Source organism: Neltuma alba, unplaced genomic scaffold, assembly GCF_004799145.2.
Source record: "Neltuma alba isolate B1F8T4 unplaced genomic scaffold, ASM479914v2 tig00012732_pilon, whole genome shotgun sequence".
Classification (NCBI taxonomy): Eukaryota; Viridiplantae; Streptophyta; class Magnoliopsida; order Fabales; family Fabaceae; genus Neltuma; species Neltuma alba.
Genome location: NW_021637152.1, coordinates 422,352 through 476,056, shown reverse-complemented (window position 1 = coordinate 476,056; position 53,705 = coordinate 422,352). Strand labels below are relative to the sequence as shown.

Below are 53,705 nucleotides of genomic sequence, written 5' to 3'. Positions count from 1 at the left end.
TTTTAAATGGATCTTGATTTAGACAGGCTAATTTATTTTTTAAAAAAATCGGGTCTAATTTAATAATTGAAAATCATATTGATTTCGCTATTTTGGATTGTTCCTTCAAATGTGGAGAGGAACCTTATTAAATAGCACAAGATACAAGAAAAGGGGAAAGTGTGAAATTCCAATTTAGATTTTGGGAACATTGCAAATGGAAAATACAAATAGAAGACGTTAAGATTAACTTTAATGGAAGATTGAGTTTGAGATGATATCTTATACACACACATATATATATTCATATATAAAGGTAGAGGAAGATGATTATTCTATTTTCCTAACGTTGCATGCGTAAGTAATATTTTAGCTATTCCAATGTAAATTTGAAGTGATTTGTTTTTTCCTAGTCACCTTGTGGACCAAAATGAACCCTACAGTCTACACAACAAATATTTTTTATTTTGGTTGCCCAGAGTATCCTCTCACCTGAACAGTAAGAAACTAATTTTTCGAGGTACAGTCAGACACCGTAGTGGAGATTCCTCCCAACAATATTTTTTCTATATACACCGTCTTAAAAATCAAACTAAAAACATGATGTTTAAGGTGTTTAAATCCCTTCTACTTGAACTAATACTTGTTGGTTCTACGCAACAAATATGATAATGGCGACAAATCTTCTAAGATTTTTGGGCCAAAAGTTGGGAAGATAAGTTTCAGAACCTATAGCCTGATTGGCCCAGAAGGTTTGTAGTTATCTTGAAAACATTCATAGTGGATCCAAGGCCGGTATTGAGTTGAGTGCGCAGGGCGCATGCGTGCGCCAAGGTTCAAAATATCCAATCAGTCAGGCCAGTGATTTAAAATTTATTATCTCCTATAAAATTAATTAACTAATTTAAATAGATTAAAAAAATAAATTAAATTATTTATTTATAATAAATAGGTGCTGTCTTTTCTAAAATATTCTTACTAATTAAATTTATTGGGTAGAATTATTATTATTATAAGGATTATCTTAGAAAAAATGAATAAATATGAGAAATAAAATAGATTGGGGTCTTATATTTAGAATTAAAATAAAAGTTAAACGAAGTTTTATATTAAAAAATGGAGGTAGTAGTGAGTTAGATTGGCGTCAGATCGAAATCAAACCACAATAATTAAAATAAAATAATTTAATTAAAATATATAAAAAGATTTAATTTTTTTTATTTTTCCTCTTCACATGACTTTTTTTTTTGGTCAAACTCTGCACATAACTCATTAAAAATTTTCTTTTTCTATATTTCTTAAATTTCACTTTTGCTTCTCATCCCCTCTCTTCATCTCTACGCCTTCACGTGACTTGGTTATTTTATTCTTCCCCCCCTTAACAAGTCTCCATCAATTCATATGATAGCACACTAATCTTTCACTCTGTCTTCTCTCCCTCCTACCTCTCTTCTTCTTGAATCCCCATTCCTGCAATCAATGAGGAGGGGATGCCCACCCCCTAAACGGCATCCCTTGGGGATGAGATACCACTTCCTCCTTCTCTCTCTCTCTTAAAAAATTTTATTAATCTTTTAGGGTTAATTTATATTTAGCACTCTAAAATATTTTTCAGTAACACTTAGTATCCTAATTTAATTAATTTTTAATATATCTAGAGTATTTTTTCCAATTAGTGAGTGTTACTAAAAAATACTTTAATGCATTGGATGCACTAAAAATTAATTTATAATAATAGGTATTACAAAAAAAATATTTCAAGATGCTGGATATAGTAAAAATTAATTAATTTGGGATATCGAGTGTTATTAAAAAATACTTTAGGATGCTAAATGTACTAAAATTTCATTAATTTAAGATATTGGGTCTTACTTTAAAAATACTTTAAGATAGTGAATACATTATAAAAATAATTAATTTATGATACTAGGCGCAACTAAAAAAATAATTCAGGGTATTAAATACACTAAAAATTAATCAATTAGGATACTAGACTGAATACACTAAAAATTAACCTAAATAAAACAAATATATATATTTTTAAAAAGGGTCTCATCCCCCAACCCTCGTTATTTGGGGATGAGCATGCCCTACCTAGAGATGCACTAAGCAGGGCATGCGGACCCCTTACTTGGTCTCTTTCGTCTCTTCTCTTTTTTGCCTTGACTTCCATGAGCAGCACGAGTTGAGTTTTAGAAGAGAGAGACTGAGATCAAGATACGGGTTGGGTTTTGGAAGAGGACGACTAATAAGAAGAGCAATCCCGCAAGTTTTGGAGTTTCTTTTCTACCTTTCATTCTTGCCTCTTTTTTAAAAGAATCATCCAAATTTAAAAAAAATTGTAACCCGATAACCCACATCACTCGGCAAGTTAACTGGGTTTTGATTAATCCGACTCATTCCAATTCAATCTCCCCTGAATTTTGTTGCTAAACCGGACTAGATCATAGGTCGATTCTCTAGTTTCCGGAATGAACCGGTCCACTTTTTTTCAACATTGGTGTGTGTCTAATTATTCGCATATAAAAACATATTTGAAATCACTCAAAAAAAAAAAATATTTGAAACCTCTTGAAACAATTTTTTTTTTCATTTTATAAGACAATTTGTCAGATATTTTTCCTGTACAATATAAAAATAGGTTTTCCCCCCCTTAAACTAACAAACAGAAAGGACTAATACCCGCAACAAGACATACCAAAAGGTCGAATTTCTATTGGAAAATATGTTTATATTTAGTGTTAAACAGTATTTCCAACATGATTGTCTTTAATGAAAAAATACCCATTCTTAGGGGGAAAAAAACAGAAGCTTTTTTTAATCTAATCCCGGCAGACATTAAAATTGATTAGAAATAATTAACATTAAATCCCTATGATTTCAGCTCAACTTTAATTAAGTCATGATGTTTTTTATCGGGTCTTATAATTCCTTAATTATAAGCATAGCTTCCTATGTTCATGATTGGTAAATTTAGGAGAAAAATGGATAATAGCGGATAACGAATCAGGACCTTTTTGTCACTTTTAAAGATAAGAGTGGTCGTTCAATATGTACATGGGGAAAAAACCGGGCAGATAACTCAGCACAAAACAAAACAGCGACACTTAGCAATTAGAAACCTATAATAAACTCAAGCTGCACCTTCAATGGGGCATTACATTGATGGAAACGCCCCACCCAAAAGAAAAAACAAAACAAACCAAATGCAAAAGGAAGAAAAGGAAGAAAACTAATAATGATACCCTACATATATCAAACATGATCCAAAGAAATATACACAGCGATGAAAGTCAGTAATTCTCAGCCACGGGCCTAGATGGAAAAAGCCTCAGAAGGAATGTCAACAATGACCAGAGGCATACCAACCCTAGAAATTGGAAGATCACAACCATTGCAAACAAGGCACCACTTCGTTCTACCAATTCAGGGGATTTAGGGAGCCCCGACATTGAGTACATCAGCCGCTCCACAAAATTAACAGCTTTCGTCAGCTGATACAGCCTATACACCTGGCAGATCAGTTCCAAATGTTATGACCTTGACTAACTTTCTTAAACCAAGTCTATTTTCAATTGGCTGGTAAATGAAACCACGTGACGCTTCAATTTAAAAGGAGCCCCACACAACATAACGTACCTCGAATATAATGGGGACTAGAGGCCAGCAAGATGACCCACGCTTGTCCAAATATCTCTCAAATGCCAATTGAACAGCACAACCAATCAAGAAAGGAGCTACTGCAACCAGGGATGCCAGGCCAACCACCGGCCAGATAAAATACACAAGAAAGACAGGAGCAATAACCTTGAGGCCCGTTGTGAAAAAAGCGGATGATAAGTATCCTCTGAGACCTGTGATAAGACCCCATCTTTTCGCGCTATACTGCAAATATGGCCTTTGGACATGATCAACCACACGAAGATAAGTCACCAGCCCAAAGTAGAAAACGGCCTCAGAAAACAGTGAACTCATCATATCTGCATTTTATTGAACATGGAAATAATTATTAGAGATATTTCCACCCGGCTGCTAATAAGATTTTTTTTTACAATCAAAACCATGTCAAATGTAAAATTCAACTTCCTTGCCCTAAGAATGTCATTGGAAAGAGAAAATTTAACCAAAATTACTAAAGATATTTTCTACATAAACACGTCAAACTAAAACAAAGCAAACCACGCATCTATTTCAACCCAAACGTCCATGAGCATAATTAAGTATGCATGGGCACCAGAAACACATCAGAATCTGAAGAGCAATCAGTAAATAATGAAATCCATTGACAACAAGTCATGGCAATTCTTCTAAAAAAGTAACAAGGACATTCTTTAATATCTGTTTCACAGTTCACTTTGTTTTTCTTCCTCACAATCTAATAAACATCAAGGCTTCTCTATTTCATCCCCTGTTGTTTTGTTTGGATAGGTGATAGGTGAAGGAAGCGAAGGTCATGTTGTTAGAGGCATCACCACAAAAATCATTTACTCTACTTTCTGTTTTGGTATTGAAATTTTAAATGAAATTCAATTAATTATTATAGTAGTAAATCATATAAAGCTCAGGGAATTGGGCCAGAAGACAGCTTGGATAAAGGAAGCTACAGAAATCTTAAACTCTAGTTATCACCTCAGTCAACATTCGCCTTAATTGATAACATGAGCATGTAAACATAACAGCATTATGAAGCTGCTTTTCAGAATCCTGCCTGCATGAGTCTTCAATGATCACATAAGTAGTAACTTCTAATGGGGCGTGTGTGTGTGTTTTCTTTCTTTTTCTTTTTTTCCTTTTTGACTTTGGCCAATAATGATGCGAGTTACATACAGATGTGGAGTGGTGGTAGCACAAACTAGAGGCTTGTGCTGGAGTTGAGTAGTTGACGCAACTTATAACTTCAGCATATCATTGAACTTCTTATCGATCATTAATGAAACGAATATAAATAGACGTTCGAAAGTTTTGATCTTTCTGGCAGAGGAATTCTAACACAGACAAAATATAGATGCATCATAATACACAGAAACACAAACACAGTATAAAGACGTGCCGAATTCACAAAAATGTGAAGAGCAAGTACAAGGTTCTATAAATACCTACTAGAATCTCATCTTTGAAGAACGCCTCAATCACATTGCCAAGGAAGAACTGCGGAAGAATCAAAGACAATATGAACGCAAGTGGGGCTAAGACCCAGACGAGAGAGCCCTTCTCTTCTTGAAAAGGAGCGGACACCAATTTTCTCTCTTCAACTGCGTGGTGTGTTAACCCATAGAAAGAAACAGAACCTGATTTTCCACGAAATGGCTCCACCCCATGATATCTAGTAACAGGCACACTAGAACGCTGTCCTGGATTTAATTCCAATCCACCATCTTCATTGGAAATCGAAGCATTAATAACAGACCTTTTGTTAAAGCGCAACCGTAAAGGTTCTCTAGTCAGCCATTTCAAACCTGAAACGGAATGTGCCGCAAAATTTCGTCTTATGAGAATATTAGACAGAAGACGGTGCGAAAGAGAAAAGATAGAAACACGCCACCATGTAATAATATGGAAAAAAAAATTATGACATCCACCCAGATATTCAACTGACAAGAAAATGTACGTTTGGACGCAGCTGCAGGGCGAAGTCCCTGAAATCTCAATGACGACTTCGAATGGAAGAATTCCAAGGAGCGATGATTAGAAGAAAATGTTTGAGAGGGAAGCCCACAACAAACAGATTGCAATTCCATTTTTTGAATTTAGGGTTTAAGCCTCTGAGCTATTCGCAGAGCTCACTAAACTTTCTCCGCCTAAAACCCTCATCTCTTTGCGGAAGTACAGTGTATATGTGAAACTGACCCGAAGAGGGCAACAAAAGTAATAAGAAGTTCCATTCGGCATTCACCATGTTACGAGCCTAGAACATTTTTTCTTCACTTTTTTTTTTTTTTGCCTGAACGAGACTAGAACATTTTTTTTTCATTTTTGGGCCTGAAGACTAGAACATTTCAATGGAAGGGAGACCCACTTTTCCTATTTTGGTAGGCACAGATGATTTTTTGTTGTGGACAATTTTATTTGATTATGCACACTTTTTCTTAATAAGAATTCAAACTTTATTCAACACATTATGAGGAGCTAGATTTTCTGAAAAATTTTAAATTTTTTTTAAAATTTTTTTTCAAGACAACCTATTTAATGATTTAAGTACTCGATTTAACTTTTTGACAAAAGATAATAAAAACAGCATAAGATTCAGGATTCACATTCAACCATCTGAACCCAATTTTTTTTTCCTCATCTAACCATTTTAAACCTGTATTAAACCAATTATAGCCTGGGTGACCCACTTTAATAAGGTAGGCATAGAAAGATGAGATAAATTTTTTTTTTTGGCCATCAATCAGATAAAAAAATTTTATTGCTTGTGTTTAAAATCATTCCAGTGAATTATAAGAAAAGACTAGAAGAAGCATTTGTCAGTGATTAACACCTTTCTTTAATGGGGGAAAAAAACACTTTTCATAGCAGACGGAATCTAGTTTGTTAGATTTATATTAACTTTATATTTTCAATTCCTTACATGCTTACACGATATTAAAAAAGAAACTACATTATTCATAATTTAAGAATAATATAATTTTTAGAAAATTTTATTTTATATATCAGCAAGATACTTTTGGTCAGGAAAGCATAATATAGCAATATATATGGATTTTTTGATTTAATTTAAGATCAATGTCAATATAACCATCATCAATATAATATATGAAAATAAGACACGATTTATAAGTAGGGAGTAATATAATTTATTTCTTATATTTTTTGAAGGATTAATACGAACTTTGATTTTTTAAATTTTTTCTCATTTTGGTTTTAGTCTCTCAAATTTTAAATCATAAGTTTTTGTCCTTTAAATTTTTTTTCCATTTAAAACATTTGTTCCTATAATCTAATAAAAACTTGGATCATTTTGTTCCTAGAGGGACCAAAACTTATTGTTTAAAATTTGAGGGATCAAAACCAAAATGAGGACAAATTTGAGCAACTAAATATTATATTAATCCTTTTTGGAATAAAAAGGGATTCTCCTTTTTTTTACAATAAAAAATAAAAGATAAAAGGGATTCATTGCTAAACTATGTCATACAAGTGGTTGGAAGGAATGAACCCAACATACCAAAACGGGCCTTTCTTCCTCAGCCCACTTCTTCCAGGCCCAATGAACACATCTTCGAGCCCATTAGTCACTCATCTATGGTTTCAAATTTCAATTCATATCATCATCACGCCCATCCATTCAATTTTGCTTCACTTCGCGGAGGGGGGAAAATTGAAGTTTGGTTTCTTTTCCTTTATCACATGTTCTGCCTATCAACGGGCTCTAATTCTCTCCAAGGGAAATTTTTTATTGCCAACTTTCCAAGGAAAATTTGTTAATATCAAAATTTAATTACAAATAATCCCTATATTGATTAAGCATGTTAAGAAGTTTTCATCAAGAAGTAGCTCTGATATACATGATTAATAAAGATATTTTAGAGAAGACAATATTCATTTATTATACATAACTAACTTAACTAATTTTCTTACTATCCGCAAATTAGTTATCTATTTCTTACATTAAAAACAAGAGGTAGCAATATCTCTTGTTCTGACTCCAAAACTCCATCTAGAACTCAGATTGACCTCCTCTGGTCTGACCTTCTCTTATATTGTATGCATACACGTGCTGTTTGTATGATATACATACACATATACATATACATATATATATAGAGAGAGAGAGAGAAAGCTAGCCTGGGAGAGAGGGAGACTTGGTCAATAGCTATGGAGTCAGTTGTTGTCGTTTTTTAGTATATATTTGTCATCAACTAGTAGTATCTCTCATTTATTCAAGTAGGGTCTCTTCCTTGTCATGCCAGTAACCTCATCTCCTGCATTTGGTTACATCTCTCTCTCTCTCTCTCTCTCCCCATGTGTACTGTATTAAATGTTTCCTGCAAAACGCAAGTTATCCTTCTATATGTAATTTAGTAAGCTCAACTCTGAACCTAATAATACAGCTGACTCCTATATATATGGTCATTGATTTAAAAATGATTATACATGTATTTTGTATTCAGATAAAAATAAAAAGAGAAGATAAGTGGATAGAAGGACTTTAAATGAATGATCACATGATTATTAATTCAGTTACTTAGTGTTTTATTTCAGCTAACTAGGGCTCTCAATTATATCAACATGACGTGACAGTTAAATTCAAGTCATATTAGATTAAAGGGTTAATATAATTTTTGGTTCTTTAAGTTTGTTCTTATTTTAGTTTTGATCTCTCAAGTTTCAAACTATAGGTTTTGGTCCCTCAAAAAGTAAAATGGTTCAATTTTTTTTTTTTTTTGATTATAAGGACCAATGCTTTAAATGAAATGAAACTTAAATGACTAAAATCTATAGCTTGAAACTTGAGGGATCAAAATCAAAATAAGAGCAAACTTAAGAAACCAGAAATTATATTAACCCTACATTTAATTACAGTCTGAAGGTTGAGTGAATATACATGATTTAAATCGAGTTTGATAGAAGGCTTTGCTGATATTTTTGAAGAAGTAATAATAGCATAAAGGTAAGAATTAAAGACAGAAAGGGATTGTTTGATTCATAAAAGGAAGTGAGCACATGGGTGAATATACTTAGCTTATCTCCTGAGGTTAACACACACACACACACACGTCTATATACTTTCTCTGATCCTTATTACAGTAAAACACTTCTAATCACCTTGATAGACAAAATCAGTAAAAGGTGGTTAAGTTATTCACTTTATCTGAAAGTGAAAAAGTAATTTCCCAATTTAATCCATACTTAATACCATGAATTGCATCTAAAAAGTCACATAGAAAGCAATCTTAGAAAAATATAATTAGTACTCTACTCAGTGAGTTATAATAAGAACCATTTAAACAGTAGAGAAGCACATGACAGATGGATTGAAAAGTATTAGAAAGAAACGCAAACCAACTCGAAGGGCATGACATAACAATATTGACCCCCACAAGGCCAAAAAGTTTTGAGAATACAAAAAACAAAGGAGAAAGGGGTAAAAAAGAAAGGGAAGAAGAGGGGTTGGTGGTCCTACACACAGTGACCTCTGCATAAGAGTGTATATATGCCCAGGCCACACCCACAAACAGGCTGTTAAAGAATGAGAAAGAAAGAGAAAGAGACACAAATAATGCAAAATCTGATGGGTCACATGGCCTCTTCTAATAAAGCATACTGACACCCACACATGCCCTTGCTTTTGCCCCTATTCCCACATTCACATGTTCACTGTCCCCCAAGTCCCCCACCACCTCCTTCTTCATTACAACAATATAATATCTCCAAATATTCATTGGGATTCAACTCATTTAATACATAGTCTCTTAGTCATTAATTACTCTCTCCAAATACATAGCAGTAATAAAATTATACAAGAAGCTCCTACTCTATATCTAAGAATAAAATCTTCACTCTCAAACTTCACCAACTAATAAGCTAAGTACAATGAAAACATCTTTTGCCTAATAATTTTATGCACAATACAAGTACTGATGAAATTGAACTATAGTTAGCAGGCTATAGAAGCATTTGTATGTTGAGCTTTTTTGGGTCAATCAACAGTGTCTCCAAGCACGACTCGAACCATATATTATGTTTGTTTTTTGCTGGCAGTTCCAACACTTTCTTCTCTCTTGGGAATTAATGTTCACTGTGGAGTAGGGGTCTCTATGGTGGTACGGATGATGGGGCTGGGAGCTGCAAGGATAGTGCATTGCAAGTGTCTGTGGCAAGTGGTTAAGTGGTCATTGGTGAGGCCAGCTGCTTGCATGAATGAATGAACCACGGTTGGACCAACGAACCTGAACCCTCTTCGTACCATGTCTTTACTAATGCTTTCTGATTTTGAGGTCTTCACTGGGATTTTGTGGCCAAACTTGTATTGAGTTGAGATGGGTTTGTGGTTCACAAACCCCCATATGTATTTGTCCAATGAACCAAACTCCTTGTTAATCTGCAATAACGGCATAATTTGCCCACACAGCATATTAGTCATTAAATAGATAGACTCATAAGTAGTCATAATAATACACGTCTCCTTTTTCTTGGGTGATCTTAAGAATGCATCTCCGTGATTCCTTCAGAGTCATATACTTTTGAATTTACTGACCTTTTATAAAATATATTACTGCATAGTAGTTTTTATTACAAGTTTTGGTATGAAAAATAAGATTTTTTGCACTATTTATAACTTGTCAACTACATAACTTTATATAACTGTTTTTAGCCTTATATAGCTTTAAGATGTAGAGTAGTTCAATGAGAGAAAATTATTAAGATGTAGCCGGGAATAAGTCGTTATCATTGAAAGCCTGACTTGAGGTAACAAAAAAAGGAGTTTGTGAAGTGTTGTCATATATGAAATATTGAAAATTTTATGTTATTTTCATTTGGGCCCCAGCAAAACTGGGACTTGTATATATCAGTTGATAGTGCCAAGAGACAAATAATTATATAATTCATGTAGCACAAAAGTGGTTTATTTTCTTTTTATTTTAAAGTCGCCCCCCAGATTTTATAGTTTATGTATGTATACTTGAGATTTGAGAATATCAAGTTCAACAAAATTAGAGGCTAATTATTTGTGCATACCTTTAAAATTCGGTTAGCATTATCAACAACGCCTCGGACTCTGCTAATATCAATGCCATATTCAGAGCTGATAGACATCATTTGCTTATCACTCAAGTTCGCCACAGTTTCTGCATCAAATTCTGAAAACGCTTTCCTGTTTTCAGAAACCATTAATTCATCAAACTTATTAATTTCACCATCACATATATCTATATATATATAAAATGTAGTGAGCTTCTTTGAGAAGAATCCAACCTGAAATCGTGACGTTTCTTCAAGATTGAGGTCCAATCTGATCCAACCTGAGCGCCGCTTAGAACAAGAAGTTCGAACAACATTCTGTATTTACATATAATTGAGGGTTATTGTCATTTGAGTCAGCATTTTCTGTATTTGTTTTATGATGTGTGAAATTGTTTATATTTATGTGAGAGATAGGGATATAGAGACTATAAATAATATATATAGAGAGAGAGAGAGGGGTGGCCTTACTTGTCATCATGAACTGGAACTCCCCATTCTTCATCATGATAAGCAACGTAAATGGGATCTATCCATCGGACAGAGAATTTCAGATTAGTAAATTAATTCTGTGTTTAAGGTAAGACATCATTTCACATATGGGTTCTCAAAATGATTGCTTTTTGGAGGGGAAAAAAGAAGATAATTTGAGTTCTATAAGTAATTATTACCAGAATTGGCTGTGATAAAGCTGCATCGCTTCTCCTCCTCATTTGGTTTTGTGGTGATCAAAGAGTCCGAGGAAGAAGAAGAAGAATTATCAACAAGAGGAGCTCTTTCAAAGTTGGCAGACTTGGATCTTCCATAATGAGCGATCTTCATCTTTCTCTGTTTCTGCTGAAGAGCCATCTGTTCCCTCCTCACAGCAGCAATACTTCCAGGAGACTCAGTGATCAACGACGAACAATAACTGAACGAAGCCTCCACCACGGCAGACCCCTCCTTGAAGCTCTTTGACTTCTTCCTCTCCAAGGTAGGACGAGAACTAGTTTTAATCATGGAGCTTCTTGGGGTCACAACTTTCTCAGAGCTTGAGTTCAAGCTATTACTATCATTATTGTTGCCTGGCCTCTTTATAGCAGGAGGCCTAGGAGACTTTGACTTTGGAGAAACTGGAGCAGAAGTAGTGGTGGTCTTGCTGCTTACAGAAAGTGGCTTTGGCGGCACTTTCTTGATCGAGCTTCTTCTCTCTAGGGTTGGGACTCGGTTGCAGGTGGGCTGAAGGACCAGCCGGCCATTGAGCTTGGCCGTGGTCATGGCGGTAGCGGTGGCGGTAGCGGTGGGTTCTAGGCCTACAGTGACTTTGTTGGCCTTTGAGGGGCACATTTTTGTGGGGTTGTACGTAGTTGGAAATATGAAGTATGTGTTAATACTGGCAGAATGATCAGAAGAAGGAGAAGATGAGGAAAGTGAGGGAATGGATGAAGAAGGAGGGAAGGGAGGAGGGTGGGGTTATATAAGAAGTGGGGAAAGGTGGGGACATGTAAATGGGGATCACAGGAACATGGGGAAGTTGATGAACCATATAACCTTTTTTTCATGCTTAATTAATAATTATTATTAGTATTATGGGACAGTTTCGATGATCTAAATATCTTTAAAATTTTAATTATTTTAAGAATTTAAATTATTTATTAAACTCAAAAATAAACTATTTAATTTTCAGAATATTTTTAATAATTATATTTTATCGCATTTATGTTCAATACATTGTAATTTAATTATGATTTTCAGGATTCTTTAATATATTTTAATCTTTACATAAAATTTTCTATCAAAAGAGAAGAAAAACTTCTGTTACGTGAGAATACTAAGCCAATACTCCCTCCTGTCTTGTATATAAGTTTCACTTTTGCAGACAGATTTGATCCAAAATATAAGCTTCATTTTTTTAGTTTGTCTGAGCATTTATTATTTCTTTTTGTTATTTTGCCCTTAGTTAATTGTATTTAGTGCTCCCTCCCTCTCATTAATATTACCTCATATATTCTCTGTCATCACTTTTTTCATTTATTGCCTCTCTCATTTACTCTCTTAATAAATAAGAAAAAATTTGAAGGAAAAAAATTACATTTCTGATATATTTATTATTTTTAATTAATTTTAATTGCTAGTTCGTTAAAGATGATTTGGTTATTTGAAACTTATATATATAGGACTGGAGAGAGTATATATATAGTAATTAAAATAAACTTTAATTTGACCTTCATATATATATATATGAATATTTTTATTTGTTGATAGCTTATATCTTTTGTTATGCATATATCGTTAATTTCTGGTATGATCCGTGATGTGATTTGGTAAAAAGGTGTAAGACTAATGAGTTGTTATGATCACGAGGGTTGAATAATGAGAGAATCAAGGGAAGCTAATAAGAGGATTTGTTGGGTGGGATTTTTGTTGTGCTGGTATCACATGCCTTTTTTGGCCCCCTTAAGTACACTATTTCAACCCTTTCTAATTGTAATAATGTTTGAAAGTTTAAAATAAATAATTATATTTAGTAAATCAATTACGTTTAAAATAAAACTATCCATAGCATGAGAATTTTCGCTATGCTTCGTAAGGGCTTGTTTGAAGATTCTTATATTAAATGTCTATCAATATGTGTGAATATAAGGTGAGATAAGACTTTTCTCATATATTTATCTCGTATTCTGTAAATTACTATTAAAAAATTATTTTTGAAAGATCTTATCGTCATTCCAAACTATTTTTAAGCCAATTTGTTTTTTAGGATGTTTCTCTAAATTTTAAATTGTTTATCCAAACTCGACTACGTAAACTTCAATATAAAAAATAAAAATAAAAGACACTAGATATGTTTGTTTGTATATTAACATACTCTCTAGTTCTATTTATAAGTCACTTCCAACATATTTACACAGAAAAAAAATCTTAAACTTATTAACTTCATTTAAAATTCAACAACTTTTTAATTTTATCCCCATTTGATATAATTATACTTCATGTAAATAAAGTCAACACAATAATAAATGAAGGGTAAAATTGTATATCAATACAAAAAGTTTCTCTTAGTGTCCTATAAATAGGATCACAAAATATCTTCTCTCTTTACCTCTTAAATAGGACCAGAGGAGTAGAATATGAGATGGTATTATACAAAAGTCTTCACTTTTTTAATCATGTGAGAGGCTCCAAGATGTTTCCAAGGACTCTTTAATAAGGATGGAGCGGTGAAAAAGGAAAAGGTTGAAAAAAAATGCAAGAAAAGGACCAATCAGTGATGGCTGGTCCATTAACTCTTTATTAGCCCTGCGGAATCTCATTCCCCCCCCCCCTCTCAGCTCACACACACCACAAAGTAAGGTTGTTTTGATCTCTTTCTTTCTCTCTTTATTTCTTGGGTCCTCACTATTCTTTCCATCTTCCCCTCATATACTTTCATTTTTGTATATATCGTTTATATATAAGTTATTGGGACAATTATACGATTAAATTAATATGTTATTCATATAATATTATGTATGTGTTGTACTTATATGGTTTAACTAACGTTTTTTTGGGTGAAAAGTGGCAATATTACATAGGAAAAATTGGTCTAAAACACTAATTTGATAATTTTATTAGCTAAAAAAAGACTTGAATTTGAGCGGGTACAGCTCTTCATCAAATATGTATAATATATCTTCAACTATATATATACACACATATAACTTTCATTTTAAAGATTTTTTTTGGGCATATCTTTAAAGCTATTGTGTAAAATTAGAGAAGAATTGAACCCATTAAAGATGAGTTACACCAAGCCTTTTTAATTAGACGATAAAATCTTAAAACAGATATTTTTATCCAAATTTTCTCATCATATATATATATATGCTTTGGTTAAAGGAACAATGAGCAGATTTGAAGCCACAAACGGTGGTGGATTATATTTTCCAAGGTTTTCATGATTGAAACCCTAGATATAAAAATATCTATATTCCTTTTGTGCAGCTTTTGGTCTGGTTACAGCCTCACAGGGCCATAACCAAGTGTTCTTCTTCTGTGGATTACAGCTCAAAACTGATCATCATTTAAAGTTCCTGAATATCGCCTTTTATTATCAAAATGACACTTTATTATATTCCCCAAGCACGAGGATTGAAGGAAGCATAACAATGATATATTAAAAAAAAATAAACATAAAAATAAAAAGTGAAGAAAAGAAAGTGATGCATGCAAGCATAATTAACCTGTCTGAGGAGTTTGTATTATCTATGTATATTTCAAGTCTCTCAGTGTTCGTTCTCTGACACATTCAACAATTCTCTGGAAAGGAATTGATCCATCTCAGGTTTCAGATACATGAACTGTATAAAGAAAATATATCAAATTTTGTGCTTTTTTTTTTAATGTTAAAAAGTTGTGTCACTTTGTTAATTTTTAGTTGTGAACTTGTGATGATCAGATCTTTATTTTTTGATATGGGAATTGGATATAGAATCTTTGACTACATAGGGTCTAGGGCACATCTCAACCATTCCCAAGGTTTAATCATTGTTTGAATGGATCTAATCAATTTTTTTAATAAACACAAAACCCAAAAATTACTAAAACTTAATGTATCACCCAACCAATAACATTTTCTGTCACTCCAACGTACTTACTAAAGTAACGTAATCTGAAAGTTAATTGGTCCCAAACAGAAACTCAGGATTAAGTCTTCTATAAATAAACAAGTGGAAGTTCTGTTTGCTTTGTTTTTTTTTTTTTAATAGCATTTGGATATAAATACATGCTGTCTTTGATCTTTAATACTCTCTGATCCTTATTAAACTAAAGCAATCTGAAAGTTGATTGGTCGCAAACAGAAACTGAAGATTAGTTCTCTATATTAAAACTAGTCCAAGTTTTTGTGGCATTTGGATATAAACACCAACTCTTCTGGTTCTATTCATAAGTCACTTCTAACATGTTTTACACAGACTAAGAAAAATTTTAAATATCATTGACTCTTATTTAAAATTTAACAGTTTTTTAACTTTATCCCTATTTAATACATATTATACTTCATATAAATAAAATCAACACAATAATAAATAAAGAGTAAAATTGTATATCTATATTAACAAAATTTCTCTCAGTGCCTTATAAATAAAACTAAAAAATAGATTCTCTTTGCCTATAAATAAGACCAGAGTAGCACACAAATGAGCTTGTTAGAATGCAACTTTAAAAGAATGGCCATCCAATCTCACAAAATTGAACTAATAAATCTATAGTAGTTCACCCACCTCCTTGTCATTCGGAATTTTTTTGTGATAGCTCTCTTCGTGAACATCAACCTCTTAAGAAAGCATTTTTGTTATGAATATCGAAAGGGTGAACTCAAGCCTAAAATATTAATCTATATTAGATAGGAGAGACTCTTAAATCTATAAACTACATTTCATTTATATGAGGCTCCTTAATATAAAACTCATAACAACCTTATATACACACGGATACTAATATGACGAGTCGAAAAAAAAAAGTGAAAATGAAGATGAACATCGGTCATCATGTCCTCTTTATTATTATAGGGTTTGGATTTTTTTAAACTATTATTAATTTTAAACTTCAAGTTTATTTTTGAAATCAGCTTTCTTTTTATTATGCATATATGTTATTAAGAAAGGTATCTCACTTTATAAAATTCCTTGCAGTTCTAAGTTTTAAATTCCCCTTTTGTTCTGTCATGCTGTGTGGTTGAATTATTCCTCTTATTTTCATTTTAAAGATGAAATCTAACCGACCATCACATGATTTTTTTCCCTAATCAAAATGAATGATAATTAATGGAGGGGACTATTTAATTAATAATTATTGTATTCTGATTATTCTTATTCCCCATCCATTTGCTCTATATACAGGCGCCTATAAGTATAGGTTTGCCCTTTTTATTGTAACTATTGAATTACCCACCTTTCCAAAATTAGGGTTTGGATTATGTTATGTTGAGTTGATACTTTTGCCACACGAAAGAGACATCCCATGTGATTAACAACCGACCTTTTCATTTCATTAATTATTTATTACTCTAATATAATTAATATATAATGAGTGCTAAGTTAAATATATTTATGGCCAAATTAAAATTCTATATTATTCTATAATTTGTATACACGCTATTGATGATATAATGGATGGGTGTCAATATTCTGCACACGGTTTGCTTAATTATTACATTTTTCCTATTTTGTTCTTTCTTTCCTATTATTAGGATAAAAATGTTCATGATTCTTATTTCCTGGAGGCTTCATTCATGCGTTTCCGAATTATAATGTCCCAATAATATTTAGACAACTTTTGTACTTTTAATTTTTTATTTTTGTCAATCTGTCTTGTATATGTAATTTAAACTCAAATTATATAAAGGGTTAGTCTTGTATTTTCTTCGTAGACAAACAGCACATGGTGGTTATTTCTTAGAGGCTTCCTTTGTTGACTTATTTTACTTCAACTATGTTATTGCCATAATAATAATAATAATAATAATAATAATAATAATAATAATAATAATAATAATAATAATAATAATAAAGTGGAGGTTCAGGCCAGAGTTTGCAAACTTTACAACTCATATTTATTAACGTTAGATTTGGTTAACACATTCATATAAATGATTATTAATTTAGAAAAAAAGACAAAAGAAAATATGCATCATTGAATTACAAAATCATGTTTGCAGTGTATAAATAAAGTCTTATAATTGGAACATGAGCTAGTATTACTTATGAGAAATTGAATTTCTTCCATTATTTTGCCATATCTCTTGCTCACAATCTTATGTTTATGAAAATTTTGACGGAGACACTTGGTATTATTTGAATTACAAGATCCTGATGAGTTTTTTTCTAGTTGACTCAATTACTGTTGATCCCTCATATATACTATCTCTGGTACTTAATATATAAGAGTTAGTTTGATGTTTATTTTGGTTCTAAATATAAGATTCCAATCTATTTTATCTTCTATATTTATTTATTTTTTCTCCAACTACCCTTATTTGTATTCCATTACCTATAATTAAATACTACCACAATAATTCAAATAAATATTACACTTAGGTAAATTCTACTTCCTCTACACTTCTCATTTCAACCACCGTTGAATTGAATTTTCAGATTTAACATTTTATAAATGTATTAGTAAAATTTTAAATTATTAAAATAAATAAATAAACACAATGAATCTCTTTCAATGAATGATCAAGGCAAAAATCTATGACTGAATTTTAAAGAAACAGAATGAATTCATAAAAACACGTTGAAGAATGGTCGAAGTTCTTAGATGGACGAAAATATGAGATTACAAATCAGAATTTGGAAATTGAGCTGTCAAGTAGAGATTTGGCGGGAAGGATGGGACGCGGTTTTGCCAATCAGGTATTGTATTTTTTTTTAAAATTTTATATACGGGTATTTTTGGAACATTAGGTAATATTCATGATAAATATTGCGAACTTTACAATGATAAACTGAACTTAATGATCATGAAGTGTAAATTCTCCTACAAATTAAAGAATATTGCCAGGATTCTTATCAGTTCACATCGATTTTACTATTATTTGAAGAATTAAATTTGAATATGTCAGTTTTTTTAAAGGATGGCCAAATTTATTTCAATGGAGCCAACTCCGTGGGTTCAGCTAGCGAAGGGGTCTGACTCTCTTACCACAAGGAGGGAGTTCGATCCTGAGGAGTACCACTTTGTTGTGACTCCATTCGCAGCGTTGGGGAGGCATTTCCACAGCATAGTGAAACTCAGAGAATCCTACCTATTGGGCCAGAAAAAAAAAAGCGCTTGCTTGTCATGCTCCCGTGCCCGTAGAGACAAATCCCAATGAATCAAACATTAAGTGTCCTGCCTTTGGATTGTGGATGAGTCCAATCCCTTTCTTAAAATTCTGTCACCAAAAAAAAAATTCATTAGGATGGGGCTGTTTCCATGAACCTCAACGACATTTAATTTTTCTTAATATTATTAATTGATTTTCTTTTGGATAAATATGAATCTATAAATGATTATGGCAATGAATGTTTTTTTTTACTTTTAAAAGAATAATAAGTGGGGAGAAACCAATTATTTGCCATCAATTTCGTGTTTTATGTACGGATATGGATATATCCTTTCATACTTGACAAGATTGCTCCCAGTACCCACTCAAAACATGCCTTGTCGGATATCTTTTTCATTACTATTATTACTACTATGCAACCAGCCTCAAATTTATTTTGCCTCAATTAATATTTAAGGTATTTGTGACACACATATAAATATAACAAATATAATATGAATAAAAATATTTAAATTTAGAAAAAATTGCTAAAAAAAATGCCTGTTTGAAAATTTAATTGGCTAAAAAGATCTGAATTTGAGCACATCCAACTATAATCCGTAGGTACAATATATCTTTTACTGTGTGTAACATATCTTCTGTTGTGTGTAAATAACTTTCGTATTGATAATTGTTACACATCATTCATAATATGTTGCACACAGTAAAAAATATGTTACACTCACGGATCATAGTTGTACTTGTTTAAATTCATATCCTTTTAACCAATTAAATTTTCAACCAGGAAATTTTTACCAATTTTTTCTTAAATTTATATTCCTTTAAATTATATTCAAGTACCTGAAATATCATTTTTTTAAAAAATATTTACACCTGAAATATCATTTTTTAAATATTTACACCTGAAATATTATTTTTTTAAAATATTTACTCCTTTCTGTTTTTTGTAATTATTACTTTCCAAAAAAATTTGATGATCTTTTATAAGTCATTTTATCTTAATTAATTTTTTATTATTTTATTTTATATTTTATTTTTATTGAAATTTCATAGCCCTACTTTTTTTTCCTTCAACGAACTAGTTTTATCATGTCACATCACTTAAAAGTTTTCAAAGCAAGCAGCCCCCATAGCCCTGGTACTTAATTAAAGTCTCATAAAACGGGTAACCTTAAGTCTTGTGTGATTGTGATTTGTAAATGATAAAATAGTTATAACATTTCGATTAAGAAAATATTACACACATACACACACCCACATTTGCCTAAAAAGTTATATATGAATGTATATGTGTAGATTAATTTGAGAGATCATGTTAACTTTATTTTTTTTTTATTTTCCTTTTCTGCTCCTTAATCTCACTGCACATATAGCATACTCTACACCAATATATTACGTAAATCCTATATCAATTTTGTGTATATGAACATCTTACTTTGAAAAACACTATATTTAAAAATAATGAATTGTTAAAACTGCTCACAATTGAATCTTATGATATTTAAATTTAGCTTGATGATATCAAGTATAAGATAATTATACAAAAAATAATGACAACAAAATTATGCAAAAATGTCAAGAAATTGATTAACTGTGTGGAATGAAGTAATTAATTTTTGTGGGGGTGATTGAGACACGTGTGTTGTATTAATTAGAGGAGAGGGATCACATGGTGGGGGGCTTGTGATAATGAGGATGATAAAAAACTCATCAATCACATTCTATTAATATATAACGTTAAGTGGACCATATTGTCCCCATTTTCCCTTTAAATTCTCTTCCACATCCATATCCCTTTCACTTCTCATTTTCTGTCTTAATCTCCAATTTTCGTTTACACCTCATTATTCACAAGTGCCCATTTGTGTGTGTCTCTGCCTGCTCCCCCTCTACTCAATTCACCAAAAAAAAAAATTCATTAATTAATTTAAATGTGAGTCATGTAATTATTGATTTACATCTTACAATCTTAAATATAGTGTCATTTGAGAATTTTTATTTCATCATAAATATAAAATCTCATTTTCTCTTGCCTCCTAAATTTAAAATTTTCCCTCCTTTATTTATTGGGGAATTATTATCTTTGCTCATTAAATTTTAATCATGGGATGATAGAATATTTTTTAAAAAAAATATATGTTATTGTTTCAATTACATATATCTTTTCCCACAAAGTTTAAAGAATGGGCCGTGTGGTGGATAATTTATAAATTGCTGCATTGCTTTTTCCTTTTCTTTTCGTGAGACGGGCTAAGGGGTGAAGGAGACTGACGCACATACGAGGGATAAGTATTCAGTGGCAATAACAAAACTATTCAGTGATCTCCTTTCATATTTAGAATGGGCCCCAATGATAGTCTTTTGGGTTGGGCCATTAGATATGTTAGGCCCAAGTTACGCGTCTTATTCAAATATCAAGGTACACCGTGACCATTGCAGCAAAAAAAAAAAAAAAAAAAATTGCCTAGGTACACATTATAATAAAAAAGTTCTTCCTTCTAAAGGATAAAACTATTGCAGTTAACTTAACAAGGATACCAAAGATGAAACCATAGTGATAGTCCTTGAACAGACTAAAATATTTTAACATTCAATTTTTTCCCCCTAATTTCATTACATCTAATTTTGCTTTTTTTGCATACTGAATAACATTGCTTATCATGATAACATCTCATTAGAAGAGATGTTAACTGCACAACAACCTTTTTTTTCTAATTAGAAAAATGCATAACTATTACAGATGGCAAAAGCCCAAACTTGGACCGTTTCAAGTGAAGCCAAGATGAAATCAATCAACTTATTTGACTTAATATTATGTTAATGATTTCTGCATCTTCTAGGTAGTTTTATTTCTTATTTAAAAAGGGGGGAAGGGATGATGACACAAGTCTTGTGGTAGGATATGGAACCAGCTTCGGTGCTTATTGAATTCTGATAGGATATATCTTCGTCCATTCATGGCAATTAAATAGCATATGATCATTTTAACTCACACACACTCATCTATGTGTGTGAGCATCAATGGCTTCCTTTAACCCACACTTACATATGTGTGTGTGCATCAACGGCTTCCTTCTGCATTTGATAGTGGTAGCTGTAATAATCTGGCGAGGATCGATTTTCTTGGGGAAGAAGAGAAGAAAAGCCAATCTCAGGAGAGAAGAAATCAAAAGGCTGGTGAGATTGGCAGAATCAGAAGCAGAGAGAGCTGAATCAGAAAGGATAAAGATAAGTGAAGAGAGGTTGGTCAAAGAAGATGGACACAGGAAAATTGATGAAGCTTGCTATCTGTGTTATACGGAAATTTACTCATTAATCTCTGTATATTAAAACTTAATCTGATTTGATTGAGCAAAAATATGTTAAATATATAAGATTAAGTATCTAAGTCTTCTTCGTGGATGATGTCTCTCTTTAAACGAAAGACATACTGCTATTTATCTATCTGTGTGAAGTCAAATTCCCAAAATTTGAAGGTCTTGCTTGGCCCTGCAAAAAAGAAAGAGTTATATTCTTATGCACCACTGATGAACAATGAATTGTTTTAAAAACTGTGTGATTCTCATTTTATTATTGTTAGTTCTGGGAAAAGCCAAATAATACACTGGAGAGAAGGACATAGATATGAAGTCTTCAACCACCATGAAAAGGTAATATTCTCATCAATCATTGTTTTCAATCCAAACTTTAAAATTAATTGCAGCGCGGCTTTTGATCTTTTCTACGTCAATTGGTGTTTCCGTTGTTTTATAAAATGAACGAATGAAAGGATGAACTGCGTAATTATATCATAGTATAATGGAGGTTGACCATGAAAAAAAATATTTACATATGGTTTGCAGGGTGGTTATTGGCAGCCGGCAGCGACTAATTATGAGTCCAGGATCAATGATAAAGAACCTTCAATTCCTGGTGCAGCCATCGACGAATCCTTTGATTCTGCTTCAGGTGGTGATCATATAGACACACACACACAATAAGATAATTAGGTAGCTTAGAAAGATGTTATCCGTGCATCACATTTATTTGCCATTTAGAACAAAAATCCAACTAAGTAATAAATAGATATGAAAACAGACATAGTAAAAGAAAAATTAAGTGAAATGACATTGACAAGAAGAAAATGGTAGGACAATAGCATGCTTGTACTGTTAATTTTCCATTTCTTCGTTGATTTTCAGTCATCTGATTTGTCATTGCTTGGCCAGCTGATGCAGAAGAAGAAAACACCAACCCAAATCCTTTGATTGAAGTTATGAGGTATCATCATAGGCACAATAAGTCAGGTAGGACATTATCGTATAAGAAATAACAATGTGATGGTCTAACTTATGTCTAAATTTATTGTAGGATGCCACTAAGAAAGCCCTTGAGCAGAGTGAGGAAAGAGTGGGGCACCTTGAGGAAGAGCTAACTAAGTCCAAGTAAAGCTCTCCTTTGTTATCTTTTTTGTAATTAAGCATTGATGCTTGTAATCAATCAACCCGAAGTTTTTTGGTTGATGCTGGTCTTTGCCTTCCTTCGAGTTGCAACCCACAACATACCTCGTCGTCTTCATTTGTAGCCACAGTATGTTACTGGAAGTAGGATTTAGTATCCTTTTATTCCTCAGTTTGTTAGAAGCTTTAATTTGATAATCGATTTGGGTAGTTGCAATGGTGGATCTGCTTGTAAACTGAAGATATCCTTTTATCCAAGTTGAATAACTCTAAGTATTATGCAATACACAAGATGTTGTCCATACCAATGGACTACACAGGAGTGTGTAAGCTATTGAGATGGATATGAACATATCCTAACCTTCTATCTTGTTGTTGTATATGTTTTTGACAGGGAAGATATTTCACTGCTAAAATTAGAGTGCAGCAATTGGTCAGCAAGAACTAGTTTTGTTAGCAGAAGACTTGGCAGATTGATGAGAGAATCTGATGAAAACCAGGTGATTATGAAGCTTACCAAACGAACATATGCTTGTCTTGCAGAAATCTGATGAATGATATTTGCTTCTTGCATGATCTGTCATAGCAAATGGTAAGAAACAAATTAAGTTCGTGATCATGACAAGATTTGAATGTGCATGTCCTTCCAGTTTATTTTTGGGGTCTAGATTAACTTCTTCACAGATTGCAGAACAAGCAAGGATTGCAGAGAGGAGCATAGAAGATCAACATCTCCGAATGCTGGAGGTCTGTTCTCAGCTGTGTCTTCCAAGAATGAGTCATATCAAATGCCAAGAAGCTTAACATTTTCAGGGACAATTTGTTGATTTGCAGAGTGAATGTGCAAGGGCGAGGAGAATGCTCTTAGAAGAGCAGGAACAAGTAAGAAGGCTCAAACTGGAAGCAGAGGAGATCACAAGAAATTCCATGATAAAAACTGAAGAAGTTAGAGTTGCAGAGAGGAGAAAACAAGAAAAATACATGCAAATGTTGGAGGTCAGTTTCTTATATATATATATTTTTTTGCAGTGCCTTACCTTTATGATTGATAATCATACTTGAAGCAGAAGTTAACATCCATAGGAAAAGATTTACTTTTTACAACAACAACAAGAAGCCTTTGTACTTTGTCAACAATGAATGATTTACTGTTTACAATAAGAATTAATTGCAAGTGGAAATAAGAATTTCACTTTAACTCCACCACCTCAAATTTCAAATATAGCTTCACATCTACCCATTTGATTCCATGTCATGAAAGTCTTAAAACAAGACTAGACAGGTCTTTACAAAAGGGGGGAAAACAAAACTAAATTTCCAAATGCACTAGGCCAAATAATGCAACTCTAGTACCTTTCAATAGGAAAATTCAAATCTATTTCATCATTTTTCTCAACAAGATCAGGGGATGAAAAGTTGTAGTTGTAATTTTTAACATGATTAATTGACCATATATAGTTCAAATTTAAATTTGTGCATACCAATATATTAAAATATGTGGTATGATCTAATTACCATGCAGAACGCAAAGGAAGCAAGGGTTGCTGAAGGGATAAAACATGAAGAAAATATTCAGCTACTAAAGGTCTGTTTTTTAGAGCCTTACAAGGATATTCCTCAACTTGACATATTCATACAAGTGTAATATTCTTACTCTAAAGATCAGTACCTTTAGGTATTGTAATATTATTACTCTATTTTTATCACTTCCTTATCATTATTCTGAAGCCCTGGCTGTTAACTTTACAGACTGAATGCGTTCAACTAAGGAGAGAACTGGAGCAAGAGCGAAAGCAAAGGCTTCAACTAGAGCAAGATGGCGAGGTACAGATAGCTAAGAGAAAAGCTGAAAAGCTAAGTCAAGAGTTAGCCAATGCCCGCAAGAATCTTGAGTGTGCTGAGGTAGCAGCTGATGTTGGTGTTTTCCTTAGTTTTGAAATATTTATGTATTATTTAAAGGCAAAGTAACTTGATGAATTATTTTAGGAGTTGGAAGACACAAATCCTTTGGTCTTAAAATACAACTTTAATAATTAATACCACAAAGTGAAATTGTCAAAGCACATCAGTAAATTTGAAGGACATAACTAGAATACAAGGGTATCAAGTCTTCTAGGTATTCTTTCCAGTCTCAAATGCAAGAGCTAGTAGGGGGATTTGGTTTAGTTTCAAATTTAAGATCTCAATCCACTTTGTTTTCACATTTATAATTTTCCCTGATACTCTCCCTATATTTTGAACATATTAAGGGAGCTTTCTATCAAGGGAGTAATTTTTGATGCAAATGATTAAAAAAAATACTTGAGGGAAGTCAACAAAAATTGTTTCACAAATGACTAATTTAACTAATTTGCTCAATCTATGCAAATTAGTTACCTAGTTCCGGCATCCAGGATAAGAGGAAGTATTACTTCTGTCTTGCCCAAACATATTTGAAGATAATTTTGACGGGATTTTATATATTAAAGCTGATATGATTTCAAAAGTAAGGGTAGGTATATGGTTAGAGTTTTCTCCTACTTCCACCCAAATAAATATTTCATCTGAGGACAGTCATGCCATGTTAATATTCATGTGGAGTACTTATACTAAATGTACCATGAATTGGTAACTTCAATGTTTAGGATGGATGGATGAAGACATTGAGAGAGTTGGAAGAAGAGCGAGAGCTTGTGAGAATGATAAAGACGGAATGTGAAGAGATTAGACAAAGTTTCATGAGACAAATGGAAAATAAGGAACAAGAGTTAGCCAACGCCCTTAATACTGCTGCAGTTGCTGAGGTATTTGTTTGTCTCCATCCTTTAAGAATTCTAACATCTTCCATAGAAACTTCTCTAATTTTTTATCTACGTATGATTGGCTTAACATACCTTCAGGCAAAACTCTCCGATCTTGAGAGGGAAATCAACTCATTAGATGATAAGGTATTTTTCCTTTATATTTTACTGAATATGAGTACTAGTTCTTCCTCACTTTTTTCGTGCTTCCTGTCGTCTGGCAATGTGTAATACAACTTGTGAAGAGAAGTAAATTGGCGAGAGATGAAAAGATTGATGTACTTAGAAAAATTTCCAAAATAGTTTATGCTGATGAATTTGGATGGACTAATGAAACTAGAGTTGTATTTACATTGACATGAAGGCTTGTGCAATTTGTCTGACCAATGACAAGGACGTGGCTTTTGGATGTGGGCACATGGTAAGCTCTCTATAATGGACCTTTCAGTGATTTTTTCCTGCTGATGTAAGAAAATGATGATGATGAAGAAATATTTTTGATGCAGACTTGTGGGGACTGTATGCTGTCAATTTCCAACTGTCATATGTGTCGGGAGCCAATAACCAGCCATCTCAGGCTATTTCCTGGCTGACCAGTGGTGTGTTTGGATTGAGGAGGATGGTGAAGAGAAAGGAAATTTTGGGTCAGGAATCTCAATTGATCTTCCTTTTCTTTTTCCCCCCTTATTTTCTCGATCTATCTAAAGTAGTGCCTGCAGCAATATTCTAAGGCTACCTTCAACCTTCATACCGCTGATGTAACTGAACAGTGTTGAATAGAATGGGAAAGCAACAGATGGTTACGCTCAGGTGTATTTTAAGAGTTAGCTTCTCTGTTTCAGCTGTTTAATTGTATATTAGTTTGTTTGTGTCCTCCATATGTACATAAGATTGTATTCCAACCATGCATGAGTATAACAATTTCTTTTACTTCCATTCATCTCTCTCTCTCTCTCTCTCTCTCGTATTTTCACTCAAACGGTTACTCGTAACGCGTCGGCAAACAAATAGAAATGAAACAATAGTGGTAAATATTAACTGAGAAAACCTATATATAAAGAGAAATTTATTGGTACATGAGAGGTTCAGCAAAAGATGGAGACGTGAGGAGATATGATCAGTAACCAACCTCCACTGATGTGTGTGTGTGTATATATATTGCCAGCGCCTACAGTGATGTGTTAAGGGTAGCAAATAGGAATGAACCGTTTACACGCTCGTGATTATACAAGTTATTTCTTTTGCGACAGAACCAAGCACCGACGGGGATGTAGCTCAGATGGTAGAGCGCTCGCTTAGCATGCGAGAGGTACGGGGATCGATACCCCGCATCTCCATTACTTGTACTTTTCGTTCTCGTTTAATTTTTCTTACGTACCAGACTGGGTTTTGTGTTGGTCTCTATAACTGGACTATAATGAAAATGTTCCATTCCACCTCACAAGACATTAAGCTCTCTACAAAATCGTCCAATAATCATAAAAATCGTGACACACAACTTTAGAAGTGATGCGGTTTTTTAACTATGAAAATGCGCGACTCCAACAGATGGCAAAAATATGAACATAGGCAGCCCCAGACTTTGACCATTTCAGATATGGAGCCCAGCTGAAATCAATAAACTTAGCTGACTAAATCTGTCAACGATTTCTGCAGCTTCTTAGTAGCTGTATTTCTGATATTAAAATGTAACGATGACACCCAAGTTTCGTGGAAATGAGCAAGAAATATCTTGGTCCATCCTAATGAATAAAATATCATATAACCACTGAACACACATACATATATATAGATACAAGCATCAATGTTTCCTTGAACTCCCCAAAATAGATATCAATGTTTGGCATGCTTCTGAAGTTGGTAGTGGTAGCAGTAATGATCCGACAAGGACTGATTTTGCTGAAGAAGAGAAAACAGAGGGGGAGAACAGAGGAAATCAGGAGGCTGCTGAGATTGGCAGAAACAGAGGCCAAGTCATGCAAAGAGATATTGGTTAAAGAGAGGGAACAGAGGATGAGGTCTCTGCCTTGCACCTTATGTGGAACACCAACTACCACAAGGTGTGCTCGTTGCAAATTGGTTCGATATTGGTTAGTCTTCTAAATTTTTATTTATTGTTTCCTCTCAAGGAAATGTTGAGGCAGAGGAGAGGAAGAATGTTCCATTGGAACAATCCTACGATGCACCAGATATTTTAGTCTAATTTAGACTTGGTCTCCCCAGGGAAGAGTTACGGAAAAATATCATGGAAATTGTAAATTATGGAAGTTTTGTAAGTCTCAAAAGTTTAGACTTGTTCAGGTAAAAAAAAAAAAAAGGTTTAGACTTGTAAATTGCGTGTGTAGATTTATAAATAATATTAATATTTTAGTTATTAAATAATAAATTCTTAATATTTTAATGAAATTATTAAAATAAAAACAATATTTTTAATTACTCATCGAGACTCTCACAACAAAGTAGTTGGTCACTGATTAGCTAGTTAAAATGGCTAGTTAAAATCATATTTTACTCTTTTACATTGGTTAAAAAAATAAAATTAGTTCTTGACATTATTAGTTCTTGACATTTGTTTGTAATTTTTGTGACTTAGTAGTATTAATTTTCTCATGGGTATTTATTTGTGGTTTTACGGGGTCAATTCTGTGATTGTTCTGTTCAATTAACTCTCAAAAATAACAAATGTTTTTGAGGAAGAGACAATATTACACCATTTTAATATTTCAAAGATCATGTTGTATCATTTAGTTTATAATACTTGAAAGATTACATAATACTCCTCTGGTTGTTAATATATGACCTAATCGTTAAATTGATTTTGGTCCTAAATATAAGACCTATTCCTCATATTTATCAATTTTTTCTAAATTACTTTTATGGATACTCCCTTAACCGTAATCAAGTAGAAGAGGGAAAGGGAATATTAAGGAAGATGATTGTGGTGTTTTAGAAAAAACATATCATATTTTTTATAATTAACTAACTTATCTAACTTCCTTAATCTAATTAAATTAGTTAAATAGATTTTATATTAAAGACCGGAAGAGTAGTTTATAATACCTTTAACCCAATAACAAGAGTTCAGGAGGTTAATTTTGTTATTCAAAACATAAACATCCACTTATGATATGCCTTACGTTATCAGAATCATTTAAAAAAGCTATTCTTGTTTCCTTTCTCTCACTCTGTTTCATTTCATTCAAATAAAACTATCAAAAGTAATTTCAATTTTCTCATTTTCCCGCTCCTTTCTTTTCATTTCCTTCAAAATACTGTCAATCTGAGACAGCGCGTGCGAAAATGAAAGACTAAGTTAGGAATTATAAGAAAATCAGGAAGTATAAGAAATTAATCTATATTTCTCTGTCAACTATTAGCTTTACAAGATGCTGCATTTATGAATATTTTATAGTAGATTCTTAGACGTGTGAGTTGTGTTGACTGTTGATATTTGAAGGATTTTTGTTGTCAGTTCTGGAATATGCCAAATAATACACTGGAGGCAAGGCCATAAATATGAATGCTTTGAGACAAAGGTGGCAAAAGATGAAAAGGTAATGCTTAATCACTCTAGTAGTTTGATAATGATTTGACTTACATTTAAATTTTAATTGATGCAGGATAATACCAAGAAATCCCTTAAGCAGATTGAGAAAAGGGTGAGACATCTTGAGGAAGAGCTAGCTAAGTCTAAGTAAAGTTCTCCTTTCTTATTAAGATTCATTGCCAGACTGCATGTTCATAGATTATTGAGTAAGAACTTGTAAAACATTAGGATGAAGATGAAGATGTTCTAATGAACTTCTCATTGTGTATGTCTTTGTCAGGAAAGAGGATTCACTGCTAGAATCAGAGGGCAATAATTGGTCAGCCCTAACAAATTTTGTTAGCAGAAGACTAAACAACTTGATGAGAGAATCTGATGAAAACCAGGTGATTATATAAGTTTTATCAAACAAATACATATATGTGTGTGTGCTTGCGCTTCTTTAAAGCTGCATTGTGAATTTGAATTATTCGATCCATTTCACAAACAAGTGATATCAAATGGAAAGAAACAACTTAAGATCATGATTATTGAAAAAACTTAGTTAATATTTGAATGTGCATGTACTTACATTTATTTATGTGTTTAGTTTATCTCTCTCAGATTGCAGAGGAAGAAAGGATTGTTGAGAGGAGCAAACAAGATAAACACACCCGAAAGCTTGAGGTCTGTTTCAGCAGCCTGATCAAAATGTTCCACTCATTGATTTTGGAGCAAACTGAACAAAGTTCTCTTGATTTTTTTAGAAGTACACAGGTTTATTACCTATTCTCATAATTTACGAAGACTTGTTCCCAAGGGAGAAAGACAATTCTTTTCTCTATCTCCCCTGTTTCCCTCTCTTTTCTCCCTTTTCCCTGCCTTTTCGACACAGCAAAATTACACAACATTCTCCTGAGTTTTGTTAAAATGATAAAGATTTCACTTCTATTATTGAAAGCCGCCCACATTTCTATAAAATGGAAGAGAAAATAACAGACTTCCTCTGGATTTTGGACAATGTTAAGAAGCTCCATTTTCAGGTATGAATTTGTTGATTAATTGCTATGCAGAGTGAATATGCAAAGGCCGCGAAAGAGCTGCGAGAAGAGCAGGAACAAGTACGAAGGCTTAAACGGGAGGTAGAGAGGATTACAACTTCCAATAGAAAAATTGAGGAAACAAGATATGCAGAGAGGAGAGAGCAAGAAGAATATATTCAAATGTTGAAGGTGTGTTTCTTATCTTCTTTATTTTTTTTTCCAGATGCCTTTTTCTGATAATAACTTTTGAATCACAAGTAACTATGTATTTTATGTTGAGTACTTATACTAACATGTTATATACTATGAATCGGTAATTTCAATGTTTAGGATGGATGGATGAATGCAATGAGGGAGTTGGATGAACAGAGAGAGCTTGTGAAATTTCTCAGTCAAGAGTTAGTCAATACAAGTAAAAATTTGGAGTATGCTACAACTCGAGCTGACCTTGCTGAGGTAATAGCTAATGTTGGTATTCTTTTCCCCCCATTAATTTTACAAGTAATCGGATCCTTATTCTTAAAGATGACTCTAACATATACCACCAACTGATATTGTCAAAGCTCATTAGTCAATTTGAAGGATCTAACCACAATAAAAGGGTGCCTCGAGATGTCATTCATTCGAGTACTATTCTTGCCCAAACATACAATAAAGCTGAATGGTTTGTGTTTAATATTAGTGGCCTCTCCAAGTTTTACCCTGATATAAATTTCACATCCCAAGATAATTACAGCATGTTTATATTAATGAGGAGTACTTAATGCTAACATACCATGCATACTGATATGCTATTAAAATTGGTAATTTCAATTTTTAGAATGGATGGATAAAGGCAGTGAGAGAGTTGGAAGAAGAGAGGGAGTTTGTGAAATTGAAGAAGACAGAATGTGAGGAGATAAGACAAAGTTCCAGGAGACAAATGGAAAAGAAGGAACTAGAGTTAGCCAATGCAATTAAAGCTGCTGCAGCTGCTGAGGTATCTGTTTGTCTCCATAAAAACTCTACCATATTCTATATAAACACTGCTAAATCTTTTTCATATTCATTTTCAATTGACTTTATCACTTTTGTTCTGGTTTATACTTAAGGAAAAGCTGTCTGATCTGGAGACGGATATCGACTCATCAGATGATAAGGTATATTTCCTTTCTATTTTACTTAATATGAGTACCAGTTGGTTTATACCTGCTGTCATTTTGTGATGTGTAATATAACTTCTGAAGAAGAGTGAATTGGGTAGGGATGAAAAAATTAATCTATTTAGAAACATACCAGAAATAATTGGATGGACTAATGAGCCTAGAGCTGCTGTTACTTTGACATGCAGGCTTGTGCAATTTGCCTGACAAACAAGAAGGACGTGGCCTTTGGATGTGGGCACATGGTAGGCTCTCTACAATGGACATTTCACTGATCTTTTCCTGCTAATGTATGAAAATGATGATTATGAAATACTTTTGATGCAGACTTGTGGGGACTGTATGCTGACAATTTCCAATTGCCATATATGTCGGGAGCCAATAACCAGCCGTCTCAGGCTATTTCCTGGCTGACCAGTGGTATGATTGGATTGAGGAGGACGGTGTAGAGTCAACCAGGGAACAAATCTCTCTTCATTACCCTGCTTTGTAAGAAGATCAATGTTTAGAACCTAAAAAAATAGTTGGCACAAATCTGGGTGATCCTTGAGTGGGAACTAATGGGTTTCCCCAGTAATTAATTACTTTGTTGGTTCGTTCTGATGAGGATGAAAACTTGAAAAAGTATTACAAGAAGGTGTTGTGAATTCAAAGGAACGCTACTTGTTCAACGTTGGACTCCATGTTTTGATATTTCTGAGAAGAACTTCCATCCGGGAAGAACTTGTTCAACGAAGGTCTATGATTTTCAAAGAGCTTCATCATACGAAAAGAGATAGATAACATCACTTAGATAACAAAGATGAAAAAACAAAAGCAGAAGCAGAGTAGATAACACTTGGTTCATCATCTGGTGGGCCTCAGATTTCAACAGCGTGACAGAAGAAACACTGAGCAAACAAAAACAAGGAGACACTGAAGAATCAAACATCCCAGTCCTTTTGCACGATCCAGGCACAGCAGGGCTCGTCACGGTCCAAAAGGGAGGTACTTTGGAGTACCTCATAATAAATTAAGGACCAGAAGAAGTAGTATATCATACCAAGTCTCGAACCCGAAACTTCATAGATTGTCCACAAAGAACGTGCCAGAAAGCTACGAGGGAGACTGGTCCTGCGGGTAAGTGTTAATTATATTTGTACTTGTCCTGTCCTACTTGGTGATGACAACCTATTTTACATATTTATAATTTATTTTTTAAATTAATCATATTGATATTTACTTAACAATAATCAAGCATGAGAAGGAGAAAAAAAAATTTAAAAAAGATGATTAAAATATTTTAGAAAAAAATTATATTAACTAACTTAATTAACATCCTTAATATACTCAAATTAGTTAATTAGGTTTTAATAAAAGAGTATCTTTTATTTGTTTAGTTAAAATCATGAGACATTTTCAGGTCCGTTATATAATATTTACTCTCTTTAATGAAAATATACTGACTCATATTAAGGTTTTTGTTTTTGACCTGACAAACTCATTAATTTAAGGGAAAATGACAGATAAAGAAGTTTGAATGCCAATTTAGGAAGCTAAGGAAATATAATTACACATAGGGAAGTCCTTCTCAAATTGAAATTTTAAAATTCAGTGAAATGACAAAAATGCCCTTTGTTCTTCTTTTTCTTTTTTTTTTTAAAAAAACCCATCACCTTACCGGTGGCCGGCGACCGGCGACCACCGTCGGCGATTGGCCTCCGGCGGTCGCCGACCGCCTCTGGCCACCGGCGATGTGGTGGCTGCCGGTGAAGGACTTTTGTAACAATATTTTTTTTTAGAATGGGATAATATTGGTTTAAAGTGGCAGGGGTGGGATTTGATCCCACAATCCCTTGGCCACTTTGGCCAACAAAAAAAAAAGATGGCCATTGGGCCATCAAATTTCTTAACCTTATAATGCAAACAAAAATATAAGTTAACTCTTTTACTGTGACTCCAGCTCGTGACAACAATTTATCTGAGGATGACAAGTCTTAATTGAAAAATAACAAGTCTAAATTTGATATTAACAAAGCAACTTTTCCTTATACATAACAAATAGCAGCATGTGCATTAATTAAAAATGATCATAATTTATTTAAAAATGATACGTCTTTACTGGAAAATGACAAGTCTAAACTTAATATTAACAAAGCAATTTTTCCTTATACATAACAAGAAATAGCATGTACGTTAATTAAAAATGACCATAATTTATTTGAAAATAACACGTCTTTACTGGAAAATGACAAGTCTAAACTTGATATTAACAAGGCAACTTTTCCTCATACATAACAAGAAATAGCATGTACGTTAATTAAAAATGACCATAATTTATTTGAAAATAACATGTCTTTACTGGAAAATAACAACAATTTATTCGATATTTCTTGTTATGTATAAGGAAAAGTTGCCTTGTTAATATCAAGTTTAGACCTATCATTTTCTAGTAAAGACGTGTTATTTTGAAATAAATTATGGTCATTTTTAATTAACGTACATGCTATTTCTTGTTATGTATGAGGAAAAGTTGCTTTGTTAATATCAAATTTAGACTTGTTATTTCTCAATTAAGACTTGTCATCCTTAGATAAATTGTTGTCACGAGCTGGAGTCACAGTAAAAGAGTCAACTTATATTTTTGTTTGCATTATAAGATTAAGAAATCTTTGATGACCCAATGGCCATCTTCCCTTTCGTTGGTCCAAGTAGCCAAGAGGTTGTGGGATCAAATCCTACCCTTGTCACTTTGAACCAATATTATCCCATTCTAAAAAAAAAAATCTTGTCACAAAAATCCTTCACCGGCAACCACCACACCGGTGGCCGGCGGTGGTCGCCGGTATTTGGCCACCAGTGAGGGATTGGTTTTTTTTTTAAAAAAAAGGACAAAAGGCATTTTTGTCATTTCACTGAATTTCAAAATTCCAATTTGGGAAGAACTTCCCTATCTGTAATTACATTTCCTTAGCTTTCTAAATTAGCATTTCTCATTTTGAAACTTCTTTATCTGTCATTTTCTCTTAATTTAATCGTATGAACAGTCATTTAGTTTAGGATAAAATATACAAAACTCTCCTAAACTTTGAGTTAGTTTCGTATAACCTCTCTTATCTTAAAAAGTTTAAATTAAAGACCCTAATATTTAATGTTTTGATTATCAACCTCCTACAGTTAAAATTACCACCAAAGTTAATGGTTTTTGCCATATCAAGATTCTTTTATATTTTTTTTATTATATATCATGTCATTTAAAAAACAAAACGTGTCATTTGACAGGTAAGTTTAAGTAATTTATAATTTTTTTATTTAAAAAGAACTCAATCAAATAAATATTTTAAATAATTTTTAATATTTAAATATTTTATATTTTGAAGTAATTGAGTATTTCATTTTAAATATTTAAAAGAATTAAAATTACTTATTTAAATCGTAAGTGTTATTTTTTACATGACATGACATATAATAAAAAATACTAAAAAAGTTGACGTGACGAAAACCGTTAACTTTAACTGTAATTTTAACGATAGGGGGTTAATAATAAAAACATAAAACATTATGGTCTTTAACTTAAACTTTTAAATATAAGAGAGGTTATACACAACTAGCCTAAAATTTAGGAGAGTTTTTGGTATTTTAGCCTTTAGTTTACAAAGAAACCTGTCCTTGTCTAAGTTTTTTTTTTAATTATTTCCAAATTTTCCCCTAAAAGTTTTTAATTTTTTTTATTCTTTAAAAAAAAAAATCTGTATCGCAAGATACAGTGTTTCATAATACAATGTTGCTTTCGGGGGGGAAAAAAAACGTCGTATCCTGATTAGGGTGATGAGCTACAGGCTTCATCATCACCAAAACTAACACCTAATTAATTATCTATATTATATATTGGTGTAGCTAAATCCTAGAATGATCAAATCAGTTTGGTGCGGGGGAAATAGAGAGGAGGAGAGGGGAGGAAATTTTTTAATGAAATCTATTTAAAAAATTGATGAAAAGGGGTTAACAAATTTTAATTAATTTTTCTTATTTTTTTATTCTACATCTTTTTTTTAATCAAAATTTTATAACCTTATTTTACCGGTTTTTTAAATTGAACTCATTAAAATTTTTTTCTCTCCTCTCCTCCCCTCCTCCAATTCCCCCATACCAAAGGTAAATCCCCACTTCTTTGTCAACTTGATTAGTTGTCTGGTTTTTAATTTTTAATTTTAATTTGATTATTCCACCGTTGACTTGACCTTTTCACATCCAAAACTATTATTAATAGCTACCCAATCATTTCTTTGTTCTGATTGCTACTCTTGCTTGATGAGATGCTCTTTGATCGGGTTCTGTTTGACCAGAAATGGCTTCTGCAATTCATTTTCTCAGCAGTAATAGCTTTCTGTGGCTTGTTTCTGCTTATAAAGACGGTACCAAGCGAGGCCGATCAGAACTTGGAAGCATGGGCGGAGGAGGAAGGCGGTAGCCACGGCGGAAGACACGGTGGATGCTCCTCCTGTGGCAATTCTATTTGTTATTGGCAAGTTAACCTCATCAATCCCTCTCTCTCTATATACACACACTAATCCTTCATCAAGATTGCCTTATCATTCTCATTATAAATTCTCATGAGTTTCTTACGTTCATCTTATTATTTATGAAGCACTTTCAATATGTTTTTATTGGAATAAATATTAGCCTTTATTAACTGGAAATTTAATAACTTTTCAATTTCATTCCCATTTAATACTATTTCTGATTGCTAAATAACTAATTTGAAAATATTAAGAAAATTAGTCTAGTAACTAGTAATAAATGTGTGTTGGTTTTTTTAAAATAGTCTTTTTAATCATATGCATTAGAATTAACTCATAATGAAAATTTCATTAATATGTATAATTAATAGGGATACTTTAAAAAATTATAAATTAGAATGACAAAATAAATTAAGATATTATATTCATGACCCAAATAAATCTTTTACGGAGTTTTTATATTTATATAAGACTAAAAGAATATGTGCTGTTAATTTTTTACTATTATATTTATATTTTAATACTACCTCTGATTCTAAATATATTAGTTAGAATTAATTTGTGAATATGAAAGAAATTAGTTAAATTAGTTTATTAGAATTGATTTGTAAATATGAAAAAAAATTAGTTAAATTAGTTAATTTGTAAAATGTGTGTTGATTTTTTTAAAATACGTTTATAATTGTTCGCATTGAAAACTACTTCTTGACAAATATCCCTCAATACATGTAAGGAGACTTTGGGAAAATAATTAAAAATTTAGGAGAAAAAAGATATTGGAATCTTATATTTAGAGGGGGGAACTCTTCCAGTAACTCTTATACTAAGAATAGAAGTAGCAATTATCTTATAATCCTTGAATTGTTTGCAACTGAGATTTTATTGAGCTGTTGGCTCTTACAATCAGCTCATCGACATGCGCCGACATAGGCAATGGAAATCAATTCACAAATGAGTGCGTCGAGAGAGAGATGGGAACAGATCATCCAAAGGTAACGACCAATGTCAGTTATATCATCATATTAACATTTTTAACCAAACTGAATTTAAGGACATTTCTTCATTGCCTCCAAAATTACTCAACCAAATAACATTGAGATTTTCATGTGGCGTGATTGCCCATCCCTCCCCTCTTATTCGTAAGCTTTAACGTTGAAAAAAAGTAATTTATTTTATAAGTTTTAATTTGACTTTGTTTCTACTGTTTCTGATATTTAATATATGACACAATTGACTAATTTAGAGAAAGTAAGGAAGTTATTAAAGTATTTAATTATAGCACATCTTACGTTATCTTCCTAAAATACTTATGTCTATCACTAAATTCTATATCAATTTATAAGTGAGGTAAATTGGTTTGGAAAAAACAATAAATTTAAATATTTTAAAATAATTTAGTAATTTTATTAATTTATTCAAATTAGTTAATTAGGTTTTGCACTAAGGAATATAGGCAATATATTTTTTTAAATTTTGCTCTTGCTTATTTATTCTCTTGCCTTTATGCGTTCCACCATATACTCTCTTTTTCACCTTTTTTTTTTTTAAATTTATTATAAGAGCATGTTTGAAAACAAAATATATATTTTTTACATATTTATTATTTTTTAACTAATTTTTTGTTATACGCAAATTGATTATTTAAAGCTTATAATAAGAATATTAGGAAGTAGTTTTGCGGTGTTATAGATTTTGTCCATCAAATTGATTCTTCCATTATCAAATAACTATTGGGATGTTTCTTTGGAGTTTAGCGTATGTCACACTATTGATCACTAATAAACAGTACATCTTTTCTTCCCAATAGATTGATTGATTTTTTTTTCCTGCTAACTAATATTGATATTGATTAATGTACAACGAAAACCACACTTTATTTCAATTATTCAATAAGTTTCACACTTTCTTTTGGCTAATTCAATGAGTTTCATGCAAGAGAATATATTTGTTATTTAAATAATTGACTAGGTAATCTAATTGATTGACTTAGTATTACAGTGGGGCTTTGAGATTTGCAGGATACTTATTGCACAGTTGATGATTGGCTTGATCTATCAATGGAAGAGTTTTCTTTGCTTTTGGGGTATCCCCCAGGTATGGCTGCCCCATCATTCTTCTTTCTCAGAACTTATCAAGTCACGATGCATGTTTTGAAAATACGATTTTTGGTTCTAAATATTGAAACAAATTAACTAATTTGTATATAATAAACAAAAAAAAAAAGAAACTTAAATTGATTATTTGTTGCTACTTTGCAAAAGATTTGTGATGAATTTTCTAAAGTATCCCTCATTTTCATCATTTACATTGAAACATAAAAATTAAACAAATGAAGAAATTGTATAATTACAAGGGTAGTCAGAGGGGGAAAAACGAGATAAAGAAGAAAAAAGTTTTACTTTTAGAAGAAAACAAACCATTTAACTGGATTTTATATTTAAGATCAGAAAGGAAAATAATTAATCAAATGAAAGTGGTTCAATAACTTTCATATAATGGAGAAAACAATTGATACTCAATAACTTGAACCAAAAAAAAAAAAAAAACCAAGGCAGGTCATATTTATGGCAACTAGGTAATGTATAACGAGATGTACTATTTGCATCTCAGCATAATTAATATGGCTCATTCTTTTATCTAGGAGTTTTATTTTTAGTAGCAGATCTATTAGCTAAAAGATCCTAGTCCGTCTGATAAAACAGGCTAATGAGCAGGACAAATTTTGAATGAAGAAACTCAAGACTGGGAAAGATTATGACATTACTTGAGGATAGTACCAAAAAAACGTTACAGTAGATATCTAGCAATGATAACCAACTCTAACAAGCTTCCCGGTACAAATCTGAACTTGCCATCACTTCTTTTTGCTTGGATGTCAGAAGGAACCACCAATGAGCATTTGATTGAAAGTAGAGAGATATTACAGAAAAATGTGAGGAAACAAACTCCCCAAGTAAATGAAATCAAATGGGAGTTCATTTGGAAACTGAAGCTACCTGCCACGCTCATTTCATTCTTAAGATCACTATGTATGAATGCCTTATCAGTTGGAGAGGAAGACATAAAAAGTTATCCCAAAACACATGGTAGATGCCCGTTTGGTTGCCCAGTGAAAGAAGACGTAGATCACATATTCATGAGATGTTCCTTAAGCCGAGCTGTCTGGTTTGGATCCACTCTCAAGTTAAAAGTAGAAAAAGTTTCACCTTCTTCAATTCAATTATGGATTCTGTCTATATTGGTGAGATCACAGCAGGATTATACAGGAAAAGTTAAAGCTTTCCTAGAATGGATCACTTGTGTCTGTTGGTGTATATACGAACACAGGAGGGAAGTGATATTTCACCATGAAAAGCCATCACCAGTAAAAGTGTTGCATCATCTAAGTGCTCTTAGGAAGGAAGTGAATAATATTCTACACAAGCCTGCTCAGTCACAGGTTGGATTCTTTCAAATTACTAAGAAATACATAGTCAATGTTATTTCAACTTGCATATGTTTGACTGTAGGGATCTCATGAGCAAACTGACAGCGAAATGGAGAAATATCTTGAGGAAAAGCGATCAAAATCCAAGTAAGGATGACCATTGCTGTTAATCTTCATGTTTAACTTATGCACATCAATACTTGACTACGTGAGTAAAGTTTTCCCTCAGATTTTCAAGACATTAACAATCAATGTTCAATCTGTTAGCAGAGGACTTGACACCTTCACGAAAGCATCAGATAAACGACAGGTGATATAATCACATGGGAGTTGAATTTATCAACTATTTTAAATGGTCACTGCATGCAAAGAGGCAAGGTTGTGGTTGTGACGTACCCACTTGATCTAATTAACATGCAGATTAGAGGGAAAGCAAGAGATGCAAAAAGGATACAACAGGAAGAAATTATTCAGATACTGAAGGTCTGTTTTCAAGGGCAACATAACATTGACTATCATGAAACCTTTTATCACCAGAAAAATTCAAACAAACTTTTATAAATGTAATAGAACTATTTTAATATCAGTTTTTTGTTTTTTGCCAGTATCAGTCTTTTTGATGTCATAGGATTAATGCTGTATTTCCCTTACCTTGATTTTGAAGTCCTAGCTGTCAATCTTAGAGAGTGCATGTGTTAAACTGAAGTGAGGGCTGGGAGAAGAGCAAAAACTTGGTCAAAGGCTTAAACTAGAAGAAGACAAGAAATTTGGGTTTGTGTAATGCTACAATTTACTGTTGGAAGTGTGCTTGAGATTTATCCAAAACCAAATTCCATCTCACATGGACCATAATATTAATGTGAAGAAATCATGCTAACACATTGTGCATGCTAAATATATTTAGCCATGTATCTAAGTTCCTAAATGGCTATTAGTTAACAACTTTCTTATGTTTAGGATAAATGGATCAAGACGAACAGAGAGTTGAAAGAAGAGCAACAACTTGTACAATTGCTAAAACAGGAATGTGAACAGATAAGACAAAGTGCCATGAGACAAATTGAAGAGAAAGAACTACAGTTAGCCGATGCTTCTATGGCTGCTGCAGTGGCTGAATCTAGAGCTATTGCTGCTGAGGTATTTGTTGGTGCTTCTGTTATTTTATTTAAAGTGTTCATGTGACAAATAACTATCACTTGCTGTTCTTGTCTATCCCTCAGGAAAAACTCTTTGATTGTGAAAAGGAAATCAAATCATCAGAAGATAAGGTATACTTTTCTTTGTATTATGCACCATGAGTATTGTTTCGTCCCCATCGCGTACCTTCCTTTGTTGGCCTGCCCGAGATCTAGCATATCTAACGGGAAAGATATGTTTTGCATCTAATGCATCAAATGTTTCTGAAGGAAGGATTTGTAGAGGTTGATGAATTTAAGCCCTTAAGGAGACTCAAATAATTTATTCTACTTATAAAAATCATACTTTTTATTCTAATGAAAATGATTACACAAAGTGGCTTGAACGGAATACAGTGCTAGACCTGTACTAAAAGCATGCATTTATGCTGACAAGCAGGTTTGTGTGATTTGCCTGAACAATGAGAGGGATATGGCCTTTGGATGTGGGCACACGGTAAGCTCTGACAGAAAGATTTCACTGGTTTTCCTCATGCATGAGAGTTATGGTTATTAACTGATTTTGTTGCAGACTTGTGGAGACTGTGGATCGGCAATTTCCATCTGTCCTATATGTCGAAAGCCAATAACTAGTCGTCTAAGGCTGTTTCTTGGGTAACTATGAGAATGCTAAAATTTAGGAGAATGATGAAGGACCAAAAGGAAGGTTTAATTTACACACTCTCCTTTGGATCTAAATCAAGGGCAGCATGTTTTTCACGATTTTAAGGGAAATCATAATAGAATAGTTTTTTCATTGACATGCAGGCTTGTGCTATTTGGCTGACCAATGAAAAAGACCGGCTCTTGGACGTGGACACATGGTTAGTTCCACCATAGAGACTTCACTGAGTTTTCCCTTGCATTATGAAAAGCATAATTCTTAAATAATTTTGATGAAGACTTACAGAGAGTGTATGTTGACAATTTCTACATGTCTTGTATAGCCAATAGCCAGCCATCTAAGGCTATTTCCTGGGCAATCAGTGGCATGCTTGGGTTAAGAGTGATGTTAAAGAGAATTTCAAAGTTTGGTTCATGCATTCTAGAGATTTATATGTTATATCTAAATCAAAGCTTCCTTTTCGTTTATCTTTTTGCTAATTTTCATTACATCTAAATTATACGCTTGTACCCATATTCTGAGGCTACCGTGAAGCAACATATGCCACTGCACATAGAGAAGAAAATAAAACCAGGCCACCCAATAGATCGTGTCTACCATATTCAAATCATACTTCAGTAGAGTATGATAATTTAGCTGGATCTAATTCCTCTTCCTCAGTATGGGCACAACACGATGACTCTCTAAGGTTCTTATCACTACTGGTTTCCCCCCTTTCAAATCGATTCAACAGCAAATTTGGGTGGTTCAGTACCTGTCCCAGGGGAATGCCGCTGCTACAAACACAATCACTAGCAGACAACTACTGGCTCAACGCAGTTGCCGCTTCGCGACGGTGCTTTGGTTGGCAACCACTGAGCACTGATGTTAAGTCATTATTAGTTACTAGTAACTAGTAAGAAATTGCGATTTGGCACCTATTACTTGATCCCTCCCTAGCAATGGGGAAGATGGAGTAGAGGATTCCCAACTGCGGAATCGTGGATGTTCTGAGTTATATAAGAAAATAAAATTTAATAAGGTCATCAAAAGGAATTAAATATGAAAAAGTCTTTTAAAATTATCAAATTATTTTTAAGTCCTAAAAGATCTCACTGCAAAAAATTTTATTTGTTTAATTATCAAATTACCCTTATTTTTTTTCCCAAGTTTTTCCCAAGTATGTATTAACAACTTAAAGGGTAATGATTAATAACTATCATGCTAGGTATTAACAATACATTTTCTCAGTACATCACAAAATGTAATATATGAGTTGCTAATACCTGTCCTGATAGTTTTTTATTTTCACACCTTAAATTGTTAATGACTGTTCTTTCAATTGCTAACATAAACTTAAAAATAAATAAAGGCAATATAGTAATTAAACAAATAAATTCTCTTGTAATGAGATCCCTTGGAACTTCAAAATAATTTGATAATTTTAAGGAATTTTTGTATTTAATTCTCTTAGATGGAATTTTGTTGCAATTTTTCTTATGAAAAAAGGGTAAAGCATAGAATATGATAACTTAAAATTCAAGAATTATGAGGTGTTTTGACTTGACTTGGATGAAAAATTATTTTTTGAAGCGATTATGATGATTCCAAACAGGGGTAAAACGTGGAATATTAACTTGAAACTTTCAGTTCATATAATTGCATTCCATTTTTAATTTTTTTTGCCATCAGCATTCCATTTTTAATTTAATCTATAGAACTTGAAATTTAGTAATTAATTCATTAATTACTGTTTATTAAAATTTTTTATGTAGTTAAGATTATTAAAAATTTGAAAATACAATTTGGTTTGATATAATTAACTATATTTCATCTTAATATTCCAACGTATATGTCTGGCTTTCAACAAAAATATAGATAGATACTAAAGAAAAATTAAATAACTCCCTTCCTCATACACTCGCATATCTAGATATAAGAAAAACTAAAAATACTTTTAAAAGTTCAGGGATCAAAGTTAAAAAACTAAAAGTATGTTTTAATCTAAAAATTGCATTAAAATTAGTCCAAATCATCAAGACTAATCGTTAAATTACTATATTTTTGTCCGGTGTTTCTCTTCTTTCTTCTTCTTGAACAATACATGTACTGAAATATTTAGTCCAAGTCTTCTATTTAAATTAGTTTGAGAAAGTTGACTTGTTATCTTACTCCACGTGTAGTCTGATTACGAAGGAAGACATGCAAGGCACGCAAGTTTGTGTTCGTTCTTCCACTGCCTTAGCTTTCAGGAGGAAAAAAAAAACATATGTTTGTATGTTGGAATTAATCAACTCTGTTGCATCATGCAGAAAGAACTTTCTTATCTGTTTCCGACATCAATAATATGAATGCAGAACAGAATTGGTCATATTCAATCCCCGCCTTCCATACCATATAGCCATTCATATGACCTAAACAGATGTATATATTACTTTTATCTAGCTAATTTGAATTTTTTTCCCTTCCTGTCAATATCAATAATCAATAATACATATAAATATAATCTATGAGAAATCCCATTATTCTTAAATTATAAACCTTGTGTTTCATCTCAGATTACCCAGGACCCCTATATAGGTTGCCTCTAAAAGCTATTGCAGTTCACCTAGCAGCCCGTAAGTGATCATTCCATTTTCTTTTCCTTTTCTCGAGAAAGTGACGATGATGGAGATTGAGCTTCTGTTCTTCATCATTCTAATAGCAGCAGCTGATGCTCAGTCCCTTGCAGGTTGTCCTAACAAATGCGGAGATGTGGACATTCCTTATCCATTTGGGGTAGGGGTACAACCTGGTACTTCTCGAAACTGTTTCTTAGACAAATCATTCAATCTCACTTGTGACAACTCCACATCCACGTTATACTTCGGAAACGCCTTAGTTTCCAACATCTCCTTCCGACAAAATCAAATGGAGATCTCAACCTTTGTCTCCACGGCTTGTTTCAATCAATCAGGACCAGAAAGTATACACCCTCACCGTATTCTCACCGATTCCTTCACCATTTCCAACACACAAAACAAGTTCATTACTTTTGGTTGCGACGCTTTGGGCATAATAAGGTTCCAGAACCATTTGCGGGACAACTTCACCTATTACAGTGGTTGCGTGGCACTATGTGACAGACCTCCAAAAAACATGGGTGATCAGACTTGTACAGGAACTGGGTGTTGCCAAGTGGATATACCTGAGGGAATCAATAATATCAGTTATGGAGTATCTAGTGTTTATAATCATACCAACGTGTCGGCATTCAACAACTGCAGCTATGCTTTTGCTGCCAAACATGACTGGTTTAGTTTCTCACTCGATTATCTGCAGTACTTTCCCTATGATAAAGTCCCACTCGTCCTAGATTGGACTGTTTCAAATGATACCTGTCAGAACGCTTCTGAAAAAGCAGACTATGCCTGCAAATCCAACTCAGATTGCGTAGATTCCACTTTTGGAGCTGGGTACAACTGCATATGCAAGCCCGGCTTTGAGGGAAATCCATATCATCCAGATGGATGTCACGGTAATTCTATAATTATTCCATTAATTGCTGTGGTAATTCTGCAGCAATCCCACTAATACTCTTTTCTTGATCCTAGATGTTGATGAGTGTGGCAAATCAAATAACTGTAGCATGCCAAAGCAATGTCGCAATTTCGATGGTACTTACCAATGTTCTTGTCCACATGGATATAAAGGCGATGGCTACATTAATGGAACAGGCTGCACTTTGGACACACATGAATATAGTAATCGTCGTTTGCTGGTTCTTATAACTGCCTTAGGTAAGAATATGAAGAGTTGTAGCTTTTTCGGTTTATAGCTGTATAGCTTTTTTTCTTTTTTTTTTTGGAATTAGTTTTAATTTGTGAATAGAATTTTTCATCACCATAAATTTCTTAGACATATGAGGGATGTTTAAGTCAAAATTAAAAACGTTTTCGTACATGAAATCATATTTGGAATAGATGATTTTTTGCAGGCATTAGTGTTGCACTGTTAGTTGCCTTTACATTGGTCTCCACATTATGCTGGGCACGCAAGCAAAGAACTTTGAAACAACTTAGACAAAAAAACTTCGTGCAAAATGGAGGAAACTTATTGCTGGAACAATTTTCGCAACATCAAGGGTACTCTAATCAAACAAAAATATTTGCAGAAGTTGAGCTCAAAAATGCCACAAACAACTTTGATGAGTGTCGAATCCTTGGTCGTGGGGGGCAAGGCATAGTTTATAAGGGTTTATTACCGGACAATACACTTGTTGCCATTAAGAAGTCCAAAGTAGGAGGAAATCCTAGACAAATTAAGGATTTTATCAATGAAGTGTTTGTGCTCTCTCAAGTCAATCATCGAAATATTGTCAAATTGTTGGGTTGTTGTCTTGAAACTGATGTCCCTTTGTTGGTATACGAGTTTGTAAATAATGGCACCTCCTTGATCACATAGATCCTTTGAAGAATGAGTTTTCTATTCCATGGGAGACTCGATTGAGAATAGCTGCAGAAACTGCTGAGGCTATTTCATATCTGCACTCATATGCTTCAATCCCAATTATTCATCGGGATATTAAATCTACCAACATACTTTTAGACCATAACCTTAGAGCAAAGGTGTCTGACTTTGGAGCTTCAAAACTTATTCCTCTCGACGAAACTCATGTTACAACTGTGGTACAAGGGACTCTTGGATACTTGGATCCAGAATATCTCCACATAGGTCAATTGAATGAGAAAAGCGATGTTTACAGTTTTGGAGTTGTACTTGTGGAATTGCTCACGGGTAAAAAGCATTGAATTTAGCAGGCCAGAACAGAAAAATCTAGCCATGTATTTTGTGTCTTCAATGAAAGAAGACCATCTACTAGAAATTCTTGATAAGCGAGTGTTAGATAGAAAGAATGCAAATCAGCTTAAGGAAATAGCCTTATTAGCAAGGAGATGTGTTAGAGTAAAAGGAGAGGAAAGGCCCACTATGAAGGAAGTAGCGAAGGAACTAGAGGGTATGATTGCAATGAAAAAGCATGTTTGGGCAATGAAAGGTGATGAAGAGAGTATGTCAGAAGAAAGCGAATATTTACTTGGACATGTACCAAATATGTATAGGGAAACAGGGGCTAGTACTTCAGCTTCCTATGATAGCATAATGAAGGAGATTGCATCAGAGATTGCAGATGGACGATGATCATTTGGTTGTGTTCAAATGATGTGTGTGTATATGCCAGCCCTTATTGAGTTTCATAGTTTTTACTTGTTTTTGAGTTGTTATCATTGTAAATCATGGATTTCCAAGCCCTTTAATCGGAGTTGTTTTAATATACCTTCTTGTTTTGGCCAAATAGATGGGAAGAACGTGGATATATAACTAAAATTCAAACCTCAACGAAGATTTGATATGAAATTCAAAATGTGTGTAGTCTAATAATCTTATCCAGACTCATTGTTGCTTTTGTTCATCATCACACATTGCAATCACTGACTTCACCTCCTCTTAATTTAATAACAATTATAACATTGTACCTACACGCACACACTTACCTAGACTATTTTTATTAGCTTGAGGCCGACAAATATATAAATTACTATGAATATGAATTTTGATGAAGACTTTTTGAGTTTTTCATTTTTAAATTTATTGTTATATAAGTAGAAAATACCCACCTTCAGTGAATCAAATAAAGGACATCTCATTATTATACTTTTAATTTTTATTTTACAAAATTATAATTATAGTTCTTAAAATTAATTATCTAAGCTATTTAAAATTTAATTTACATAATTTAAAATGTTCTACTTTGAAGGACATTTTGGTCTTTCAAACTACTTAAAATTAAGGAGACTCAAAAAATATCACTGAGGATAGGTGTGACAGAGGTTTCATAATTGCTGCCATGGAGAATGGAGTCCGACCCGGCTCCCTTGTGTGCCTGATGAGGATAGCTTTGTGCATTAAGAATTATTTATAAATGTTTAAATTATAAAAAAAATTGAATTAAGACTTTAGTGAAATAATCTTAATGACAAATTTTAGTTTTTCTTTTTGGCAATCATGTTCAAAAAAGAAAATCTGACAGAATCATGATGCATGATTTATCTTCCGATCCCCAGCTGGAAAACAAATTAAAGAATTGTTTCGATGTGCGCATTAATCAAATCTGTTGTATCATGAAGGAAGTTTCATGTATTGATTCTCTGAATTAGTCATCCATTCCAAGTCTTCCACAATAAAATAACCTTGGAGTCATCTCAGCATGTAGTGTATATATATTACTTGGACGCGGCATCTATCATGTTTGTATATAAATAATCTACAAATTAAAGAGCTTTTGTGTTTGCCTGCAAAAGCTATAGAATTCAGCAGCCATCCCTATAATGTGTTATTCTATCTTTATTTTCTTTTCGTTTTTTCCCGAGAAAGTGATGATGAAGATGGGGCTGGAACTGCTCTTTCTCGTTAGTCTTTTAGCTGCATCTGAAGCTCAGTCCCTTGCCGGTTGTCCCAACAAATGTGGAGATGTGGAGATTCCATATCCTTTTGGAGTGGGGATACAACCTGGTACTTCTCGAAACTGTTTCTTTGATCAGTCGTTTAATCTCAATTGTGACAACTCCACGTCTACGTTATACTTCGAGAATTTTCCAGTTTCGAACATATCCCTCCAACAAAGTCAAATGGAAATCTCCATGGCTGTTTCCAATGGTTGTTTTAACGCATCAGGCAAAGATCTTTCTCTTTACACCAAAGCCTTCACCGTTTCCAGCACCCAGAACAAGTTCCTAACTGTTGGTTGCGACGCTTTGGGCGTAATTAGTTTCGAAAAAAACTTCACTTATTACAGTGGCTGTGTTGCGTTATGTGACAAACCTCCTTCAAGAGAGATCAATGATAAGACTTGTTCCGGGACTGGTTGTTGCCAAGTGGATATTCCCAAGGGAATGAACAATATCAGTTTTTTTGCTTCTACTGTCACAAATCATACCAACGTATCGGCCTTCAACAATTGTACCTCTGCTTTTATTTCCAAAAATGGTTGGTTTAGCTTCTCCCCAGATTATCTAGGCGAATTTCCCTTTGAAAGGGCTCCACTTGTCTTAGATTGGACTGTTTCAAATGGTACTTGTCAAACTGCTGCCTCCAGTAGTAATAACACAGCAGAAGACTATGCCTGCAAATCCAACACAGATTGTGTGGATTCCAGTGATGGGGTTGGGTACAAATGCAAATGTAAACCCGGCTTTGAGGGAAATCCATATCACCCAGATGGATGTCAAGGTAATTTCTTTCTTTTCCAACAATTAAGTAAGGATGTATATATAGTACTCCTTATTTCTTTTTAGTTCCTTTTCCTTACGAGATATTGGCACTAAACTGTGAACATCTGTTTCAATAAAGATTCAAATAATGGGTCATTAGGTTGTAAAGAACCAGTTCCTTCCATTAGAACTAAGTGGATTAGTTACTCGCATTCTTTGTTTCTTTCAACAAGACAAAATTACTTAGGGTATAGCAATAAAACAATTCTCACTAATTTATAATTTAAATTTTTTTCATGTTCTTTTTTATATTTTAAATTTTAGATTTTGTAAATTATCTTGGCATATATAAGAATATTGGCTCGTAATTTGGAAGGAAAGGAATGTTTATTACTCCTCCAGTCCTTAAGATAGGACCTAATTGTTAAGTTGATTTGGTTCTAAATATAAGACCTATTTCTCATATTTATCAATTTTTTCTAAATTATCCCTATGGATACTCCATCAACAATAATCAAGTAGAAGAGGGAAGGAGGATATTAAGGAAGATGATTATGGTGTTCTAGAAAAAACATGTCATATTTTTAATAATTAACTAACTTACCTAACTTCCTCAATCTAATCAAATTAGCTAAATAGGTCTTATATTAAGGATCGGAGGAGTAATTATTATTTATAATAGCATTTTCATGATTATTTTAGATGTTGATGAATGTAGCAGACCCAACAACTGCAGTATGTCAAGGCAATGCCACAATTTTGATGGCACCTATCGTTGTTCTTGTCCACCTGGATACAAAGGCGACGGCTATACTAACGGAACAGGCTGCACTTTGGATACTCCTCGATCTAATCATCAATTGCTTATTCTTATAATTGCATTAGGTGAGAATTATATGAACTCTATTTTGTTCTAAATTTTTGGAAAAAGATTTTAAAATAGAAACTCTCATAACTCTCAATCGGTTAATTTGAGCTCCATCCCGTTGGAAAATATTATAACTTTCTTCCCATATTCAAAGCAAAACCTTTTTCCCACTCAAAATCATATGATGGACTACCTTTGCTTGCAGGCATTAGTGTAGCCTTGTTGGCTGTCATTGCACTGATTTCAACAGTATGTTGGGCACACAAGCGAAGAACTCTGAAACAACTTAGACAGAAAAATTTTGTGCAAAATGGAGGATACATGCTGTTACAACAACTTTCACAACATCAAGGATACACTGAGAAAACCGAAATATTTACAGAAGTTGAGCTTAAGAACGCCACAAACAACTTTGATGAGTCTAGAATTCTGGGTCGCGGGGGTCAAGGCACGGTGTATAAAGGTATATTACCAGACAATAAAATTGTTGCCATTAAGAAGTCTAAAGTAGGAGGGACTCCTAGACAGATCAAGGATTTTATTAATGAAGTGTTTTTGCTTTCCCAAATCAACCACCGAAATGTTGTCAAACTTTTGGGATGTTGTCTTGAAACTGACATCCCTTTGTTAGTATACGAGTTTGTGGACAATGGCACGCTTCTTGACCACCTAGATCCTTTGAAAAATGAGTTTTCTATTCCTTGGGAAGTTCGATTAAGGATAGCTGCAGAAACTGCTGGAGCTATTTCATATTTGCACTCTTCTGCTTCCATTCCAATTATTCATCGGGATATTAAATCCACCAACATACTTTTAGATCATAATCTAAAAGCAAAAGTGGCTGACTTTGGAGCGTCAAGACTTATTCCTCTTAATGAAACTCATGTCACCACGATGATACAAGGGACTTTTGGATACTTGGATCCAGAGTACCTCCACATAGGTCAGCTGAATGACAAAAGCGATGTTTATAGTTTTGGGGTTGTGCTTGTGGAATTGCTCACAGGAAATAAAGCAGCTGAATTTAGATGGTCAGAAGAGAAAAATTTGGTAATGTATTTTGTGTTTGCAATGAGAGAAAACCGTTTGTGGGAGATTCTTGACAGACGACTGTTAGACCAAAAGAATGATGAGCAGCTAAAGGAAGTAGCCTTGCTGGCAAGGAGGTGTGTTAGAGTGAAAGGAGAGGAAAGGCCAACTATGAAGGAAGTAGCAAAGGAACTAGAGGGTCTAATTGCAATGGAAAAACATCCTTGGGTGAATCATGAAGATGTTGTGTCAGAAGAACGCCAGTACTTAGTTGGTCATGTATCTGATAATTATAGGGCAATTGGTACCAGCACTTTTGCTTCATATGATAGCATGTTGAAGGAAATTTCATCTGAAATTGCAGATGGACGATAACCCTTTGGTATTCAAATGATGGGTTGTGATTCTGTCCTTTTGGTTTCATAGTTCATCCATATCCTTTTCAGACAATATATATATATATATATATATATATATATATATATTGAAGATGCATAGATTTTGATGTAGGCTTTCAGTACAAAATTGTAAATCATGGATTTTCAAGCATTAATTTTTAGAGTTGTTTTTCTTTTATACCCTTGCAAACTTGATTGATTATCAACAAATTAAAGATAATAATAGTACTTCATTCACGTGATGCCCTATATATATATATATATATATATATTTTGGCCATTACGTGATGCCCTTTTATACATAGAGCTTAGGAGGGAAAAGGGAAAAAATCTAGTTAATTTACAACTTGTGCTAAGTGCTAACTAATTAATTGTGTAACTTAATTGACTACCTAATTAGTCTAATTTACGGTGGTCATACATGTTCTTATAATTGAAATAATCTTTCTATTGCTATGAATGTGTTACTTTTGTATGACGTGGCAGTAATAAATACTGAAAACAAAATCAATCATTGAACTAACTGAGACAATAATTTAAGAATTAATGCAATACAATTGTGGTTGAATCAAGGCCAACTCAATCATAATTAAAATATATAAAAATACTCATATTTAATCCTGAAAAGAGTAATATTTAAATAAGGAAGTCGTTAATTGACAAATAAATATAACACTTATATATATGTAGATATATCTATATACATATGTATATACGTAAATCATAAGTAAGTTAAGAAAACAAAGTTATAAAACCGTTCATTAGTTTGACCGGCCTACTCAAGTTGAGTTTTATAATAGCATGGATGAAAGGACTTGAGATCCCAAAATTTGTAGGCTTTTAGCTCTTAAGTAACCTCTCTCTCTCTCTCTCTCTCTCTCTCTCTCTCTCACACACACACACACACACAGAGATATATCCGTTAAAAAGAACTAGTGAGATTTACGCAATGTTTGGTTTAATATGTATCAAATTGAATGGTGCTCTCGTTTGATTATTGTTGACGACGGATATTGATGAATATGAGATTATGGTGAAACTGATTACCCAATAACTATACTGTTTTGATGCAGATATAATTAATATGTTCGCCTGGAAATAACCCAAGTAATAAATTAAGATGGGTCAACCATGGATGACAATAACTAAAATTCAAGCCTTGACTAAGATTCGTTCATCACCAAACGTTGCAATCACGCCAACTTTCTTAATTGATACTCCCTCCGTTCCTTATTATAAGAGACATTTGATGCTTATGGCATGTTCCTGTATATAAAAGATACTTAAAAATTGTCTCTACTTTTTTGTATTGATTTCCTATTTTACCCATATTTATTTTGTCTCCAACTCACACTCTCTCCCCCTCCCACTTCTCTTTCTTTTAATAATTTAATTGTTCTCTCTCATGTTTTCTATCCTTATTAATGAGGGCATTTTTAGAAAAAAAAAATTATACTTTTTACACATTGATTGTTCTTAACTAAATTTAACTATTTTTTTATCAACCTAATTCGGTTATTCATCTCTTATAATAAGGAACGGAAGAAGTAATATTGCACATAACGCATACGTAAGCACAAAAACCTAGACTATTCTCACACTATTCCGTCCTTTATTATAAGATAATTTTAACTAAATTGTGCAGTTTAAGAAAACAGTTAAAATTAGTTAAAAACAATTAATATGTAGCAGATATAAATTTTTTCCAAATATATCCCTATATATAAATGGGTAAATGTGAGAGAGTAATAGTGAGATAAATGAAGAAAGAGAATGTATTAAATGTATTAAATTAGGGGTAAAATAGGTAATAATACATTAAATACTTAGACAAATTCAAAGAAGATCTTATAACAAGGGACAAACCTATTCAAAAAATTGGATTTTATATTAAAGGATGGAGGAAGTAACTCTGATGTTGAGAATTACTTCCTCAGTTTCATAATATAATACATTGTTTATAAAAAAAATTGTGATCCTAAATATAAAACATTATCAAGATAATTAATGTGATTTTTTGACTTTGATCCCTATTGAACATAGGAGAGAGAGAAGAGATATGTAAGATAATAAAAGTGTACTCCCTCCGTCTCTTATTATAAGATCCAATTTTTTTGAATGGATTTAATTTGTCCCTTTTTATAAGATCCCTTCTGAGTTTGTCTGAATATTTAATGTATTATTATCTATTTTACCCCTAGTTTAATGTATTTAATATATTCTCTTTCTTCATTTATCTCACTATTACTCTCTCACATCTACCAATTTATATATAGGGGTATATTTAAAAAAAATTGTATTTGCTGTATATTAATTGTTTTTAACTAATTTTAACTATTTTCTTAAATCGTGAAATTTAGTTAAAAGGATCTTATAATAAAGGACGGAGTAGTAACATTAAAGGCACTTTTATCATTCTTTTAGGGGTAAAATAAGAAAACTTTCTTATTTTAGAACACATTTAATGACTAAAGTAAGAAAGTTAATCAACATATATTATTGACCGCATGGGGTATATATATATATATATATATATATATATATTATACTAATATTACTAATTACTAATATGGTGAATATGAATTTTGAAGGCTTTTTGTCCGTTCTTCACCTTTGATTTATTTGAATATATTTTTATGTAAATAGAAAAGGCCCATATTCAGGAAATGAAACAAAGGGCACTAATTAATGAATGTGATCACCTAGAAATAACCCAAGTTAAGATGGGTCAAAACGTGGAAGACAATAACTAAAATTCAAACCTGGACGAAGATTTTAAAAAAATAATCTTATCCAACCTCATTGTTGCTTCATTCATCACCCAACGTTGCAATCACTGACTTAATTAATTATTACCCCTTCCGTTTCTAATTATAAAAATATTTGTATGACTTTAGGCTGTTTTTAAATGTAAAACCCTTTCTTGAACCACATTTACCATTTTTTTTGGCAAATATGCTCCTATAATATGAACAGAAGTTACTCAATTACTTAATGAAAGTGTTTCCATGTTAAAGAGTTTTTTTGGGGGTAAAATGGTATCAATTTTTTTTAATAAATTTATTACTGTTAAC

At 32.9% G+C, this 53,705-nt stretch overlaps 6 protein-coding genes and 1 non-coding gene across 7 annotated transcripts; 5 read left to right on the top strand and 2 right to left on the bottom strand.

Moving 5' to 3' along the window:
• Window positions 1-3,110: 3,110 nt before the first annotated feature.
• LOC114730461 (uncharacterized) lies at window positions 3,111-5,771 on the bottom strand. The gene is made up of 4 exons (XM_028917548.1): window positions 5,588-5,771; window positions 5,076-5,435; window positions 3,619-3,959; window positions 3,111-3,491 (listed from the first exon to the last, which is right to left on the bottom strand). Exons 1-4 carry the CDS (start codon window positions 5,715-5,717, stop codon window positions 3,273-3,275), a joined length of 1,050 nt encoding a protein of 349 aa, XP_028773381.1. The 5' UTR covers window positions 5,718-5,771; the 3' UTR covers window positions 3,111-3,272.
• Window positions 5,772-9,345: 3,574 nt separating this feature from the next.
• LOC114730457 (uncharacterized) lies at window positions 9,346-12,066 on the bottom strand. Its single transcript, XM_028917543.1, has 5 exons — window positions 11,337-12,066; window positions 11,137-11,194; window positions 10,900-10,983; window positions 10,663-10,798; window positions 9,346-10,024 (listed from the first exon to the last, which is right to left on the bottom strand). Exons 1-5 carry the CDS (start codon window positions 11,989-11,991, stop codon window positions 9,719-9,721), a joined length of 1,239 nt encoding a protein of 412 aa, XP_028773376.1. The 5' UTR covers window positions 11,992-12,066; the 3' UTR covers window positions 9,346-9,718.
• A 9,962-nt stretch (window positions 12,067-22,028) lies between these two features.
• On the top strand, window positions 22,029-26,561 carry LOC114730460 (nuclear-pore anchor-like). The gene is made up of 13 exons (XM_028917547.1): window positions 22,029-22,104; window positions 22,297-22,402; window positions 22,663-22,714; window positions 22,805-22,878; window positions 23,288-23,393; window positions 23,578-23,640; window positions 23,728-23,889; window positions 24,416-24,478; window positions 24,643-24,795; window positions 25,518-25,676; window positions 25,773-25,820; window positions 26,038-26,094; window positions 26,180-26,561. Exons 5-13 carry the CDS (start codon window positions 23,370-23,372, stop codon window positions 26,264-26,266), a joined length of 816 nt encoding a protein of 271 aa, XP_028773380.1. The 5' UTR covers window positions 22,029-22,104; window positions 22,297-22,402; window positions 22,663-22,714; window positions 22,805-22,878; window positions 23,288-23,369; the 3' UTR covers window positions 26,267-26,561.
• Window positions 26,562-26,937: 376 nt separating this feature from the next.
• TRNAA-AGC (transfer RNA alanine (anticodon AGC)) lies at window positions 26,938-27,010 on the top strand. The gene has a single exon. It is a non-coding gene; the product is annotated as a tRNA-Ala (tRNA).
• Window positions 27,011-27,509: 499 nt separating this feature from the next.
• On the top strand, window positions 27,510-32,107 carry LOC114730446 (nuclear-pore anchor-like). The gene is made up of 11 exons (XM_028917530.1): window positions 27,510-27,763; window positions 29,146-29,209; window positions 29,294-29,367; window positions 29,501-29,606; window positions 29,824-29,886; window positions 30,273-30,431; window positions 30,573-30,698; window positions 31,063-31,221; window positions 31,334-31,381; window positions 31,573-31,629; window positions 31,712-32,107. Exons 1-11 carry the CDS (start codon window positions 27,510-27,512, stop codon window positions 31,796-31,798), a joined length of 1,197 nt encoding a protein of 398 aa, XP_028773363.1. The 3' UTR covers window positions 31,799-32,107.
• Window positions 32,108-35,679: 3,572 nt separating this feature from the next.
• Window positions 35,680-41,372, top strand: LOC114730445 (uncharacterized). Its single transcript, XM_028917529.1, has 12 exons — window positions 35,680-35,888; window positions 36,791-36,875; window positions 37,902-37,977; window positions 38,763-39,322; window positions 39,393-39,457; window positions 39,578-39,620; window positions 39,731-39,793; window positions 40,268-40,447; window positions 40,531-40,578; window positions 40,886-40,942; window positions 41,018-41,309; window positions 41,339-41,372. The coding sequence occupies exons 1-11, from the start codon at window positions 35,680-35,682 to the stop codon at window positions 41,102-41,104; spliced, it is 1,473 nt and encodes a 490-aa protein (XP_028773362.1). The 3' UTR covers window positions 41,105-41,309; window positions 41,339-41,372.
• Window positions 41,373-43,756: 2,384 nt separating this feature from the next.
• On the top strand, window positions 43,757-50,608 carry LOC114730444 (uncharacterized). The gene is given in 8 exon segments (XM_028917528.1): window positions 43,757-44,606; window positions 44,683-44,868; window positions 45,066-45,515; window positions 45,518-45,872; window positions 45,874-46,202; window positions 47,501-48,355; window positions 49,039-49,221; window positions 49,410-50,608. Coding segments are annotated over 8 exon segments (4,407 nt in total).
• Window positions 50,609-53,705: the final 3,097 nt, after the last annotated feature.

Excerpts from the sequence above, each read along its gene's own strand:
- LOC114730461 (XM_028917548.1), bottom strand. The coding sequence starts at position 5,717 with ATGGAATTGCAATCTGTTTGTTGTGGGCTTCCCTCTCAAACATTTTCT. Across the intron at positions 3,960-5,075 it reads CAAAGATGAGATTCTAGTAG|ATATGATGAGTTCACTGTTT; the intron begins GTATTTATAGAA and ends AATAAAATGCAG. Across the intron at positions 3,492-3,618 it reads TAGTCCCCATTATATTCGAG|GTGTATAGGCTGTATCAGCT; the intron begins GTACGTTATGTT and ends CTGATCTGCCAG.
- LOC114730457 (XM_028917543.1), bottom strand. The coding sequence starts at position 11,991 with ATGTGCCCCTCAAAGGCCAACAAAGTCACTGTAGGCCTAGAACCCACC. Across the intron at positions 10,984-11,136 it reads GTTCCAGTTCATGATGACAA|AATGTTGTTCGAACTTCTTG; the intron begins GTAAGGCCACCC and ends ATGTAAATACAG. Across the intron at positions 10,025-10,662 it reads ATGCTAACCGAATTTTAAAG|ATTAACAAGGAGTTTGGTTC; the intron begins GTATGCACAAAT and ends CCGTTATTGCAG.
- LOC114730460 (XM_028917547.1), top strand. The coding sequence starts at position 23,370 with ATGAGAGAATCTGATGAAAACCAG. Across the intron at positions 23,641-23,727 it reads AACATCTCCGAATGCTGGAG|AGTGAATGTGCAAGGGCGAG; the intron begins GTCTGTTCTCAG and ends GTTGATTTGCAG. Across the intron at positions 24,479-24,642 it reads AAAATATTCAGCTACTAAAG|ACTGAATGCGTTCAACTAAG; the intron begins GTCTGTTTTTTA and ends TTAACTTTACAG.
- LOC114730446 (XM_028917530.1), top strand. The coding sequence starts at position 27,510 with ATGTTTGGCATGCTTCTGAAGTTGGTAGTGGTAGCAGTAATGATCCGA. Across the intron at positions 30,699-31,062 it reads CTCGAGCTGACCTTGCTGAG|AATGGATGGATAAAGGCAGT; the intron begins GTAATAGCTAAT and ends TTCAATTTTTAG. Across the intron at positions 31,222-31,333 it reads AAGCTGCTGCAGCTGCTGAG|GAAAAGCTGTCTGATCTGGA; the intron begins GTATCTGTTTGT and ends TTTATACTTAAG.
- LOC114730445 (XM_028917529.1), top strand. The coding sequence starts at position 35,680 with ATGCTCTTTGATCGGGTTCTGTTTGACCAGAAATGGCTTCTGCAATTC. Across the intron at positions 40,448-40,530 it reads CTAGAGCTATTGCTGCTGAG|GAAAAACTCTTTGATTGTGA; the intron begins GTATTTGTTGGT and ends TCTATCCCTCAG. Across the intron at positions 40,579-40,885 it reads TCAAATCATCAGAAGATAAG|GTTTGTGTGATTTGCCTGAA; the intron begins GTATACTTTTCT and ends GCTGACAAGCAG.